At 46.7% G+C, this 72089-nt stretch overlaps 1 protein-coding gene across 1 annotated transcript; it reads left to right on the top strand.

Annotated features, from left to right (window-relative positions):
* The first annotated feature begins 14066 nt into the window (after positions 1-14066).
* LOC138528739 (chemerin-like receptor 1) lies at positions 14067-71001 on the top strand. The gene is made up of 2 exons (XM_069640610.1): positions 14067-14298; positions 63036-71001. The coding sequence occupies exon 2, from the start codon at positions 63062-63064 to the stop codon at positions 64172-64174; it is 1113 nt and encodes a 370-aa protein (XP_069496711.1). The 5' UTR covers positions 14067-14298; positions 63036-63061; the 3' UTR covers positions 64175-71001.
* Positions 71002-72089: the final 1088 nt, after the last annotated feature.

The following is a 72089-nucleotide window of genomic DNA, read 5'->3' as shown; positions in this document are numbered from 1 at the left end:
CCAAGATGGCCACCATGGAAAGGGAAGGCGTAGATTCGTCAAATTGCACCTCATTTATAAACCTTTACATTTTATTAGAACCCCCCTCTAAATTCCTCCCCTTGACAAAACCCCACCAAACTTCGCAAAAACATTAATATCTAGTTCTATTATCAGTTTGCCAAATTTAGTGTACATTCGTCAAATGGCACCTCATTTATAAGCCTTTACATTATTTTGAGTCCCCCCTCTAATTTTGCCCCCTCTTGACAGAATCCCACCAAACTTTGCAAACACATTTGGAATCAGGTCGGGAATATAACTGCAATATTTCATGCGGTTTCATTGAGTGGTGCCAACGCTATATGCCATACAAAAACTGCCCCCAAACATCTGAAGTGTCCCCGAACTTCTCAGGACTGTTCGCAGACTTTCGTGGCAAAAAACACCTGTTTTTTTGCTTCTTGCAGCCATATTCCATCCCATCCTCATCACCCCTCACCTCTCCAGAGATTATTTGATAAATTTGACAAGTACAATGTTGTGTTTTTTAATATGTTTTTGTCACTATGTCCGCGGACTCGGCTGATGTCGCGAATCCAAGATGGCAGGCGTTTCCAAAAATCTGACGCACCTCACGCTTCACGCTAATCAATCAGCGAACACGTTGTGTGTCCGCGGACATGACATAAGTCTATTAGCCAATCAGTGTCCTGTCCGCGGAGCGAACAGGGAAGTGTGTCCGCGGAGCAGACATAGCTATCACACATTTTTTTGCCTTTTGTTTTGGTCATTAAAAACAAAACTACTGGACAGATTTACGCCAAATTAACAAAAGCACACTTTCGGGACCAAGCTGCCACTCCTGCCGCAAATTTGGTGAAAATCTGTCTAGCGGTTTGGGCTGTAGGCGTGAGTAAAGTTTTTTCCCATTATGTCTATGGGAAAAAAAGACATTTTGGGACCCCCTCTATAACTTTGCCCCACCTTGACCTAACATCACCAACCTTTGCAAAAAAATTCAGAGTGGGTCATGTACTTTTTTTGCAAAGTGTAAAGTTTGGTAAGGATTCGTCCAGGGTGAGCGAAGTTATAAGCCGCCCAAAAAGTGCTCTCTCACCTCAGAAGTGGCCAATTACCATAATAAAGGTCTATGTAGGATGGATGCTTTCTTTATTTTTTTTTTATAACTTGTATGTTGGCTTTTTGCTTTAATGCACTTTGCATGGTGCTAGATTAGACTCTAAAGTGCATGTAAAGCCGAAACCCTTTTCAGTAGTAACATGCAAACAGCAGGACTTCTACTAATGTGATTGCAAGAGCTCTGTCCATTCCCATAATTGCTGGTGTAGAATGATATGCAGAACCTGCGCAATGGCCATGCTAGTCATGCTCAGTACTGCGCCATGGCCATGCTAGTCATGCTCAGTACTGTGCCATGGCCATGCTAGTCATGTTCGGTACTGCTCCATGGCCATGCTAGTCATGCTCGGTACTGCGCCATGGCCATGCTAGTCATGCTCGGTACTGCGCCATGGCCATGCTAGTCATGCTCAGTACTGTGCCATGGCCATGCTAGTCATGCTCGGTACTGCGCCATGGCCATGCTAGTCATGCTCAGTACTGTGCCATGGCCATGCTAGTCATGCTCGGTACTGCGCCATGGCCATGCTAGTCATGCTCGGTACTGTGCCATGGCCAAGCTAGTCATGCTCGGTACTGCGCCATAGCCAAGCTAGTCATGCTCGGTGCTGCACCATAGCCAAGCTAGTCATGCTCGGTACTGCGCCATAGCCATGATGCGCCATAACCATGCTAGTCATGCTCGGTAATGCGCCATAGCCATGCTAGTCATGCTCGGTACTGTGCCGTAGCCATGCTAGTCATGCTCAGTACATTTCAACAGCAGTTAATCGTGAGAGAAACAATGAGTGCAATATGAATATGCCCGGGCCTGCCTGCTTTCAATTTGCTTTAAATCCTGGAATATGGTGCTCTTGGCTGTTGTCAAACATTTGCATAGCATATTTAATTATCTATTTCAAATGAATGACTTTAAGGGCCTGAATGTTAGCAGAATATTGTGGTTAGAACAATGTAATCTTTTCGCTCCAGACATCTTCGTATAATTGTTAGCACACTACCATATTTTGCCATGGCCAACAGTAAACAAGTCCGTCTCCAAAATGGCCGGTCTTTAAGGGCTGCTGGTCTGATCAATGTCTGAACCCTCTTTTTAGAGAAGGGACGCAGCCTGACGGGGACGGAGGGAAACGCGCCACAGTGCGGGACAGACAGCCGCGAGGGAGGGTATATAACATATTCCCAGCTCAGTTTACTCTTAGCCCATTTGAAGTGGGACAGCGATGTGTATGTGCATTTATAAGTGAGTTGCTCACAAGTGATTTGGTTGCAAGTGAATTATGGCACGGCTGCACTGACTGTGTCTAGCCCAGGGGTGGAAGTGGAAAAAAGAAACTAGCGGTACTCTGGCTGCAATTGCATCCAAAAAGGAGGGAGTGGGATGGTCGGACAGATGGTGGTGGGTGCGGAGGGGGAGGATCTTCTGAACAGGATCACAAACCTTGGCCCAAATAGGTGGATTTCACGATCTACACACTACAGTAATATTGTCTTGTAGAGTTTACTTACAAAGAACACACATTGCATAATAAAGCCACATGACAGCATGTAAATCCTTATAGCAAAGTCAAAAGAATATCATTGTGGCTTTAATGGTACCTATATGTCCCCGAATTAAAAATAATGCCAACCTGAAAAATCTAGTTAACCCACAGTACTTTCAGTGATTTAAGACATGTAATAAAAGAGGTTGTGCAATAAACAGAGATAGATATGTGTGCTCCTTCCCCATCCATCCCATTACTAGTCCGTGCCAGCAGTTGCTGCAGCACCAAACATGTGACATGGAGCAGCAGCAGTGTGAAGGGCTGATCTAGGTCTGAGCCAGGCCGCTAGGACCTGCATTGGTGAGCCGAAATTATTTGGGCCCTGATACTTATTTCTTTTTAACAAATTAAGCACTGTATAATGAGAGGGCCTATTGTCATATCAAAGAGGAGTTGGCCTTACCAATATACTTTGGGCGTGTCTGGAAAGGAGGGGTGCACATCATGTGACAGTCTCAAATTATCAATACGCCATTATACAATCCCATACCTGGATCTGACAGTGATGATGTAGAGTGGCCACGTGTTAGATTTGTGGGTTTAGATCATGTGTGGCCGATCTGTCTAGGGACTATAGGGGGAATTAGCATGTTCTATAAGTGGTAGCCAATGAGGGTGGTGGGATAACATTGTAACCTATATAACCAAATGTTGTATTTTACCACTATATAACCTGTAATTCTGTGGGATGTGACGAGATCCGTGTCAGTTCGGTTCTACAGATCCAGCTTTTTGCATTCAATAAACCTGGTTTTCACTTGCAAAGAGGTGCAGTGCTTATTTGGCCTTCCTGGATTATTTGAACGGGCGGTTTTTGGGTTGCTTTGCTTTCACCATAGCATAATTACCATTGAAGTCTAAGAATGCTTTCACCTCTGCCTGACTCTAGGGACGTACTACTCCACATCTGGCTGCCTTCTCCACATCAGGCAGGATCTTTGCCTGCACAAGTTGTATTTTATCCACTTGGTGGTGGTGTGGCTCGGTTACATTTCAGAACACTGTCTTTTCAGACAATTTCTCGTCTTCGCTTTCAGTTTGGTTACCAGGGGTTTCTGAAAACGTATTCCATACAGAATGTGTGTCAATCTCTGTCAACTGGCACCTGGCTGGCAAACATCTGAAAACTGTCAGGACAATTTCCAGCCCACACTAAATCATTCTGCAATGCACAATGTTTTATGCACTGCTATATTTTTCACTAATAATGTTGATCATTTTTCGGGCATGCACCACAGGCTGCACTGTGTGTGGTCTCAGTCATGACATCATCACTTGTGTGCCTACTTGTGTCATCCTTTACTAAGAGAGGGGGGAGCTGAATGATAAACCGCAATGTTTGTTGTGTGCCTGTGGATCTGCTGGAGGCATGACCCTTGCTTGAATGGTGAGTCTTCCTACACATGTAGACACCAGGTTATATGGGCTTGTGGGGCCCAGACCCACCACCAATGAATGTGCATGAGCAGAAGGGGTTGGCCAAGAAAACCACAGAGTATGCAAGCGGCAGCGCTCAGTAACGCTGCAGTTGGCAGTTCAGAGAATCAGCAAGAGTCCGGGCCCTGGTGTCCATTGTTGCGTTAAAACAATTAGGTACCTGCAGCACAGTAGCTTTCACAGCGTTATTTTAAATTGATCTGGGCCTCACCATTAATGATTAGGGCCCCAGCCACACCAAACATTTTGCAAACTTAGCAGCAGTGCCTACACAATTATTATCCCCACCTCCGGTTCTTAAGGCTTGTGGCTGTGGAAACTGCATTTTCTATGACTGTGGAATTTGTTCCTGAGGGTCCACCCTGGTTTTATAATGACTCTGGGCAATCGCTATGCGGTGGGCCGAGTCTGTAGGGTGCATACATTATAATAGAGACAAAGAACTATAGCCGGGGGATTATAGCCACCGATTATCACGAGACGGCCTGCCAGCAGGGAGCTGAAACACTCAGTGCCAACTGAAAAGCTACAAATCCTTCTTTGCCTGCAAGTGGTTGATGTGGAGGAACCTCTGTCAAAAGGCCATGAGCTGATACCACTTCTGTATAGCCCAAGGAAAGTGACGGTTGGAAGGGCTGCAGCAAATGCAGCTCGTAAGGTGAGTGCTGCACAGCGCACATTTAAAGCCCCACAATGAAAGAAATATAGAAATTTCACAGGCCTCTCACAATCTTCAAACTCGACTTCTTCATTACTGCCTGGGTGATCTCTAGCAAGTGTTGGCACTGACCGCCCGTTGGCCTTCTCTTCTAGAGCTTTGCACACCAGCCTGCAGCTAGTGAAAGTGCTGCTGCGGGGGCACACCCCTGGAGAGTGCTATCTCACCAGAACACATGCCTTCTAGGGTGAGGATGTTGGGCCCGGGAGCGAGAGGGTAGGGAGGAGCACTGCATAGAGCGGTGGGATCATAAACAACCGATATCCTTCGGGCAGAACACTTGGTGATGGTGGACTATGATCTGGGGGAGACGGGAGGGTACATGATAACATTTCCTGTGGCTTGTTAAAGGTTGGTAGGCCTGGGAAAACTGGGTCACAACATCTAATCACTAGGCAGGGAGCATGTGACAGGCTGACCCCTACCAGCCACTGAAAAGCACCAGCTGGAAGTGGGAACGTGCCAGAGTTGTGTCGGCTATACAGAAGCACATCCGGGCCTGGCCTGTGGCTGACTCTTCCCTGGCCATGCCAGTTCCAGGCGCATGTAATGATTCGCCTGGCATACACCTGACTCATTCCAGACCTACCTACCCCCCGCAAGGTACACAACCTCCCACTGTAGCCCACCTTGGCTAAATAACTGAGGCCAGACCAGCTCTTCTGATTGTGGCAAAACAAGGCCGCAGTTTAATTCTTACACATTTCACACTATCACTTCAAACCAAACATTACATATTTAATGGCTTGAACCACTCCAGACGATCGGCAGCACCTTTCTGTTTATTATTCTTTCACCTCAGCACCCCCTTTTGCTTTTATCTCCTTCTTTATTCACAGTCTGCTCTCTTTTTCTCCTTATCCATTCTTTTCCAGCATACTTGGGTCTCACTCCCCGAACCTCCCGGAGCCTCCCGCTCTGGGCGAAACACATTGGCAGCTGCGGTTGATGGTCTGCAGGGAGCGCCGTTATGCTTTCCTTTTTTCACCAGCCCAGGCTGGAAGCTGACCATGGGGAGTGCACCTCCTTTTTGACCTTGCCACCCCCCTACCCCCCGCCATTCTAGGATAACAGGGGGCCATTTACTCTTTACCCTTCATCGGGTGGTTGTTTTGACACTGCTCGATCGCCTGAGTTATCGCCTGTGACAATAAAACAATTATTAGAAAACCTGCAAATAAAATACATGTTGGTGTGGGTTGGATGGGAAAAAGTTGATCCTGCTGCAGGGGCAGCGAGCGTGTAAAGAGACTGCTTCCCCTGCACAGGTATTACATATAGGGGGCTACGTTTTATAGCCCGATTTACCCTTTCCTGCGCCTTCTCACTAAGGCATAAGGCGGGGCGAAGGGGCTCGGCATTGGCGCCTGCAGCCCCGAAGGGACTGCACCATGTGGTTCACTCTCCTTCGCCTTACCAGACTTCCGAGGTGACAGTCTTTCTTGACTTTTGTGACACTCAGGACCCTCTCAAGACCCTCAAGGTTACTGGCCTGGAATGTACCTGACCAGCCCTAGATCCAACTTTGACATGGGGATGACCGATATGCCACAGGCAAGTCCCCAGCAAATTGGGCCTGTAAAAGGTAAGAGTAGAATGCAATTCCCCTAATGCTCTGTTTTAGAGCACGCTAATAAATACACATATATGACCACTAGCATGACACAAGCATGACAGAAGATCTACAAAAGCTTGGTGGTTCGCCCAGCAGTCATTTGGATTGTCTATCAACCCGGCAGCCCTTCCTGATTTCTGCCCATTTGTGGTCAGCTAAATGGCATGAGTAATGCCTTACAAATGATCATAACAGAGCATGGCATAACATCGCTCAGCATGACATGACGTGGAATAATGTAACATTGCATAGTACAGCACAGCATGGCACAGAGCACAACATGGCATGGCATTATATAACATACTGAATAGGGTAAAAAGGTATAATGTGCCACAGCATGCCGTGACATGGAATACACTGGCATAACGGGGCCCCTGCAGCCCCTGCAGTACGAGGGGCCCTGCTAGCACATGTCCTGGGAGGGGGCCCCACTTGGAGAAAATAAATGGAAAAAAACATTTTGTCAAAAATGTGTTTTTTTTTATTGTTTCTTTTTCGAGTCACCCTGCATTCATAAAGAAAGTATTTCTGTAACAGAAATTATTTCTTTATGAAGGCAGAGTGACTACAAAAAGAAACTTTCTTTTTGAAGTCTGAGGTTATCCCGCGACCCCATGACATGGAAGACCCAAGGCTGGAGGCCTCCATGTCATAGGGTAGGGGTGCCCTATGACTTTAAAAAGAAATAGTTTATTTTTGAAGTCACTCTGCCTTCATAAAGACATTATTTCTGGTTTGGTCCTTGACGGAAATAATTTATTTATGAAGTCAGAGTGACTTCAAAAAGAAACAATTTCTTTTTGAAGTAATAGGGCTCCCCTCAACCCCACGATGTGTGCGTCTGTGAGTGTGTGGTGAAAGGGTGCACACATAAATGTATCGGTGGCTGCCTGGGTGTGCCTGTATGGTGAAAGGGTGCACACTTAAATGTATAGGTGGCTGCCTGTGTGAGTGTATGGTGAAAGGGTGCACACTTAAATGTATGAGTGGGTGCCTGGGTGTGTGTGCCTCTATGGTGAATGGGTGCTGTAAAGCAACCATCGGTGGGGTTGATCTGTACTCCTGCTCTCTATATGGCAGAGGAGAGGCACAGAGGACCCCAGACAAGATTCTCTATTATTGGTATTGTGGAGAGCAATCAAGGCTTAGCTCTCAAAAGGTGATGCAGGCTGGTTCTTAAGTACAGTGTACTCCCCAAGTACCCAGAAAGGAATGTCCACACACTATGTTAGTGAAAACACAGCTCTTTATATAAATAAGGTTTACGTTCTATACACAATCCCAATAACACACTTTGTGATCCGACAATTCTAAAATGGTAAAAATATACATTCCTAGGTGGTACCACTATTACTCTGATTCCATTAAAATGCATCAACTGTATTCAGTTCAAATAGCATAAGAATCAACACAGCAAAATGATATCAACCATAGACTTAGGAGGAAAACAAGTTGGTTAGACAATTGGCACAATACTGGAACCCTACCACTAGGCACAGTTCTGTATGAGGATCCCCCCACCTGGGCAACCTGTAAATGAAGATGCACTACAAGCCCAGTCCAGATATTGTCTATTAGAGTCGTATCTCCTTCTATAAAAGTTCTACTGCCGCAAAGTACCTGGTTTCGTAGAGTTCTTCGGTGAGTCATCGACAGGCCCTTCTTGAGCGCACTCCCTTTAAGGCAGGAGCAGTGGGTCGTAGAGATTCGGTGAAGAAAGAGGTGAACGTTGTCGTGGAGGGAGCAGCTTCGATCTTCGCGGTGCTCGTTAATGAAAGCTCATGAACGTCATGTGAAGAAGAGGCGTGCGGTGCACCTCGACGACAAGTGTTTGTTGCCGCACAGGGTCAATGAAGAACTTTGGCCCAGCAAGGGCATCGGGTCGTTGGCGTAAGGCGCCAGCGAACGGGACGTGACCACGGCTGGCTTCAGCAGCTTTGTTGGCATCTCTGAGGTCTTCAAGTGGCAGGAAACCCACCAGTGGATTCTCCTCGGTCGTCGGCGGCCTTGACATTCTCCGGCAGGACGAAAGCGGTCGACGAGGATGAGCAAGGTAGTCCTTGTATCAAAATGTTCTTAGGCAAAGTGAGCACTGCGGCTCTGGTCGGCGATGGTGGACAACTGTCCGGTGCTTCTCTTCGTTCTCCGCGGTGGTCTCCTTCTCCGGTCGGAAGCCTTTCGTAGGTCTGTCTACCAGGGAGCTTTAGCAAAGATCAGCTGGTGCACGATGGTCCCTTGTAGCTCGGGAAGAGGTATCCTAGCCAGGTCCTCTCTTGGATCAGTACCTTGAAGGCGCAGGAGCTTTCAGATTAGCGAAGGACAGCAGTAATCAATCTTCTTCTTCCAATGATTTCTGGCAGTGAGAGGCCCCCAGATATACTGTTGATCTCTCATTCACTCTGCTGCATCACACTCAGGCAACCAATCATTCAGAAGGGCAGTCAGGCAGCCATTCAGGCGCACAGTGCATTCAGGCCATTCTTCTCCATCCAGACACTCACAACACAGAATGTAGATTCAGACAAGCACTCTGTCATTCAGCACTACACACTGCATTCATATCAGTTTCGGGCAGGGCTGTCTCAGTCATTGTGTCAAACACCAGATACTAGACACCCATAACACAGAATGCATATTTGTCACACACTCTATTCACCCCAGGTCCCACCCCACAGGTGTACCCACAACATACAGTCATTGGGAAGGCTCCAGCCAGTCTGGCCTGGACTTCCCCACAACACCATATATGGAACTTCCACCCAACGGCCAGTCAGGGGGAAGGGACAGAGTAAGGTCTTCCCTGGACTTCTGGAAAAGTAAGGTAACAGGTGATAGAAAGCAAGAGGCCAAGGGGGCCATCTTGTTTCCATCCGGAAACCAATGATTACAATGTCAGGGCCTGGGCATCCCAAAATGGAGGATACACAGGGCACCTCTCAATTCAGCACGAGCTGCCACCAGCCCGTGCCCTGCTCTGTGGGCCACACAGGTGCCCAACAACATATACTAGGAGAACAGGGTCGTACTCCCACCCATGGATGCCTTAAGGGTATGCCAAGGATCTGGTCACCAAACTAAATACAGGAAGAGCCGCACCGCCAGGAGTCCCACATGAACTCATGCGTGGACAACAAGACAGAACATGCATGATAAGGCAATAAAGGACAAGGATATGGAGGCCTTGTCTCTCCGATGCATTTCCTGCACCACAGGTGCACACTTATATGTACTGATGGTTGCTTGGGTGTGCCTGTATGGTGAAAGGGTGCACCCTTAAATGTATGGATGGCTGCCTGGGTGTGCCTGTATGGTGAAAGAGTACACACTTAAATGTATGGATGGCTGGGTGTGCATGTGTGTGTATGGTGAATGGTGTGTGTGCTTGTGTTCAGGGGCACAACAAAACCTACATTTCGGGGGGACTAATCCTTCTAATTACGGGAGAGGCACTAATTTCACGGGCGGAGGGTATTCAGTTAACTCTCTCCTTTAAGTCTGAAAGCACTCACTTATGGAATGCTGTGACAATGGCCCTCATTACAACACCGGCGCTAAACCATGGGGCTATTAGCACCATGGTTGGTGCCGGTGTTGTAACGAGTCCTCCATGGTGAAATGGGGAAATACCACCCCATTCCAAGTTTGGCGGGGTGGTATTTCCACATTTCACCATGGCCCTTCCCCATTCCCATTTTTGCCCCATAGGGCTCAAGGGGAATGGGGAAGGCGGCAATTACGGTACCGTAATTGCCTGCGAGGTCCCTTTGCGGGTCCCTACTTTAACGGCGCCGTTAACCACTTAGCACATGGGTCGTAATGAGGCCCAATGAGCGGTTTCCTGTTCCCTCTCTACCCTTCCAATCACTCCCCGGGCATGCAAGTACTAAACCCACATCACGGTTTCAATTGCCTAAAAATTTGGCATTTTTTAAATGCTTTACGTTAGTAATTGCTGGGCCCTTGTTAACAGCGAAACCCAAGTGCTGTTTAACATCTGTCTCCTGTTCTGTCCTGCAACTGCTCTGAAGGTCAGCCAGGTTGAGTCAACATAGCCCAAAATTTCAGGGGGGGGGGAGTGCTGAAGCACAGTCAACTCAATGGTGTTGCGCCACTACTTGTGTTAATGCCTTAACTACTTATTGGTAATCTACATTACTCCTAGCCCATTCTTCCTCATCCCAGTACTTGTGTATGAGGCAGTAATTTTGTATGAGGCACTCTGCCTCATACACAAGTACTGGGATGGGGTAGAGGTACATGAAGGTAATGACTGACTAAGCTACCTGTAGTCTTCATTACTCCGAGTCTCACTCTTCCTCATCCCAGTACTTACCTTTGAGGCAAAGAGCCTCATACGTACGCTCTGGGACAAGGAAGAGGGACATGAAGGTAATTCTGGGAGAAAGAGCTGATTTTGGAGGTCGGGGTAGGGGGTGGGATTGTGCAATACATCTTAATGGCTGTCCATGTCCAGGCTAAGCAAGCATGATATGTGGTATTAGTGGCGAGAGAGGCATTTTGGTGCAGCCAGTCTAGTCATTCCTCAGTTTGGTATGACTTTTTTTAACTACACACTTCTGATAAAGCAGTCCTGCTAAGTGTAATCACCTGGCTAGAATGGCATTTGGGTGTTGTCACTCTAGCCATTTCTAACTGCGCCATTGTATATTTTTCTGGGCATCTGTGATAAAATGATATGATATGATATGATATAAATCATTTATATCATGCCTGTACACAAGTGTTTCTAGGTGCAACAAGACAAAGGAGGGAAGATAGAAGGAGGACAAGACAAACAATCTTACTAGGCCTTGTGTCATTCAGATTGTGCAAGTGCGAGAATGTGAAGTGCAAGGGAAAGGGAGGGGGAAAGTGCAAGGGAGAGGGGAGGGGAAAACAGGGCAGTAATGCTCCGAGTAAGTGCAGCCAGGGCAGCAAGGCTCTGCCTAGTGCAAGTAGAACAAGGGACTGTAGGGTTACAAAAACAGCCCCTAAGTGCGTGGTAGGCCCGGGGGCAGTGCCAGGGTGACTGATCGAAAGAGCCTGGATTCAGTGAGACTCTGATGATAGCCAAGCAACCAGTCATTACAGCATTCATGTAGGTCAGCAGGGGAGGGAGAGAGAGAAAGCAGAATACAAGAGGAAAGTTGTGAACTGCTTCCGGAACTTCAGGTGGTCCGGCTCAAGTTTCAGAGGGGCTGGGAGGCAATTCCAGAAGGAGGCACCTGCAGACGAGAGAGATCTACCTCCACTGTATGCTTGGAAAAGCATCTGATCTGCAGTGAGTTGGGATAGCTGAGCAAAGGGCTCGAGAAGGAAGGTATTTTGGAAGAGAGCAGTGGATGGAGCCTGTGGAGAGATTTCAGGGCTGGAGAGATACGATCCCTGGGCTTGAGTCCAAGAATAAGTCTTGCAGCCCTTTACTGGATTAGTTGCAGAGGGCGGAGAGTAGAGGAAGGCAGATTAAGAAAGAGGCTGTTGCAGTAGTCCAGCCTAGAGAGAACCAGGGCTCTGGAGACAGTGAGCTTCTAGGAAACGTGAGAAAGGGAAGAGTCTCTATGAGGAGGAGCAGCTGGTAGTGGGATTTCTTGGCGAGGTCCGAGATGTGAGGAGAGAAAGAGGGAGTGGAGTCGAAGATGACAACCAGGTTTTTTGCCTCGCAGGAAGGCAAAGGAGGAGGACCCAAGGTGGGCTGCCAAAGTGAGAGAGGGGGAAGCAGGGGCAGGGGTCCCAATGAGAAGGATCTCCATCTTACTGGCATTAAGGCAGAGATCGTTGGAGGTGCACCAAACCTGAATCGTGGATAGACAGTCAGAAATGCGAGAGAGAGGAGAGGAGCTTGAAGGAAAGCTGAGTGTCATCCACATAACACTGAAAGTTAGAGGAGAAGGTAGAGATCAGGTGGGCCAAGGGTGCCAAGTAGACGTTGAAAAACCACAGTGAGAGGATAGAGTCCCGAGGAACACCACAAGTAGAGAGAGAGGTGGAAGAGAGAAAGGGACCAAGTATGACCTGGGAGGGGCAGTCCAAGAGGAAGGATGTCAGCCACTCCAGGGCCTGATCCGTGATGCCCAGGTTTTCACGTAGTCGGTTGATCAGGATGGTGTGGTTGACAGTCGAAAGCAGAGGAAAAATCAAGGAGGATGAGGACAGAAGGTTAGAGGGCAAATCTTCATGGGTGGTCATGAGAGCAGTTTCCATGCATCTGGAAGCTCTGATGCCAGACTGATGGTCATGGAGACAACCAACAGATTCAGCATGGAGAATAAGCTGGGAGATGGCCAGCTTTTCCAAGAGTTTGCCCAGGAAAGGGGTGATGGAAATTGGGCAATAGTTTGCCGGGAAGGTGGGATCAGCAGAAGGCTTCTTGAGGAGTGGGTGCACAAGGAGTGCTTAAGGGGAGAGGGGAAAGTTACAGTGGCTAAAGAGTGATTACAGAAATTGGCCAAGGCTGGAGCGAGGGTGTCAATATGGTATTTGATGGTTCTGCAGGAGCAGGGGAGCACCTGTTTGGATGACACTTTCATAGATCAGACTTATCTAGAAAACACGTCAGGTGTTGTCAGAGAGAAAGGGAAGAAATGAGGAGAGGTAGAGATAGCCAAAGGGGGCCGGGAGAGGAAGTGGGGAAGGAAGAGGAGATAGAGGACACATTGTCCTGTGTTTTAGCAGAGACGTGCGAGGCCACAGCCGTACAGACTGCCTGGGAGGGAACAGGAGAGGTAGAGACCGCAACAGGATTGACCAGTTCCTTGCATATTTTAAAGAGTTTGGCTGTGTTGCTAGGGGCCACAGAGACCCAGGCTTGAATGTGTGCTCTCTTCTTGATGAGTGTTATTGCTTTGACTGGCATTTTGGTGCAACCAGTCTAGGTATGTCTAAATGTGGCCTGGCATGCTTTACTGCAATGTTATTACGTGTCTACACTGGTCTACATTGTGCTGCCATTTGGACATGTTTTCATTGTGGCATGGCATTTTTAATAGCAAAGCATTCATGTTCCTGTGCACTGTTGGTGGCTTGCATGTATTGGATTGGTGTTACCCTACAAAACAATAGCAAACACTCTGGCTTTTTAGCCAATTTTTCTCAGAAAGTGTGCTGTATATGGCATTAAAACACATATTTATATCTTTCTCCTAGCACAGTGTGTGGCATACCCGTTCAGGGGCACGTTCGTGTGTATTGTGCAAGCGTAATAATGTAGGCAGGCCCAGAGTGTGGCACTACCTGTGATTTGTTGCCAAGTTGGGGGGCACCCCTCGGCATGGCTCGCAGGGGGGCCCCCACACTTTTTGTTACACCACTGATGAAATAGCGCATGTAACATGCCAATGAATGGCACAGAATAGCATGGCACAGTGTAGCACCACATGGCAAGATGCAGCGTTACATTGCATGGCATGACAAGGCATTGCATAAGAAGTCGTGACATTGCGTAGCATAACATAGTGTGGCATAGCATGCCATGGCATCGCACGGCATGGCATGGCATAGTAAGCACTCGTCCTAGTTTCCGTGTAAACAGTTAAACAGAGCAGGGCAGCGGCCAGCGCGCGGAGGAGTGGAATCGGAGATGTGAGTTTGGCAGCTGGCTGTGCGGTCCGGCATCGCCAGCGCACGGTTCCGGCTGCAAGAGGGAGTGCAGAGCTCTCCGCGAGGAGGTGGGGCATGGCGAGGGAGCGAGGGGCATGGCCCGGCGCGAGTAGGCATGGTTAGGGCACGTCACTCGGGCTGAGGGCGCGCACCGCAATTACATTGGATCAGCCCTCTGCGCCCATACCACCTCTGGAAGCGGGACTGCGGGATACGGGATCGGGGGCCAGGGAGAACATACGGCACCGAGCGGCGAGAGGCGGGTAAGAGGAGCTATGTTTAGGGGGGCGCTCGACCTCACCCTTCTCGCGTGCCTACATGGAGTCTCACTCACTGCCCGTCCACATACTCTCCAATTCGCCTCTACATCACGAGTCTCCTAAACCTTCGTGATTCCCACCTCAGCGAGCTCAGTCACACCCACCCGCTTCCCACACACACTTCAGCTAAGTTGCATGTGTTCTCCCATCATCGCCCACCGACCCCAAATCATGTTTGTGTTTTACATGTTCTCGGATCACTGGCAACTTCACTTCAAGCGTTCCTCGCTCCTTCCTGGTTACTGAACTACACACTCCAATTTTGCCCCAGCCGCCCCACTAGCATAGCTCCCAGACACGCGGATAGCGTCTCCCGCTATTCGCGTGCACTTTGTTGAAGTGCTAGCCAGTGTCGGTTGCGGCCCCTACACCTTAATGCCGTCTCGCTTGCTCTGCCTCACACCTGCTTTACTCCCCCAGCTTCACCATCAGGCGCACCCCAGCCCTCCCTCCCCCACGCGTCTTCCTCGTCAGCACGCCAGGCATTGAATCCCCCCTTTGTCGCAGGTCTCCCCTTGGCCTTCACACTCACATCAGATAGAACCTGAATCTCCTGTCTTTGGAGCCTCTCCTGTAGCCTTCATGCTGCACTCCTCACTCTCCCAGAAATAAGTAAAATCGTCCCTTCCATATGAACACTGTCTATCCAGTACTTCGGTCAAGAAGTAGCAGTTTAAAGAGCTTCAATTGGCAGAGCTATGCTATACAGACTCATTCATTCATTTTTTTAAATTCATATATGCGTTAAATAGTTCTTTTTTTTGTCATTTCTTTAAGTATTGCCCTCATTCCTATGTATCCCTTTCTCCCTCTCTCTCCCTCCCTTCCTTCCTCCACCCTCTCCCCTCTATCTGGTTCCCTCTCTTTCTTCCTTCCTTCCTTCCTTCCTTCCTTCCTTCCTTCCTTCCTTCCTTCCTTCCTTCCTTCCTTCCTTCCTTCCTTCCTTCCTTCCTTCCTTCCTTCCTTCCTTCCTTCTTCCCTGGTCCAATCTCTCTCCCTCCCTCCCTCCCTCCCTCCCTCCCTCCCTTCCTTCCTTCCTTCCTTCCTTCCTTCCTTCCTTCCTTCCTTCCTTCCTTCCTTCCTTCCTTCCTTCCTTCCTTCCTTCCTTCCTTCCTTCCTCCCTCTGCCACTTCCTTCCTCCCTGGCTCCCTCTCTCCCGTCTCCCTCTCTCCCTGCCTTCCTTCCTCCCTGGCTCTCTCTCTCCAACCTTTCCTCCTCCCTCGGTCCCTCTCTCCCTCTCTCCCTCTCTCCCTCCCCCCTCCCTTCCTTCCTTCCTTCCTTCCTTCCTTCCTTCCTTCCTTCCTTCCTTCCTTCCTTCCTTCCTTCCTTCCTTCCTTCCTTCCTTCCTCCCTTCCTTCCTTCTTCCCTAGCCCAGTCTCCCTCCCTTCCTTTGTTCCTTCCTTCCTCCATGGCTCCATCTCTCTCCCTTCCTTTGTCCCTTCCTTCCTCCCCGCTCCATCTCTTCCTCTATCTCTTCCTTCCTTCCTTTCTCCCTGGCTCCCTCTCTAGCCTCCTTCCTTCCTTTCTCCCTGGCTCCCTCTCTCCCTTCCTTCCTCAATGGCTCCCTCTACCCCTCTCTCTCTGTATTCCTTCATCCCTGGCTCCCTCTATCCCTTCCTTCCTCCCTCCCTGGCTCCCTCTCTCCCTTCCTCCCTGGCTCCCTCTCCCCTTCTCTCTCTTTATTCTTCATCACCGGCTCCATCTCTCCCTTCCTTCCTTTCTCCCTGGATCCCTCTCTCCCTTCCTTCCTTCCTCCCTTCCTTTCTCCGTGGCTTCCTTCCTTCCTTCCTTCCTTCCTTCCTCCCTTCCTTTCACCTGGCTCCCTCTCTCGCCTCCTTTTTCCTTTCTCCCTGGCTCCTTCTCCCCCTTCCTTCCTCCCTGGCTCCCTCTCCCCCTCTCTCTCTTTATTCCTTCATCCCTGGCTCCATCTCTCCCTTATTTCCTCTCTCTCCCTTCCTTCCCAACTCCCTGGCTCCCTCTCTCCCTTCCTTCCTTCCTCCCTCTCTCCCTACCTTTCCTCCTCCATGGCTCCCTCTCTCCCTTCCTCCCCCCTCTCCCCCTCTATCTGGTTCCCTCCCTCCCTTCCTTCCTTCCTTCCTTCCTTCCTTCCTTCCTTCCTTCCTTCCTTCCTTCCTTCCTTCCTTCCTTCCTTCCTTCCTTCCTTCCTTCCTTCCTTCCTTCCTTCCTTCCTTCCTTCCTTCCTTCTTTCTTTCTTTCTTCCCTGGCCCAATCTCTCCCCCTTCCTTTGTTCCTTCCTTCCTCTCTGGCACCATCTCTTCCTCTCTCTCTTCCTCCCTTCCTTTCTCCCTGGCTCCCTCTCTCGCCTCCTTCCTTTCTCCCTGGCTCCCTGGCTCCCTCTCTCCCTTCCTTCCTCCCTGGCTCCTTCCTTCCTTCCTTCCTTCCTTCCTTCCTTCCTTCCTTCCTTCCTTCCTTCCTTCCTTCCTTCCTTCCTTCCTTCCTTCCTTCCTTCCTTCCTTCCTTCCTTCCTTCCTTCCTTCCTTCCTTCCTTCCTCCATGGCTCCATCTCTTCCTCTCTCTCTTCCTTCCTTCCTTTCTCCCTGGCTCCCTCTCTCGCCTCCTTCCTTCCTTCCTTTCTCCCTGGCTCCATCTTTCGCCTCCTTCCTTCCTTCCTTTCTCCCTGGCTCCCTCTCTCGCCTCCTTCCTTCCTTCCTCCCTGGTTCCATCTCTTCCTCTCTCTCTTCCTTCCCTCCTTTCTCCCTGGCTCCCTCTCTCGCCTCCTTCCTTCCTTCCTCCCTGGCTCCATCTCTTCCTCTCTCTCTTCCTTCCTTCCTTTCTCCCTCTCTCCATTCCTTCCTCCCTGGCTCCCTCTCCCCCTCTCTCTCTTTATTCCTTCATCCCTGTCTACATCTCTCCCTTCCTTCCTTTCTCCCTGGCTCCCTCTCTCTCTCTCCCTCCCTTCCTCCCTCTCTCCCTCTCTCCCTTCCTTCCACCCTGGCTCCCTCTCTCCCTTCCTTCCTTTCTCCCTGGCTCCCTCTCTCTCTCTCTCTCTCTCTCCCTCCCTTCCTCCCTCTCTCCCTTCCTTCCACCCTGGCTCCCTCTCTGGCTCCCTCCATGCATGCATTTGTTCATTGATTAGTCAATTCGCCTGAAAGCAGGTCAGGGAACTCCTGCAGTGGCAGGAAGCTTATATGATCAATGTTTAAATTCCGATTCAACATCTTTTTGAATCAGCAAATGTTGTGTGTCTTCTTGGTGGAGTTCATAGCCTACTATTAACTATTGAGCCCAGTGTCCCACAACTCTGTATGGGGCCCCTAGACGAGCTCCCGACGGTGCTGACAATCCTTACTGTTGTGTAGTAACCGTTTCATGTGTATTGCCCCTTTAAAGGGATGTGTCCCTTCCACGTGTATTTGATACTCATTGTATGGACTCCAGAAGAATCAACCACGAGAGCCCCCGCCTCAGAGGTTCCAGCCTGCCCCCGAAGGTTACACCAGAGCCCTTCAAAGAACACATTGAAAAAAAAAGACTTAGCACGTTAAGCTCCTCCCGGCCACTCTATCAGCTTTTACCCTCTGCAGCGGGTAGTTCGCCAAAAGCCACCCTGAAATCCCCAGGCCAAAGACTCAGTATCCAGCTGTGTGTGCTCGTATTGAGACTGGAAGGCAGGGGTTGCCGGAGGGCTGGATCGGGGTATATTACTTTGGAGCATGTATTCAAATGAAGTTGGGTCAGGTGCCATTTGTTAGGGGTTGGATCCCAATCTGATGGGATGGGCTGGATTGGCCCCCATTTTATTTTAAATTGGATTGGAACTGTTGCAGGAGCGTTGGAATATGGTGGGTTCTGTTATATTGGTCTGGGTCAAGCAGGGGGTGGTTGTGTTAAAGGGGTTCGACTGAAAGGGACTTGGGTGGATGAGTTTTGTTTTGTTTGTCTAGTCGGTTTGATTGGATTGGGGCATGACTGGAGTTGATTTATCTCTGTTGGATTCGGGTAGATTTGGGCGAGATGTTCTTGGGTTAGGTGGGCTGCAGTAGGCTGTGACTGGATATAGCATGTTCAGTTAAACTGGAACAGGTCCATGTTATAGGGTCGCAGGCTAGACTGAGGTGGGTGGATTGACTCTATTAGATATTAACTTCTGCGGAGACCAAGATGCTTGCCTACATTCCTTGCATTCTCTTTGTGGGGCTTCTGGAAGAATCGAGGGCCACAAAGCTTTTGATGGGTCCGGCAGTGCTTTCAATGGCATGGGAAAATGAGCCGGGGCTCGTCAAGGGGGTGTGGCCTAATGGCAGAGGATGCCTGCAGCCGCTTAAACCACGCCCCCTTAACAAGCCCTGGTTTAATAGCCTAATGGGCTACAGGTGACGCCCGCCAGGCAGCCCTTTGCAGGGATCATTACCCTGTTCCCCGGAGGAGGGGGTGCTGATCCCTGCATATCTAAACTAAAGGGATGACTAGCGGGGGTCGACACACCCCTTTTCTTTCCTAATTGTGGTGCAAACCCCTACCAGGCATCCCTTTGGACCAGGCATAACCCTTGCAACCCCAGGTGCGAGGGTGATGATCCCTGCATCTCTGAGATAAAGTGATGCCTTGCAGGGGACAGTGCCACATGTTTTCAGCCTTAATGGTGGTGCTGCTCACCGGGCATTGCTTTAACACAGTGATGCAGCGATTGCCTCTATTTGTTAAAGGAATGCCTGGCAGAGGCCAACCCAACCATTAAGGAGGAAAAGGCAAGGCCTCTAGAAGCCGAGGCGTTTTTCCTAAAGCCTGAAGCTCCCGCAAATGAGCAAGAGTTTCAGGCTTTAGAAAAAAGGCCTTGGCTTCCAGCTGCCTCACCCTTTCTTCCACAATGAGGGTACGGATCCCGGCATCTCTTGATTAAAGGAATGCCTGGAAAGTGCTGGCCCCACCATTATGGAGAAAATGCCTTTTTTCCTAAAGCGTGAAGCACTCGCACATGAGCACTAGGGAGCCCTGGCAGAGCCCTCTCTCAAAACCATTTTTCGGAGAGTGCCTGGGCCCTGCCTCGGCCATCCACGACCCATTTAAAGCTCTGGGATCCGGTAATCTCTGTGATGTGAAGCACACTCCGCCTGCCCTCCACACACACACAAAACTGAGGTTGGTGTCAACCCTCGTGTCAGGAAAAATATATTCCACTGACGCTACAGGCTGTCTCGCGGGTGGGAATCGGGGCTAGTGTGAGGGAAACTCAGCTGCTCTCCGCATTCCACATCTGCGGGAGGTGAGTCAGAACCACTGCTCCACATGGCTCACCAGTTATATCCGTAATTCATATTTGTATTTCGAAAGAAGCAATCTCGGGCCTCGTAGATAGACTCAGAAGTAAACAAATGCCTGTGGTTTCATTTCTTCACGAACTGACGGAAAATATCAATCTTGTCCTGAACGCCTTCGACCTCCCGGCACCTGCGTAGGCTCCAAGTCGAGCGCCACCCAGAAATTGCCCCGCCCTCCATCTCGACCTCTCCAACAACCACTGCTGAGTGCAGGCAACGCGTTCTTGAAACTCTCCTCCTGGATCTTAGCGTGCAAATCTGCGTTTGGGTGTGGAGTTTATCTAGGCTAGCTGCTGGAGCTGCGACCTCCTGAACAGGGAAGCGTTCGTGGTTAAATCGCAAAGTTTCTGACTTTAGACCCTGATATTCGTGGTCCCCAAACACAAAATACTAGGATTCTGGACAAATCGCCGTATGTCACTGTGCCTGCATTACACACGTGTCAGCATTGTGTAGAAACAGTTACATGACCCTGTACCATCACAAACCAGTCTCTATAATTCAAGACCCTCTAAACCATGACGTTTAAGGTACAGCGCAACAGATCTGCGAGGCACCTGTGGCTGTGCAGTCCTACGCTGCTTTCTGGATCACACCAACACAAAGCAAAGGGGCAGACAACCTGGTCACGCAATACTAAACACATGGACTCAGTAACTGTCCCGAACTTCAGGACATATTGCAAATGTCGCCTCTTAAACAAAACACAATGCTATTAATGAACAGTGGACTTTTTTATTTTTTTTTTATTTTGAGAATGGTGGTTTCAGAAAGGATGTATGTCTTTACTTCTTCAACTTTTCACTTCTAACATCCACCTCATCATAATTGAGGGAGACCCTGTGTACCCCTTCTTTTCATATCATATACTTCGCCCTGACTCCTCCTTGACACCAACCCTGACCTACAGCTAAACTTAACCTAGCCATTGACACATGGACTATGTGAAAATGCAAATGGCGTAAAAGTAAGCAGTAGTAAATGCTTGAAAACGTAAATGTCTGACAAGGTGAATGCTGACGAGGTAAGTGTTGACGACTTTGTTTGGCAAAGTACAGGGAGGGGTGTGCCTTCAGAAAAGGATAGAACCCTTCAGGAGGGAGGGCTCCGGAATTATAACCCCCCACCTCCCTAATCATATGGTCAATGCCCCATGCATGTCTACTCTCCATGAAAGATGGGGAGAGCTCAGATGGGCCCTGGCGTTGGGCCCACTTGCAGTTTAACAAAACTCTGTAAAAAATAATCTGGCCTTCAAAAAGGTCTTTGGCCTCCAGAAACAGATGCAGTGTTCCAGAGGTAGGTTTTAGGAGAGGGCACTCTGCCCCTGCTGTGGCATGCTGCAGGAGACAAAATGCCCCAGGCCAGGCTTCGTCAGCCGTGTGCACAGTGGTAACACAGTCCGCCTCTTCCGTGTTAGGTGTGTGATCTTAGTGTTTAAATTACAGAGCACGGGCCGAGGCACCGTTCCAGCGCCTGCTCTCAAAACAGGGGGAGATAATCAGGGCTTTCCAGGAGCCATAATCACACGGTGAGGTGGCCTCCAGGTGCTCTGGTAATTACAGGGTGGCGAGGTCTAATGAGGTAATCTAACTTTGTTGCCACAGCTCAGCGCTCCTGCAGCGGCTTGGCTTTCACTTGGAGTCTCCCCTTCCTGTAAATACTGCTAATTGTTATTTTCCCGGCGGAAGGTGGCGGGGTTGATGACACATCTCTCATCTCTTCGAGGTTCAGTGAAGGGGCATCATCACGGGTGCAAAAGCCTCTAGCAAAAACAGCCTTACACAGATTAATACCCTAAACACAGAAAACCAAGAGCCACAACTCATAACACATTGTGACATACTCTCTGACTGTGGAGGTTAACTAGCAAATGAATGGCCTGCAACAAGCAACCCACGTTTCAAAACACAGACCCTTTCAGTATGATTGGCATGGGAAACTGAATACAAAAAGAGGTAAAGGCTCACATGCTTGTTTGGGCTGCCCAAACTGGTATATATGTCCTGTAATGTACAGCTATTATTTTTTCAGGGTGAGTAGTGTGTCCAATCAAAACTGCAGAGCCCAACTTCCAATATTTGCTCAAAATGGTCTCTTACTGAATCACCCTAAGACATGTTTCACATTTAAAATTGTGGACATTCTTATTTTCCCATAATGCTCTTTGCTTTTATGCAAATCGCCAGGATTGGGTTCTGTGAAGAGATAATGGGCCTCATTACACGGTAGGCGGCCACAGAATGAACGGTGCCGTAACGGACCGGCACCGTCCATTCCGGGCGGCCACATTATGAGGTCTGCAGCGGGTCCTGCTGTGGACGCCTGGCCAGACCAGACGTGCAGAGCGGGACCCGCTAGCAGACCAGGATGCTAACAACAGGCCCGTCATTAACGGGCCCGTTGTTAGCATCCTCCCCATTCCCATTGAGCCCTATGGGGCTCAAATCGGAATGGGGATGTACCGGGTCCGGGTCCCGCGAAAGGGAATTACCGGGCCCTCCAAGGTCGGAATGGCCCGGTAAGTCCCCTTTTGTGGGACCCGGACCCGGTACCTGGTTTGGGGGTAGCCATGCCGGTAAGAACGGCATGGCTACCTCCAAACTCCTAATGAGGCCCACTGTATTGTGTGACCGAGCCTGGGTCCACGCCCATCGCCCCCTCTCCCATCCCCTCCTCCCTGGAGCCTGCCCCTCCAAGGATGAAAGGGTACCCCGAGAAATGTGTTTCCATTTCCAGAACTAAGGTTAGCACTAGAACCAACCAAACGCGTGTACAACCAAACACGTGTGCGGCAGGTGCATTTCAAAAGTCTGATTGGTTTGTGGTCAAAACGAGAGATTCCGCATCCTCAGAGGGAGGGAGAAGCCAGGAGGCTGGCCTTGGCTCTAAGCAGTACAAGAGAGCCAAGCCAGGAAAAAAACAGAAAGGGGAAACAAGCATGGACCAGTAGTCGAAGTGTACGAAAAGAAGGAGTGGAACTATGTTCCCTACTGGCCTGGCCCCGCTCTCCACAGACCCCATCACCAAGCCCCCTCCCATACACAATAAAACCCCCAAAACGCATGTGCCTGCTGTTTAAAAGAACGTCCTGTGCAGTGCACTGAAAGTGCAAGTTTCAACTTCTTCCTACACTTTTATTTTAAAACGATACCATTCTGGAACGGTTTCTTTTTAAAATAAAAGTATAGGAACGGTAAAACTTAAAAGAAGTAGAGGAGCACCGCTCCAGCCCACTTCGACCACTGGCATGGACAATATTATTCATTTTCCATGGAGTTGCAAACACAGCACATTTGTATTTCTGACGTACAACCTCTCTCGAATGCTGTTAATAAAATGGTCCCCATTCGTGCAAGCTGCACAGATCGCCATTTCGCATGCATGCGAATCCGTTTGGGAGCACATTCATTTTATTTCGCGCCCATTCTCTCCGCTTTGGCTCTCTGTCTGGGTTTGGGGGCCCTTAGGGCTGATGTTGGAGTGTTCTCGTGCTCACGTACTTGGCCCACAACCTTAAAGATTCCACCCCTGTCCCTCAGCCCTCTGAGGTGCCCTTATTGTGACGTAACACACTGTTCAAGCAACAGAGGGAGTCATAGACTTATGGAAGCAGTCAACCCACAGTAACATAAGATAAGATAGCATAATGGAGCCAGCCTGTCATTGCATACAGAAGGTTAGACAGCTGGCTCTTCTCTTTCTCCCTCTCTTCCCTTTCACACGTCAAATGAGCGCAGCCTGCTTAGGGAGTTAAGGCTACACGTTCCCAATATAGGTGGCTCTGTGTCATTGCACTCTGAAAGCCTATTCCCAAGCAATGCTTCACTCTCTCTCACCATGAACTAAAATGAAGTCTAGGACTAAATGACATGGAACACACTAATATTAATAACCTTTCTGACCTCGAGGTGCCAGAAGTCTTCATTGTTACAGTACTAGTTTCACCACTCTAACCCCTTACCTTCTTTTACCAAGAACATTCAACTTTATACTCAGGTCTACTCTTGACAATGCCACCATTGACTCAGACCTGGGAAGTCACAGCATTAACATTCCCGAGTTTGACTCAGGCACAACATTTCGAGATACCTTATCTAATAAGCCACAAATCATCCCAAAGTGCCTGAACACACCCTCGATCCCCCTCATTCGTCCAACATTACATTTAACAGTAACTTACAATTCTTGAAATTTGCTTTGGAAGCACAACCAAATTACCACAACAATTTACGACTTATCTACCTTATCTGGTTAGTAAAACTATGTTCCACTAAACAGGACTGACACTCACTCATGCAATCAGGGCTCAAGTTGAGGGACCACGCAGCAGGACACCGACTGCCCACTTTTTTCAGAGGGCGGGCGCCGTATTCCCTTTAAAGAAATGTTTAAAAAACCACATAGTTTCGTTTAGCCATCTTTCCTCATTTTTGCACAGCCGGGTATCGGGCCCAGGTCAAACAGTTGAAAGGCGATGCTGCTATCCCCAAGACCAGATAAAGTGTGCATCAAAAGAAACACGCAATGATAATCCCAATATGCCCAGTGCTCTTATCATTAAGCGCACTGGGCATATTGGGTGTATAGACAAACTGACCTCTTGAATGGCCACAGGTCTTGCCCCATGCACAAATGAGTATCAGGAAGGAGCATGGGTCATGAATGCAGGGAATCTCCAGTCAACATAGTGGATGTTCGGAGTTGCCTTCGCCATGACCAATGGTCATTCCGGGGCAATATCAAAGGCGACATCCATTAACCATACTGTGTTTCTCAGAGGAGGCCATGACACAAGGAAATGGCCCCTGGGCATGACTGTAAGCTATATCCATTGGGCACATGGGGTGTCTAGGTGATGGATGGAGCATGTCCGAAGGCGGTAGGCCATGCCCTTGCAAACCATCCACTGGATATGGCTGTAGATCATTTCCAGTGACTACAATACATGGATTGTAGGTACTTTGAGCATAGCTGCTGGCCATGCCCAAAGGCCTGCGTTGGTATGATAGCCTATTTAATTAAAGGAAAAAAGTGAAATATTGTTATGTAAAGGAACCGTACTGTAGAGGTGCAAAACAAAAAACTCCAAAAATTCACTGGGTATGTTTCTAAAGTAACCATAACTCGGCCATTGCTATACACGGCTCATGATTTCATATAGGGCATACCATCTGATAAACAGGTACCCTCATTCCTACAAAACATGGGGAACAAAAAGGGCTAAGGAAAAACAATAGCACCCCATTTCAGGAACACGACCAAAGACATCCCAGATAGAGTGTAAAAAATTCTCAAGATCCGTATTTCGGTGCCAATGATCTCAACATTAGATGCCATGAGCAGCGATTTGCAGGATCTGAGGTATGGATAATTTAGGAAGCATAACACATGATGTTTGGGGAATGTATTTCCCAGCAGCCATAGCATCTATTTAATTCATGTTTTGTCAGTGAATGTTAAGTTCCCTTTCCTTTAGCTTAACCATAACATCCGTTCAGCCCGAGAAACGCCTTGATAATGTATGTTCTCAAAAAAGGGATTGGTTTGAAATTTTGGCTAACCATGTGTCAAAAAACTTTGGGATTCACTGGAAAACTTGAGTTAAAGGGTTGTATGTTTACAATGCAAAACCTAAACAACATTGAAATTCGCGCGTTATGGCTGTCAAAACAGCCATAACTTGACCCCGCCAAGGACTTATCATTATGTTGCATGTTCCATTGCAGTTTGGAATATGCACGTTCCCTTGGAAATTATCTTCTGTCATTTCACAGATTTCTGTCACGAGGGTGTGCATCTTTTGGTGCCAGGTGTCCACGTGTAACAAGATTCATTGGCACAGTGGACAACTGGCTGTAGCAAAAGGTTGCCATGGGTCAAGGCTCACCGGATTTACAAGGGTACAGGACCAACATGATTTTTTGAGACATTGCTGGTGCCAAGCCTCATCCCATACCCGAGGATGCATTACAACATGATGTTACTAGAGGTCGCTGCAGAGCAATACTTGTCTGATAAACAAGGGTGCAATATCATAGACTTGCGCTAGAGGTCTCTGTGGAAAAAGGCTCAGCTTATTTACAAGGGCGCAGAACCACAGAGTTACTGGTGGCTACTGTGGAAACCCCCATATCGTCTACCAGGTTGCGCTTCTAATGTATGCAATTGTAGGTTCTTTTTTAGTATTTAACTTTACTAAAATTGAATTCAGTTAACTTGGGTTGATCAACTAATTCACATGGAAAATATGCTCGTGAAAACAATGTTCATGCCAGTGATGACGACAGCTACACAAAATGGAGGAGGCACCCCGATAACCCGGGCAGTGTTCTCCTCCTGTCCTCCCCCTCCTCGGGACGAAGGGGAGGCGTCTGCGAGAAAGCGCATCGAAATTTGGGAAACGCCTGCGAAGGGCAACAATGGAAAGGGGAGGGGCTACCCTTTATAACAGGTGGGCTCCCCACTGCAGGCAGCAGCATCCAGCCTTTGCAGTGGCATGCCCGCTCGCCATCCAAGAAGAGGACTTTGTTTTGGACTTCGCTTTGGTCTTCGTGTGGGTCTTCGTTTTCAGCAGGAGAGATTCAAGTGGAAGCGGCAGGAGAGACTCCAGTGGAAGCGGCAGCAGCATGGGATGGAGCAGCCGGTAGAAAGCTAGCCCTCCAGAGCAGTTCAGGACCATTGCGGAAGAGGGGCCAAGGCCAGAGCAGGAAGGCAAGAGCATCCAAAGAGCGACCAGTGCTACAGGGAGCGGGTCCCAGCTCCTGCACCAATGGCGAGAAGCGGGCGCCATCATCAGCAACAGCAGAACCAGCTACCGATCAGAGTGGAGCTTCAGGTGGTGAGCTGCAGCGGACAAGGAGGCGGACCCCAGCCAAAAGGACGTTGCAGAAGCGGGAAGCGGAGGTACAAAACAGGCGAGTAGTCATCAGACGGCCTTTGAACAAGGTATGCTCAGGGGCATGCAGGGGAGCGCCAACAAGGAATTAAGGGCCATGGTACTCGGAAGCAAGTAGCCGACGGCTCAGGCATCGGCTGCTTCACGCGACCGCCCCGTCCTTCCCCCAGCAGTGGACTTTCCATTCCAGAAGTGAAAGGGGAGGCTTCAGAGGGGCTCGGCAAAGCAGCGCACAGAACAGTCTTAAGCCCGCTTCACACAGAGCACACACCGGCAGCGGGAGGAGGGTCACAAGCACAACCCTCACAGCAGGAACCCCCGCACCCACACAAGGGGTGCTGAAACACCGATCCCCGGCAAAGGAGCTAAGGGAAGCCACAAGAAGAAAGGGGAACAAGGAGAGGTGTTAACAATCGACTGCAACAACATGGACTTAGAGGCATTCATGGCGATGGCCAGGTTGGCAGCGGTCAAGCACGGGCCCAATTGGATGGAGGCCTTGACCCATCATCCAAAGGAGGAACAGGCGGGGCCAAGCCAGAGGCCAGTCTCCCCACTGGTGTTCCCGGATAGTGAGGAGCTAGAGGAACAAGAAGAGGAAGAACAGGTGGAGGAGGAGGAGGAACTGGCCGGTGAAAAGGAAAAGAACCATGACAGAAAAGGCCAAAGCAAACAAAGAACAAGCAGCAAAGGGCAAGAAACCCAGGGCAACTGGGACAGGGAATAAGGGAATGTAAATGCTTTTAACCAAATGGCGAGTGGGGCGGCAGTGGTACAACAGAGGGGAGTGACTATGGGACCGGGGGGGCTGGGCTCGGGGGATTACCAGGCAGGGACCCTCCCGGCAACAGGGTACCAGGTGAGTGAGCCAGTGGGCGGGCACCTACCTCAACACCGCATCCCAAGGCGGGGTGGCACAATTTGCTCAGGGACAACAGGCCGCTACATTGGGCAATGCAAACCCCCCAGGCGGGTTCATGCAACACAATTTTCTCAGGGACAGCAGGCCAATCCAGTGACCAATTCAGACCCCTTAACCAGAGTCATGGCCACACCCCGGGATGGGCTGACAACAGCGGGTGTAGACCAGGAACCCAACTGGTGGGGTCAAGGGGTGTCAGGGACAGGGTTTCCCTCTGTCGATAATTCCAATGGCGGGCAAGAGGGGATAGGGGCACCTATGATGACACAGTACGGAAAGCCAATGCCGGGTTTCACCCCAGTCAGGATATCTGTAAACTCTTTGTCATGGCACATACCAGGGGCCATCAAAGAGAGGGTGTGGAGAAAATAATTTATTGAGATATTGGATTTAGTGGGGATGGAGCCTCTGGGAGGAAGGTATAAAGGAGTTGTCTGAAAAAGAGAAAGAGACAAGGGACAGGGAGAAACCCAAGACAGAAGCATCCATACATAACTGGCTAAGGGCTTTTAAAGTGTATACATCAATAATGATTGAAAAATACCCACAAGACGCATTAGCAATGATGGTTTATGAACAGTATATACATGAACTGTATTCGAAACGTGGGGGCGAAGGATGGTTACAGTATGACCGGGGGTTTCGGTTGAAAATGCGGATGTGGCCAGCGTTGTCTTGGGATGAAATGGACGTGGGTGGCTTTTTGGATAAATTAGTACCAACAAGAGAGGGAGGTGAGAAACCACCAAGGGAGCAGCCTCAGGTATGGAGGGGCAGAGGAGGGTACACCCGGCGGGGGAGGTCGTTCTTTCGCGGGTACTCCTCCTGGAACAACAGAGCCAGCTACCAGGGGGAGCAAGCTGATTGCTGGAGGGTCAATGCGGACGGAGATTGCCCCTTTGGCAAAACATGCCGCTTCAAGCACCCACGGGGGGAGGCACCGGGGACCGCAGTGCCACAGCCAGCGAACGGAAGCAGAGAAGCAGCCCCAAAGCTAAGGATAAAGTCAAGAGGGAATGAGGTTAAGAACAACATGTTAGGCCCAGCCCAGCAGCAGAGGTGTAATAACGTGAATAACAATGGGCTGCCAACCCCTGTTAATCTACAAGCAATGACTCCTTAGTTGAATACTTATCACAACTGTGGGGATACTAGATTGTTGCCCATTCATGAGGAAAGTCAGCATTTGTTTGGATTCAAGGTGCAGGAACAGTACTACTATGACAAATGCCTACCCAGGGGATGCGACATTCCCTGCGTATACTTTGAAGCATTTAGTACCTTCCTAGACTTTACGGTAAAACAAGAATGCCAGGGAGGGGCGGTTGTTCACTACCTGGATGATTTTCTGTTTGTCGGCAAACAAGGGTCCAGGGAGTGTGGGGCCATCATGACTACATTCCAGAGGCTGATGAATGTAATGGGGTTTCCACTAGCAAGGGAGAAAACTGTGGGCCTGGTGACAAGCCTGACCTTCCTAGGGATAGAAATTGACACTGTAAAAGGAGAGTGCAGGCTGCCACAGGATAAGGTGAGAAAGTTGAAGGAAGCCATCAAAGGTTTGAAGGGCAAGAATAAGGCGACTTTGAAGGAACTCCAGGTGCTGGCAGGAAACCTCAACTTTGCAGGGAAAGCCACCCCGGTGGGTAGAGTGTTCGCAAGGCGTATCAAACTCAAAACTGTGGGGCTGCAGCATGCAGGCCAGCATGTCAGGTTAGGGGCTGAAGTACGGGGGGACCTGACTATGTGGGACACGTTTTTGGACAAATTCAATGGGTTACTATTGTGCAGAGGGGACTGGAGTAACAATGTCAAACTCAGACTGTTCACGGATTCATCTGGGTCTCTGGGGTTTGACGCAATTTTGGACAACAAGTGGTGTGGCATGCCATGGCCCGAAGAGTGGCCTCAACAAGGGATCACCAGGGACATCACGCTGCTAGAACTCTTTCCCATAGTAATAGCATTTAAGCTATGGGGGGACCAGCTGGGAAAAAACAGAGTAATGCTATGGTCAGACAACGTAGCGGTGGTCCAAATCATAAACCAAGGGTCGGCCAACAACACAAGGGTATTGCAATTGCTAAGGGAATTCAACAAATGCATGCTGGAGCGCAATATCAAGGTCTGAGCGAGACATATATACCTGGGGTCAAAAACACAGCCGCTGGTGCTCTCTCTCTTTAACAGTGGGAAACATTCTGAAGGATTTGTCCGGGAGAAGACAAGGTGATGACCCCGTTCGAAACTCAGTGGTGGGACATGATTGGGACAATCTGAGTTCCCTGATCCACATGGCATTAGCACCAGGCACGGCAAGTAGATACAAGGCATGCTGGGATCTGTACGTGGCTTTTCAGCAGTAAGTGCTGAGTGAAAGTCAGCGGGAGCATCCAGTGAGGGCCTTTTTCGGCTGGGGCTGGCACAAAGGAAAAACCAGGTCATGGATGGCCTACCATCTGGCCGCTATAGCGCACTATTGCAAGCTAGAAGGGAAAGGGGACCGTACTAAGGAGCACTACATTGTTATGGCCATGAAAGGCTGGGCTAAGCAAGGAATACCAAAGAGTGTTGACAGAAGGCCCATAAACATTGTAAAGCTTCAAAAGATAATTACATGCCTGGAGGAAGTGTGCCACAGGGGTTTCAAAGTAGCATTGTTCAGGGCAGCTTTCACTCTAGCATTTTTTGGGGCATTCAGGGTGAGCAAACTTATACCAGAGAACAGAGGGGCTAAAGGGAGAGGGTTTTTACAGTTGCAGGATGCCCATTGTTCAGAGGAACAGGTGGCATTGTGGTAAAAAGATCAAAGACTGACCAAGAGGGCAAAGGTTGCACAGTGACCCTTCAATCCATTGCGGGCAGTATAGTCTGTCCAGTCATGGCCGTGTCAGGCTTCCTCAGGCTAAGACCTCCCTCAGGAGGGGGGCTCCGTTGCTCATCCACCACGATGGGTCAGCACTGAGCCGCTTCCAATTCAGAAGGGTGATGGAGATAGCTCTGGAGAGAATTGGGGAGACAAGGGGAGTGTTCAGGACACACTCATTCGTATTGGGGCAGCCACATCGGCTGCAGCCATGGGCATGGGGGGAAGTAGCAATCAAACAGATTGGAATATGGAGGTCTGGGTGTTTTAAGAGGTATATCAGGCCAGAAAAGCTATAAGGTTGACATTTTGCCTTCTCTTCCCAGCAGCACTGGCCCGGAAGAGAAGGATATCGGTCTGGGTAATAGGACATTCATTTGTGTCTAGGGCTGGGGCAAGCTGGATTGCGGAGCAGGAGGAATTGATGGCTGGCGAGTTCAGGATTGGGTGGCACAGGGTGCCAGGAATGAAATGGGCACAGCTGCAGGGGCAGGTGCACAGATTGTTGGGGAAGCAGCAAAAACTGGATGTACTGGTCATACACTTAGGAGGTAGTGATCTGACAAGCCTAGGGAGGGGGGCCCTAATGCGGGAAATCATGTTCTCATTACAGGAGCTGGCAGGACAGCTGGGAGAAACAGAAATCATCTGGTCGGCGATAATCCTAAGAACAGAGTGAAGAGGCACAGATAATCACGCAGCCATGGAGAGATCCAGGTGGAGGCTGAATTGTGGAATGGCTAAATTCTGCAGGGGCAGGAGCTTTAGTCAGATCAGGCACGGCCTGATTAACCTAAAATCCCCAGAATATTTTCTCAAAGATGGGGTGCACTTGTCACCACTGGGGATGGAGCTGTTTTATTGGAACCTCTGCACAAAAATTCGAGAAATGTAAGGAAGGGAGCAGGGGGGAGCCACGGTGGCCGGTAATCCACCTGTGGCGTGGCTATGTTTGGGCAACCAAACACAAGAGACAGACTCTGGATGAGCCAGGAGAAAGCCGGAAGGGTCTTTGCTCTTCTCACACCAGCGCCTCTTGGGAGCCTAAGTGGCAGGGCAGCTTAGGGGAACAACAAGGGTTCAGCTTCCCCCAAGGAAACAGCACTCTCCCCGCCCAAGGTGTCCAGTTAAAGGATCGAATACAAAAGATTTGAATGCAAAAGGTGAGAGTCAATAGGATCGAAAACAAAAGGTTTGAATTTTTTTTTAAATTATATATATTTCTTGGGTTTCTGTATAGGTAAAAAAAAATTTTTTTAACCTTTTGTTTTCGGTCCTTTTGATTCAGACCTATTGTATTTCAAACCTTTTGATTCAAGCCTTTGACCTATAACTCCCGCCCAGGACACCTGTAGGCACAGGAGAGGCTCGGACGCAAGGGTTGGGAGAGTTGGGCCTATTCTGGACTCTTTGGGAAAGAAAGGGGAAGCAGGTTATTTGGACACGGAGCAGTCGCCGCATCTTCTGAGTTATTTCCACTAATGTGTGCAGTGTGGTTTTTTATGATATTGTGGAAAATAAATCTGTGGCCTTTTTATGCCAAAAACAAAGCAAGACTCATTCTGCACATTTCTGGGGGGAGAAAGGGGAATGAGAATGAGCTACTGCTATGTGATGGGTCCAAAATGGAGGTATCAGGTAATAATATCGCCATATACATGGTCGCCGTAAATAATATTGCCGGGAAAATGTTGTGGCAATATTATTTGGGTGACCATATATATGGGGACAGGGGCAAAAAAAGAAAAAATGTTTTTAAAACAAAAAGAAAAAAAAAGTTTGGGGGTTGCGGGGATGTCCCCCGCATGTTCCATGCAATAATGTCGCCACAAAAAACGGGCATTTTTCAGCAATATTTTTGCATGGCGAGATTTTTGTGGCAACATTATTACATGGAACCAAAATGGATGGATGCACGGGTTATGGTCTGTGCTCCGTTTTGCGTGGAACCTCAAAACAAACTAAAAAGTCACCATAAGCCTTCCGGGATGCTAGTAACGTTCCTGAGCTGTAATTTGTGCCTGGCAGGGGTGCGTTAGTTGATTTCAGAAGTTTTTAAAGTGTTGTATTGTAACAATATAATCCCGTCAACTAACTTGTTTTCATTCTTACTAATGCTAAATAGTTTTTAAACTTAGCTGTATGACGTGTTATTCGATAAATACGTTTTAACACCTTATAAAAGAAATTAACAAGATGTGTTAAATTTGTTTTTCCATGTTACTTTTTTCCCTCTTCATTTTTCCCAACACATGATCTTGATGTAATGCATACACTTCAGTGAATAATGAATGAAAGAGGGAAATCTGTGGTTGCATGTATGAACGGACGTGGCATCTGCATAGCCTTCATTAGTCAAAATCCCGGGTCACAGAGAGCAAAATGGAAATTTCAATTTGCAAATCCGATTGTAAATCACAACGGGAACTTTGCCACTGCTTGCGATATGTGGGGTAAACTGGGCGGAAAGTGGGAGTTACCCCATTACACGTGGCTCACAAGGAAACGTGTCTGTGGTTTGCAATTCCAATGCGTTAAACCATGGGTGCACAACATACGGCCCGCAGGCCAGTTGCGGGCCGCCAGCCTGTTTTGTCCGGCCCGCGAGGCACAAACACTTTCCTAATGGAGAGTGGCCCGCAAGCAGCATCGGCCGCCCTCCATTAGGAAAGTCTTTGTTGTCTTCCGGGCCGGACAAAACACTGGCAGTCATTGGCTCAGCACACACGCACCACGTCGCTCCTATGAGCCACGAAGTGCGTGTGTGTTGCACCAATGGAGGGCCAGCACTACGGCTGCCGTGGCCGGTAAGGCTTGATGCCGGAAGGCATTTCAGCCTTGCTGGCCGCGCCAGCCGTAGTACCACTCACCTCGCCAGCGTTCCAGCTTACCTGCCTTCCAGCACGTCCGGTAAGTGGCCTGTTTGTTTGTGTTTGTGTGTCGGGTCTGTTCTGCTGTATATTTGTGTTGTGTATGTTGAGGTGGGGGAGGGGGTTGTCGGATGTGTATGAATGTTTGTTTTTGAGTGTTTGTGTTGTGCATGTTGAGATGGGGGGTAGGGGTGGGTGGCGTCGGATGTGCATGAATGTTTGTTTTTGAATGTTTGTGTTGTGTATGTTGAAATGGGGGGTGGGGGAGTGTCGGATTTGTATGCACGTTTGTTTGTTTCTGAGTGTTTGTGTTGTGCATTTTGAGATGGGGGTAGGGGGGTGTCGGATGTGTATGAATATTTGTTTTTGAGTGTTTGTGTTGTGTATGTTGGGGGGTGGGGGTGTCGGATGTGTATGAATGTTTGTTTTTGAGTGTTTGTGTTGTGTATGTTGGGGGGTGGGGGGTGTTGGATGTGTATGAATGTTTGTTTTTGATTGTTTGTGTAGAGTATGTTGAGATGGGGGGTGGAGGGGTGTCGGATGTGTATGAATGTTTGTTTTTGAGTGTTTGTGTTGTGTATGTTGAGATGGGGTTTGGGTCTGTATGGGTGCATGCTTGAGAATGTTTGTGCGGAGTTGGAGGGTGGGGGGTTTGGGTCTGTATGGGTGCATGCTTGAGAGTGTGTGTGCTGAGTTTTGGGGTGGGGGGTTTGGGTCTGTATGTGTGCATGCTTGAGAGTGTGTGTGCTGAGTTGGGGGGTGGGGGGTTTGGGTCTGTATGGGTGCATGCTTGAGAGTGTGTGTGCTGAGTTGGGGGGTGGGGGGTTCGGGTCTGTATGGGTGCATGCTTGAGAGTGTGTGTACTGAGGTAGGGGGTGGGGGGTTTGGGTCTGTATGGGTGCATGCTTGAGAGTGTGTGTGCTGAGTTGGGGGGTGGGGGTTTGGGTCTGTATGGGTGCATGCTTGAGAGTGTGTGTGCTGAGTTGGGGGGTGGGGGTTCGGGTCTGTATGGGTGCATGCTTGAGAGTGTGTGTGCTGAGTTGGGGGGCGGGGGGTTCGGGTCTGTATGGGTGCATGCTTGAGAGTGTGTGTGCTGAGTTGGGGGGTGGGGGGTTTGGGTCTGTATGGGTGCATGCTTGAGAGTGTGTGTGCTGAGTTGGGGGGTGGGGGTTTGGGTCTGTATGGGTGCATGCTTGAGAGTGTGTGTGCTGAGTTGGGGGGTGGGGGTTCGGGTCTGTATGGGTGCATGCTTGAGAGTGTGTGTGCTGAGTTGGGGGGCGGGGGGGTTCGGGTCTGTATGGGTGCATGCTTGAGAGTGTGTGTGCTGAGTTGGGGGGTGGGGGGTTTGGGTCTGTATGGGTGCATGCTTGAGAGTGTGTGTGCTGAGTTGGGGGGTTGGGGGTTTGGGTCTGTATGGGTGCATGCTTGAGAGTGTGTGTGCTGAGTTGGAGGGTGGGTGGGTTGGGGTGTATGGGTGCATGCTTGAGATTGTGTTTGGGGCATAGTGTTTGGTTGGGTGTGAGGGACATGGGGCATAGTGTTTTGTTGGGGGTGAGGGGGCCATGGGGCATAGTGTTTGGTTGGGGGTGGGAGCCATGGAGCATAGTGTTTGGTTGGGGTTGAGGGGGCCATGGGGCATAGTGTTTGGTTGGGGATGGGAGCCATGGGGCATAGTGTTTGGTTGGGGGTGGGAGCCATGGGGCATAGTGTTTGATTGCGGGTGAGGGGGCCATGGGGCATAGTGTTTGGTTGGGGGTGGGGGACATGGGCATGGGGTATAGTGTTTGGTTGGGGGTAAGGAGGCCATGGGGCATAGTGTTTGGTTGGGGGTGGGAGCTATGGGCCATAGTGTTTGGTTGCGGGTAAGGGGGCCATGGGGCATAGTGTTTGGTTGGGGGTGAGGAGGTTATGGGGCATAGTGGTTTGATGGGGGTGGGGGACATGGGCATGGGGCATAGTGTTTGGTTGGAGGTGAGGGGGGCATGGGGCATAGTGTTTGGTTGGGGATGAGGGGGCCATGGGGCATAGTGTTTGGTTGGGGGTGGGGGACATGGGCATGGGGCATAGTGTTTGGTTGGGGGTGGGGGACATGGGCATGGGGCATAGTGTTTGGTTGGGGGTGAGGGGGCCATGAGGCATAGTGTTTGGTTGGGGGTGGGAGCCATGGGGCATAGTGTTTGGTTGGGGGTGAGGGGGCCATGGGGCATAGTGTTTGGTTGGGGGTAGGGGACATGGGCATGGGGCATAGTGTTTGGTTGGGGGTGAGGGGGCCATGGGGCATAGTGTTTGGTTGGGGGTGAGGGGGCCATGGGGAATAGTGTTTGGTGGGGGACATGGGCATGGGGCATAGTGTTTGGGTGGGGGTTGGGGACATGGGCATGGGGCATAGTGTTTGGTTGTGGGGTGAGGGGGCCATGGGGCATAGTGTTTGGTTGGGGATGAGGGGGCCATGGGGCATAGTGTTTGGTTGGGGGTGGGGACATGGGCATGGGGCATAGTGTTTGGTTGGGGGTGAGGGGGCCATGGGGCATAGTGTTTGGTTGGGGGTGAGGGGGCCATGGGGCATAGTGTTTTGGTTGGTGGTGGGAGCCATTGGGCATAGTGTTTTTTTGGGGGTGAGGGACATGGGACATAGTCTTTGGTTGGGGGTGAGGGACATGGGGCATAGTGTTTGGTTGGGGGTGAGAGGGCCATGGGGCATAGTGTTTGGTTGGGGGTGAGGGGGCCATGGGGCATAGTGTTTGGTTGGGGGTGGGGGACATGGGCATGGGGCATAGTGTTTGGTTGGGGGTGAGGGGGCCATGGGGCATAGTGTTTGGTTGGGGGTAAGGGGGCCATGGGGCATAGTGTTTTGGTTGGGGGTGGGAGCCATGGGGCATAGTGTTTTTTTGGGGGTGAGGGACATGGGACATAGTCTTTGGTTGGGGGTGAGGACATGGGGCATAGTGTTTGGTTGGGGGCGAGGGGGCCATGGGGCACAGTGTTTGGTTGGGGGTGGGGGAAATGGGCATGGGGCATAGTGTTTGGTTGGGGGTGAGGGACATGGGGCATAGTGTTTGGTTGGGAGTGAGGGGGCCATGGGGCATAGTGTTTGGTTGGGGGTCAGAGCCATGGGGCATAGTGTTTGGTTGGGGGTGAGGGGGCCATGGGGCATAGTGTTTGGTTGGGGGTGGGGGACATGGGCATGGGGCATAGTGTTTGGTTGGGGGTGAGGGACATGGGGCATAGTGTTTGGTTGGGGGTGAGTGGGCCATGGTGCATAGTGTGTGGTAGAGGGTGAGGGGGCCATGGGGCATAGTGTTTGGTTGGGGGTGAGGGGGCCATGGGGCATAGTGTTTGGTTGGGGGTGGGAACCATGGGGCATAGTGTTTGGTTGGGGGTGGGGGACATGGGCATGGTGTTTGGTTGGGGGTGGGGGACATGGGCATGGATCATAGTGTTTGGTTGGGGGTGAGGGACATGGGGCATAGTGTTTGGTTGGGGGTAAGGGGGCCATGGGGCATAGTGTTTGGTTGGGGGTGAGGGGGCCATGGGGCATAGTGTTTAGTTGAGGGTGAGGGGGCCATGGGGCATAGTGTTTGGTTGGGGGTAATGGGGCCATGGGGCATAGTGTTTGGTTGGGGGTGGGGGACATGGGTGTGGGGCATAGTGTTTGGTTGGGGGTGAGGGGGCCATGGTGTATAGTGTTTGGTAGTGGGTGAGGGGGCCATGGGGCATAGTGTTTGGTTGGGGGTGAGGGGGCCATGGGGCATAGTGTTTGGTTGGGGGTGGGAGCCATGGGGCATAGTGTTTCGTTGGGGGTGGGGGACATGGGCATGGGGCATAGTGTTTGGTTGGGGGTGAGGGACATGGGGCATAGTGTTTGGTTGGGGGTGAGAGGGCCATGGGGCATAGTGTTTGGTTGCGGGTGAGGGGGCCATGGGGCATAGTGTCTGGGTGGGGTTGAGGGGGCCATGGGGCATAGTGTTTGGTTGGGGGTGGGAGCCATGGGGCATAGTGTTGCACTCCAAGAGTGAACCCAATAATAAAGCTAAAACAGGCACAGTTAGGAGATGTACATCCTTTGCTTTTTTGAGGAAACCTGACTCAACAAAGGCCATACTCCTCTTGGGCAACCCAAACAGCAAAGTATAGCAGTCCAAAATAACAGAATGTCCAATCATAGGTCAATAAAATATATATAATTTAATTAAACAGACGATATACAATAACTAAATCGAAATACATTATAACAATGGAAAATGTGTAGTACAAAATGTAAGTTTGAAATGCAATAAAAATTGTTACCCCCTCAAAAACATATTCTTTTTCCATGTGTTTAATACAAATTGGGGGTTGAAAAAGCCTCCTGCCATGCCCTGCCTACCGCCCCGACCACATTTACTTTTCGGTCCACTATAGCCCTCATGTAAGATACTTTCGGCCCTCTGTCAAAATTAGTTGTGCACCCCTGCGTTAAACAAAAACTGTCTCAGGCGGGCAAGTGGTGGCTAAGTGAAAGCTTTTCACAGAAAACAAGGCAACGTCTGAAATTGGGATCACCGTCAGCGAGTCTCAGTACCACTGAGTGCCCCACAAATTCCTCCTCACAATAAACCTCTTTTTATGGATTGCGGGTCTTGTCCCTAGAGACCACATAAGAAGGTGCATGGCAAATACACGTAAATGGGTGAAGGCCTGTTTCTTGCAGCTCCCCGTGCATGCTTGCACTTCCTGACGTGCGCAATCAGGCGCATGTGCAAAGGACGCCTCATTAATATTCATGTGGAGCTCCTAAGTGGTTGCCCTGCACAGAATTATTACATCCTTCACAAAGTACTGACCTGATGTCAGTGCTGACAATAGGCCAGTACATGGAGCTGGTTCTCTGAGCTTTCTATTAAAGACAGATAGAAGCATCTCATCTCTCCCTGATAGGCTCTGAGGGAAGCTAGCCAACAGCAAACCATGTATGGCAGCAGGCAGGTTCCTCTGAAAGGCTGCTAGGGTGGTAGCAGACTCTGTGCAATGCATTAAGTGGGAAAAGAAATTGGGGCCGGGGGGCAGAAGCGGCACTAACAAGGAGCTGTGGACTAACAGATCAATGTCCCTACAATCAGAACTCTGCCCCTTTGCTCTCCTTACCCTGCCGGCAGACTGGACCATTGGGGATTTGGAGAGATTTGCCATTGGGAAGCTTCTCTGAGAGGCTGGTAGGGTAGAGCAGTGTCAGCCACCTGTTGCTTTGCCTGACATCTATTTCACTTTATCACAGCCCTGCCACTCTCTACCACCCTGCCTGCACCGCCCATAATAGCAGCCCTGGCACCTTGCCTAGCGGTAGCTTGAGAGGTGTGGTGGCAAGCCAAAAAGTGAGTGGCGCCAGAAAGAGCAAGGGTCATTTGGGTGCTGATTGGCAGAGGACGTCATTCTCAGGTGCCGGCACTTGGAGCCGGCCGTAGAGAGTGAAGAGGTCTCGGGTGGTAAATAAAGAGTGGGAGCAGGAGGTGCTCTCCCTCCCTTTTCTCCTAGCCCGAGACCCTGTGGAGCTGCAGAGGCAGCACAGTTGTTTAATTTCCCACCCTGTAATCTGTGGTTGAGAGGGTTTGATTCCCTGGAGGGAGCGGGATGGTATGTTAGGGCAAATTGCATTGAATTGATTTATGGGCTCAACAATTGGGGTCACTGTAAGGGAGATTTATTGCTGTTCTATGTTATGGCACAAGCAGGTGCGGACTGGAAAGGAATCCAAAGGGGCATTTTCCCCCAAGGCTACTGGGCTGTTGCCCCACGGGGCAGAGCTCCAAAATGTAAAAGAAATCATCAAAAAAGACAAAATCCTCCAGAATCGAGCCTGCCACAAAGGAACCGAGTCCTGCAAAGCCTGATCAGATTTTGTGTGAATGGGGTGAGGCATTTGTCAAGATGTCAGCAATGTTGAAGATGTGCCCGTAAAGCCCCCACACATGGGCTTCTACAGTGATTGAGGGCAGAGGGGTCTAGGCTGCAGGAGCATGTTTATACCTTCCATTGGCAATGCAATCATTTAAATAACTGATTCTGTAACCCTGGATAATAATGTTGGCACCACTGCTCCCCATGCACCACTGGCCTGTTACAATCCACAGCAGCTTATCGGGACTCCTACTTGTCAAGTAAGTAAGGGTCCATTACTTATTAGAGTTTGTTCTCTGTTTGATTTTGAATGCATGCTTCCCCTATTTTCCGAATTTCTTCATCACAAGTGGCATCATCCAAAAAGAGTGTAATGGCATCCTGAATAGCATACATTGATGTTACTTATATAGTGGTTATAGAAATGGCTGTTGGACTGTTTGTGGCACTTAACGTTGGACATAATTAAAAAACACACATAGAAAGATGTAATATTCAGGTATTAATTATTAGAAGACTACAAACTAAGGGGGGTCATTCAGAGTTGTTTTCTTTTTTTTTTTAATAATGCTCAAGAAAGTTACCAGCTCTAACTCTGGTATTTTTGGAAATCCACCCTACTCAAACTTCACCACCAGCAGAGATGGTATTTCTGGAATACCTCCAGTGCTATTTCATAAATACCACCTGTTGGGTGCATTTACAGGCCATAACGGAAATCCCGGTCACCTGAAAAATTACTTTAAAGATTGTCACCAAAAATGGCTGTGTGTTGCTTCCCTGGCACATGTGTGGCAATCAGTTGAACACTGCAACCCAAAGAATGGCTCTGCGTTTGCTTCTATTTCATTGAATGACAAAAGTTAAAAACATTTCACCAAGGATGGCCCTGTGCAATTGCATTTATTCCATTTTGAATGACCAACAGTTAAACATTTAAATAAAAACTACTATGCTTTTGCTTTTCTCTCATCTGAATAATAAGATGTTACGCACTGCAGTCAAGACGGCCCTGCGTTGCATTTCTTTCATCTGAACACCAAAACGTTATGCACTACATCCACAACTGCCTTGTCTTACTGTTAATTCACATGAGGGGCAAGGATTTCGACATTGCAACTCGACACAGCTTTTGTTTTCCCTTTCATGTGAACCACAGCGCTTGAAACATTTCAAATGAAAAAAACAGCTTAGCTTTTCCTTTTTATGCCGTGTTAAATCAAAGAACCCTGTGCAATACCCCTCAATGTCAATGGACCAGCAGCAAATGCAAACCCATTTAAAAGGACACATTAAAAGAAAATCCCATGACCTACAGAACTTTCAAACATTAGATGAAAAAATGCTTGCACATGTGTTCTAAATAAAGAAAAATTACTTTTAAAAACCATTGTGAAAGGGAACTTTGCTCGCATAGAAAATGTCAGTGAAATATGCTGTGGGTGGGGTGTTGAATGAAGCCATGCACATCATGTTCTCCCCCACAAGACCTCAGGGCTCAGAATATCAGAAAAAAAAACGTTTTTGGGCTCAGGGACAACACTCAATTGAAAGCCTTGCCTCCCACTGGAAGTCGCACCAATAAGTGAACCATTCTGCAATTACATGTGATGTGGCTGTGGGTGTGATGATTCTCTGCTCTGGCAGACTAGAAGGCAGTACCAGCGGGGAGGATAAAGAAAGCAAGCGTGGCCAGAGTTTGACCAAGAAGTGCGAGTTCCTTCTGCACCAACTTCCAAGGACAAACTGACAAACTTCAAAGGGTATAATAAAAGTCTTTTGTTGCAAGCTGAGCCAGGGGGTGACAATTGGCTGTGGGGGATAATGCACCGCCCTCCTATGTGTGACAGATCCTCCAAATTGACATTAAAGGATTGATTATTTTTAGGCATTTTTCACAGCACTCAGAATAAGAAGTACTTTTGTTTTCTGCTATTTTTCCATGTGATTTACAGGGGGTTTGTAAGAGACTAAGTACATCTTTATAGGACTTTGTGTACTGAAATGGCCAGTAAAGACTAGTTTCTGGTTGATTTAAAATGTGACAAGCATGAGATCTGATGGAAAGATTGAGATGGACATTTTGAATATGCTTGATCATTTGCAGAGTTATAACTATTATACATTTAATGAAAATGACCGCAATGTACCAAAAGGCTATGCTTCCTCGCACAGAGTTGGCGATAAGCTTACCTAATTTCCAATTACCCACTCAAACCACATCTCTAATGCATATGTCAGGGGCTAGTATAAGTCTGAAGTTATTATACATAAAAAGAACTTTAATAAATGCCTAACAGACAGATGGTGCTCTCCCCCCTTGAACCAATCATGCCAGGGGGCGGATAGAGGAATGGGAAACTGTCCTATGGCAGGAGTAATTATAGAGCACTTCCCCTAGATTGTAAAATGAATGATGTCATTTGAGCTACATAAGGGGGGGCTGTACTAGACACACACACACACAAGAATCCAGGGTAACAGGAGAAGGAGGTCAGAGGGAAAGCTGAACCTTACCATCTAGGAGAGTGCAGAGACCAGACCCCTTGCCTAGCTGTCCAGAGAGTCCTGGGATCCAGCTGGCTGTCCAGAATCCCATCCAGGAGAGTGCAGAGACCAGACCCCTTGCCTAGTGGTCCAGATGGTCCTGAGATCCAGCTGATTTTCCAAAATCCCAAACAAGGCTTACTTTGTAATTAGCAAATAACCCCAGTCCCAAATTGCATAAACTTCTACTTTTGTAATATGGCATCCAATATTTGCCCCATTGAAACACCATTGTAAATCCCATTGAAAGTCACTGAGAATCCCATTGAATGTCCCATTGAAAGTTCCAAATTGCCAGTATAATTCATTCACCTTCCCATAGTAGAATCGTTATTAGGCTGTGCATGTTAGAATATTCCCAGTGATAAATCTCTCAGCTGTCTGTATAAATCCTTAGCATTATTTTGAAGTAAATCAATTAATTCTTCATTGAAATTCACGGTGCGAGTTGGTTAAAATTCAAAATTAACCCCCTTGTGTCCAGTGTCTTCCTATAATAACTATAGTCATTAAAGTATGGCCTCAACAGAATTAGTCTCTGCGTAACTGAAAACCAAATTGACCTGTGTATTGTGTGCACTACCCCACGAAATTCTAACTTGCACCTGTCCTATTAAAAACCGTGCACTCTGAATTGGAACATGAATGCTTGCAACATTGATTTTAGCAGCGCCTGCGAATAATGCTAATTCTCAGACAACAAACGGTCCCTGGTACTCTATTGCTCAGTTACTACTCCCGGCAGCTGAAGATAAACAACACACTGGCGGCATAACACCAAGGCACTGTGAACCAGCTAATCTATTGAAAAGGCGGGGTGAAGGGATGGATGATACAACCTAGTCCTGGTCGGGCTTGAGACAACAACCCATGGTGACAACGCACCAAGAAGCATTAGATACCCCCATTGATTGAAAGTCGAGATTTACTCAGAGGTGACAAATTGGATGCCAAATAAGATGATTGGACTCCCACACGTAAAATAAGCTACAGAAGTAGCAGGTACAACGAGTAGAGCACATGGTCCAGTGCTTACTGCTCAATTGATTGTTTGTATAAAGATTGATAGCGTCCTGAAGAAGGGGGCTGAAGATACTGTTAATATCAAGATTGATTCGGTCTCTGGGCCTCATTACGAGTCAGGCGTTAAGGGGTTAACGGCGCCATAAATGGCACCGAACCTTAACGCCTGATTCCGAGGTCCCTTTGCGCCATGGTGAGTTTAACGCCTGCTTTTTGCATGCGTTAAAATCCATGGCGCTAAGGGACCATGGTGCTAATTACGCCACCGTAATTTACGGTGGCGTAATTAGCGCCTTCCCCACTCCCATTAAGCCCTATGGGGCAAAAATGGGAATGGGGAAGGGTAAATGGGAAATGGGGATTTACCGCCCCACTCACCTTGGAATGGGGCGGTAAATCTGCCATGGTGGTAAGGTTACGACCCAGGCGGTAACTTACCACCTGGGTCGTAATGAGGCCCTCTGTGTTCTCCACCCTCAGAAGCACAGACTGGTGTAGATGAAGGGTCATGACCTCTGTCCTTGTCCTTGAAACCGATTTCCAATTTTGAAAGCTAAACCCTTACCTGAGCTGCTTGTCATTGTAAATCCCGTGTAAAACGAATTTCCATTTGCTATTTGTATTTTTCTTTTGCATTTGCTTTCTCCCCAAAATCGATTTTCCTACCTTGTTTCCCCCGTTGCCCTGGTGTGCGGATTAGTGGCCTCTAAGCTTCCCTATCTCCACAAGTGCAGCAACACAAATTTCCTTTCTAGCTGTCCCATGGCAGTGTGAGTAGCCGTGCAAGTAATAAGTAAAATCCGAATCAGCCGTTTTGCTCCAAAAACGGGTTTTCATTTTCTTTTCTGACTTCCCATCTTGGGGTGGTGGGCTCTATTACAAATCTGATTTTTCTCCCACTATCCTTACTCCTTGCCACTGCCTTCCATTCAAAGAGAATTAAGTTAGCTGATGTTTGGGGGTGAGTGTTGCAGGGGTAGTGCTTAGCCTTAGTGCTATCACTTGCTTTGAAATGGTTTTTTCCTGTTTGCCATTAGAGATCCCTGTGAACTGTGTTAGGATTTCTGAACCAATTTCATTGCATTTGTGTTGCCACAACATTGGTGGCTGTTGTAAAATTGTTTGATTTTTCTTTTTCGTTAAACTATAAATTAATAAATATCTTATTAATACACACCGGCCTGATTCCTAGTCCATTGTGGCATGGGCTGTTTGTGAAGGTCCGGAGTTTGACGGGTTGGGGGCCTACTCAGATAAAAGAAACAGTGGTTTATTATAGATAAAAAGCGTTTTTATTTGGCGCCACATTCATTGTCAGGGGTAGGAGTCCCTGGCTGGAGTGGGCCGTGGAATAAAACCGTGACAATGGTCAAGTCTGGCCCTTTCATGCATTATGTGGGTAAGGTGGTGAGAGGAGGCAATCAGAGATGCTCACATTTTTACCCCCTCAACATGACCATTTGCAAAACCCTTTTTCACTCCATTGAAGGAAAGAATACATGCCTCTGTTTAGTACAGTGAAAAGAAAGATTTAAAACAGTTGGGGCCTGTTTGCATTTTATTCATCTCCACCTTCATGGTGGAGATAAAAGTAGGTGGATTTTCTCCAAAAAGTCCACCTAAAATACCACTGCTGGTATTCACATGGAATGCGACCAATGGTATTTGATCAAAGCCTGAATTGGGGAGATGGTAAAACAAATGGTATTTGATAATCACTGATGATTTTACTGTTACCGCCAATCTCTGAATGACCCCCTAAATCTGTGACAACTTTTTATTGTCTTGTCCAGAACACTCTTTTTATGTGACCAACAAACGACACGCATGCAAATCACCAACAGATTCAGATACATGGATACAAAGTCACATGAACACAGATACATCCTTCCACCTATGCTTAACATTGTCACAAATACCCTCAAACACATTACCCCAGACACAGAAATTGAAACCTTGCTCCCTCTCCATCACCTGGTCCTAGGCATATTCTCCTTGCAGTTCTATCTGCTTCTGTGAGTTGAAATATGCAGTAAACTTTGTGCAACTTGGGAGCACATAAAAAGCCATGTCCCCTCACAGAACCCATAGCTACAATTACCGGCAAAACCCTTGCCAAGGCTTTTTGTTGTGCCTGGCAAAGGCCGACTGGCAAATCAAGGTGATCTACTGTCTAAACATAAGCCACGGAAATGGAAGGTGCTGATGGACAAGGAATGGGCTTGGTGTGATGGGCAATTAATTGTGCATGAATGGCAAGGTATTAGTGACTGATCCATGTGGGTAAGGGAAGGAGGTGTGTGCAAGTTAAGAGAAGGGGATTCAATTAATAATTAAAGGATGGAGCAAAGGTGGAACATGGGTCTGAATGTTAATTGTAAGAAACAGGATGGGCATTGAGAATTTGATGCAGGGGAAGGACACCAGAGTATGATGGGTAAGGACAATAACATAAATGAGATGGAGGTACACATCTGGAATGGAAGGCCAGAAGGTTGCCTGTTGCTGACATATATGTCTGAGATGCATGCAGCTGCACCTGATTGTGGGACTGGCTTGATCCACTTTCATTTTTCTAACTAAATGTTGCATACTTGCTTTAAGGACATATATCTCAATCGATACTTCTCTTATGTTATTTCAGGTTGCTCTATCAGGACTTGGTGCTTTGAAAGTGTGCATAATTGTACAGACGAATATTATAATTATAGTATGTTTTCATTATAACTATCAAACAATCAATATAAACTTTATTTTGGCAAAGTAGCCATAAAAGAAAATAAATACATTTAAAACACCAACAAAAGAAATACAAATTAGGAAGTATTCATTGATACAAAACTCCTAAAAATGGAAAAACGTTTTGCGGTTTTCATCACATGTTTGACTAAGCAGAGGGTTCAACATCTGTAAATCAGTCACATCAGATTTGCAAAAAAGGAAATTAAAGTTCTCATAATAACTAGATCCAGAGCTGGAAGAGTGATTTCATTCTGACAGATCAAATAAAATGAGCCATTTATTTAAAATAATTAAGTTAAAACAAGGGAGGCAGATAATCAGAATTGCACATGCAAACTTAGTAATGATACTAGTGTGACCCTCTCCTAGCTATCCGTACAACAGAGGTCTTCATACTTTATATGCAATGGCCCCCCTGAGCGAAAAAAAAAATACTCCGGGGCCCCCCATCCCCCTTGCCCCTCTGTGTCAGTGTTATTGCTTTTTATATAGCTATCCTTTGGCGCTGAGTGTGCAGTGCCATGATATTGAAGGGATGTTTTGTTGGGGAGGCATTCCAAGACAGTATGACCATCACTTCCAATCCAAACATAGAAAACCAGCTGGCAGCTTTCCATAAAATGAAAGAGAATCTTTGGACTCTACAGGCGCTGGCAAGCAGGCTCTGCTGATGTGTGAAAAGTGAGGCCTGTGAGGCCCCTGTTCCATCAACTTGAGCATAGCATCCTCGGCCCTCATTTCTCCTTCAGCAGGGGTTGCACCCGTGGGCATTGCAAAATGCACAGCCACTGCTGCTGCAGAAGAAACGGGGACCATGTGGGCTCTGCACTATCAACTTGAACTGAGCCCCTATGGTCATCATGTCTCCTACATGTCTCCCCTGCTTAGAGCGAAACAAATAGTCTGAGGCACCCCACCCATGGGGTGCATACATTACAATGGCACCAAAGATAAGGTTAATATCTGCCGTTTAGCATGAGACCGGCATCCAGCAGGGATCCTAACCACAAAACGCCCACCAAAGAGGCAGTTGCTGCTCTTCCCACCCCCTCCCCCAGGTCCAAGGCCCCTTTCATTTGAAAAGGTGGAAAGTTCCTGCCACCATCCCTGGACACTGCAGTAGAAATGAGAACCATGAACAGAGCCTCCACAAAGCTGTTTTTAGTTGCTGAAGCAACAGCCCGATCCATTTTTATTCTGTTTTCTTCTTTTCAGGCAGTGAGTGTGCGACCACCTCTGCACATGAGGCCATGCCACCGCTGAGGGTTGCGCCCCATAGTTTAGAAATCGATGCCCTACTTTGTGTCTGATTTAGATAGTTAATTCAGTGGGATTTGAGGGCTCAGTATCAGCATTTACACAGTTGATTTCAGCCATTTCACATGTTTGGTTCGCTTGTTCCAAGCCCCGGTGAGGAAGTGGGCAAAAATAAAATCTGTGGATTCCATTTTCTTGCAAAATATTTCTGCTTCTCTAATAACAACAATTTGACAATTTTGAAGGCAACATTTTCATTGTGTTTGTCTGATTTTATCATAAGCTGGGCAGATGAATACAGCATGGGATAAATTCTCCCTCTGTTGATGGGAAAAGGGACATCTTTCTGAGCCAACCACCAACCACTTATATGTAAATGTGCCCAAGGGCAGAATGCCTGCCCTCAGTTTGAAAAGGAGGGTGCATGCAAATGGAATTTTAACAAAATCTAGGTATTTCTTTATGTCAACCTCATCTTTTACACACAGAAAACCTATCAGAAGCCTATTGCTTCCTGGCCCGTTCAAACCGAAAGCTGAGGTTCCACTCAGTTATCTGAGATTTTAATATGGCCTTTACACTAACAACTATAGTGCTCGGAGAAGTCCACTAACTCACCCTGTCTCATATAGGGATTTAATGTGACACAGCCACTGCAAGGTCCTGCTGTTTGGGTACTCAGCAGGCTTGAGTTTGCTTTCCCATATTTGGCAACAGCTGGTGATGACCAGAGACAGAACTAATAGAAAAGATTTCTTGTCTACAGAATTAAGTCAGTTCCTAGCCAGTTGAGTTCTAGGTGCAGAATCAAGGTAGGCATCGATTTGGTGGCATAGAACACTTTTTAGGACCCCGTTTTCATGTCCCAAAACCTGTATCATGTGAGTAACCCCAAATTGCGGCACCATACGTAGCTGCCTGTCTGGCTTAGGACATAAAGACAGTCAAAATAGGCCTAACAGCTCTCTGGCCGTGCTGTTGTGAAAAATACAATGTCGCTTCCGTGAGCCGTTTAACAGTATAGATTGATTTTTCATTATTCCATGTCCGATCACTAGAGAAACACATGCTGAGATAATCAAATAGTTGAACCTTGCACGGGGATCTAGAGCCACAGGTCCTTCTGCTAGCCCATGGCTGTGGCTTGTTCCTCGCGTGGCGAGTCATGAAGAGGCATCCTTTGAATGCCTCTATGTGACATGCTGCTCGAGGGACAGCAGACTGACGGTTGCCTTCCTGTTAGAAGGTATGGCTCCTATTTTGGGAGCAGGCTTCCAAATAAAGCCTCAACCTACCCCATGGCTCCTGCTTGCTTCTTCTTGGTGTTTCCCTGCTCTGCTAGCCACAACAAACCTCCTCAACGTTTTTGCCGTCAATACCAAGATTGATTTTCCTACACCACGATTTCTTGTTGCTTTTATCAACCCTGGTTTTGGTCTTAGAATAAGAATTAATTTTCTTAGTCTCTATTCAGATGTATTTGCCTCAGGATTCAGACGATTAATAGGCTACCCCCCTGTAGTGTTAAGGATTTCTATCGAGCGACACACCTTGGTCTTGATGCCTGGTATGTAGCGCACAATTAGAATGCTTTCTCTTTATATTCTAGGAATTCAATTTGAGATGGCACACAACCCGTCTCACACCCCCTTTTTCAAATAGCCCGGGTCACAATAGACAAGGAACCACCAGGAACCAGGCCTGTTGGTGTGAATGCAATATTTATTTATTTTTCAAATTCAAAGGAAATCAAACAAATTTTAATAATGGGCAGCAATCACAAATGGAGTGATAATTACAATGGAAACTGAAACAATACACTTGGTTAACCTTTTACAAGAACATATACAAAGCAGAAATGAAAAGGAACACTTTTTCTCTTTGGGTAGATAGCACCTGAATTAAGATTTCCTCCTGCAATGCTCTCCCAAACCCCTGGGGATCGAATTTGGAGTGGATAGAAAGAAGCAGCAGGGAGCCAGGGATATTGTGCAGCAAATAGAATCAAAATCTGTCCTTCCCTCATAAGAGGATTTTAAAGCCCTTTGCAATGGCACAAAATGACACTCGGAAATTGATAAATAACGAATTAATGTGCGGTTAAATCTATGAGGCAAATATGATTTCTCACAATAGCAGGAATGGATAAATACTAGCAATCACAAGGCAAGTTCTCAGCAAAAGGCATACAGTTCAATAACAAGTTGAAAGTAAGAACACGATGCAGCCAAAACATCCGTTGGGAAGTTGCATTTTACACGGTTGCAGTTTTAAATGTCACAAACGGCTTTTATGAAAAAAGGGTGAAATACTCGGGTTTGGAAAGCAGTTTTGGGCAGAGGAATAGATGTATATCACAGGGACAATATATGAGTGAAAAGATGGTTGTAGCTGAAGATTTGGATGAGATTTGCAAGGTTCGATTTTGGCAAAATGAAGCCATGAAAGAGAAAATCGGCTGGGAAAGAAAGACAGATTTTACTTAAACTATATTATTAAGACTCTATTGTTAATGAAAGACACTGTAGGATCCCGGGTTAATTTGCAACTTAACCCTTTCACCCCGCGTTAAGATATATATGGGAATTAATTTCAATTATTCCAAATATCACTAAGGACTTACAAAATGGGGTGAATGCAAGAATGGCGCTAACACTAGGAAATCACAGACAAGATGCACAAAGAATGCTGACAGTAGGACAGGTATTTTTCTTATTTGCAAAAGTACATTTAAACATGTGGTGACTGCTGGCATTTTCCTTTCAAATTCGTTTTTTCTCTTCCATCTGAATTCCCACATTGTTCTATAGCCATAGTTAGTTTCTTGTATGCAGCAATTTGTTTGAAACACACATGCACTGAAATTGACATAGGCCCAGATAGCTGGGGTTTCTTTGAGTTATTGATCTTTTTGACATTTTGTGACTCAAATGTCAAGTGTTTTCTGCGGCTGAAAATTAAATTTCTTTTGATTTTGTTTTCAGATTTGGCTGGCACAGCCTGTCATTCAGGGATCATGCTTTCTTCTGCTGAAGAACAATGTGGATGTAGATGGGCATTGCAGGGTCTTTTTGATAAAAACAATGTGATGTGGAATAGTTGAAAATAGCGTCAGGGCAGCATCCTTTTCAGTGTAAAATATTCCCTTTTCAATAGGAACTTTTTGCAAGCAGCAGAGCAGCGCTGCTTTGATTCTCTTCTTTTGGGTGCACCCAAGAACACACTGGCACCTTTCTCTGTGTGCCCCCCATTCCAACTCACCTAATAGGGGTTTGGCAAGATGTTGCAGCCATCCTTTTGTTGCTGCAAAACAGAGTTTCGATGCAATGGTGCCCCAAGGAGCCAGTGCAGCCATTTTGCTGTTGACTGCAAAAATGCAGCTTGGTTATGAATGGGAATTCTGACGAGTGGGTTAATGTAGCCCACAGTAGATACATTGGTACTTTGAAAAACAGATTTATTGAACAGTGTACTAGTTTCCCTTTGAATAACAACTTTACAGAAATCATGTTTTTGTTTATAATATCGAAGATGGAATAGGAGAAGATGAAGTCTCCCCTGCTTTCTGAATTGGAAGCTGTGCAATCAGGAAAACAGGCCTCAATTCCTCACTATCCACACTTCATACATTATGTGATCATGAGCAAATTACTTTTCAACGATGTGCCTTACTTTCCTTAACTATCTGTAGAGAAAATCTCACTCATATGGGTTTATACTCTATAGTGTTACTTTATAAACTTTTAAAACAATTTATGTAAAGCATATTGGTGAAGTGGCAGGATGAAAAGTGAAGGTCTTACATTGTGAGGGGTGGGTACACAGGGTGCAGATATAGGTTTTGTGTTGTGGGCTGAGCAGGCAGGAAGCCAGGTCTGGGTTGTTTGGCATTCCAGCTCATGTTTGACTCTGAGAGGCAACTCAGACCCCCTGGTTCAGCAATGGCTCTGCTCTTCCACTGAACTCTCTAGCTTCGCCACCTCTTTACATTGTTCTAAGCCTAAAGATGAGATGGGATGGGAAGAGATGTAGGCTAAAGTCAATATAGAAACTGTAACACATTGGAAACTGGGCTCTAATCCCAGTTTTCCAATCCCACCAATTATATTTTCACGGTGAAATAATGTTATTATGTTTGGTAAGTGGGAGAATGTCCAGGGATCTGGGTGTTACACTCACCTGGTATACACGGGGATGCCACCCAGCCCTGGTTGGATGATTTGCACTCTCGAACCCTCTCCCGGTCCCTTGGTAATGCCTCTGGTTAAAGATGGGTCTGCAATATAGGAGAGCTGGATTCAATACCAGATTGTCTTTATGTTTACCCACCTCCCTTCGCCTCAACTCCTTCCTCCCCCTTGGGCCTTCTCTTCACCATATTATTGTAAAAGGTGGATTCTCCATCCTGCTCCTCGTGGCAGGGGCGCGTAGATGTGGGGGCGAGCAGCGACCAAGTTTCTTCACTGGTGCAAGCCCCTCTGTGGGAATCCAGGCCTGCTGCGTCTCCGTAGGTTTGCTGCTTTATAGTCTTTATATGCAGTTCTTATGTTCTTCTTAGTTTGAATAATAATGTCTTGCTTTTTTCCTTTTAGGTATGGAAAGGTATTTTGGTGTTGTCATGCAGTTTGAAGATGAGCATGGGTCGGTAGGCGAAAGCGCGGTGTGCGCGATGCTGTCCAGTGAGTAATGCGCGATGCGCGGTGCTGTTTTGCCTTTTATATTGCTAACCTGTGTCTTTTCTCTCCTTGCAGGTTGCGATGTTCCTCGCCGAGCGCCGTAATGTTCCAGCAATGATACTGACCAGGAGATGACTACCCAGGTAAGAATTGCGTGGCTTTCTTCATTCGGGAGGAAACATGAGTAAACGCTTACTAATTCTGTCTTTCTTTCTCCTCTTTCCAGGTTATGGTATTCCAGGATGCATGCGGTGCCGGATGATGAAGTTCGTACCTTCAGGTGAGTGGAACTGAAGTCAGCGACGGATTGAAGACAGGATACTGTTCCAGGTAAGTTTCATAGTGTTCTTTCTCTCTCTGAAGGTCCTTGGTTTCAGGTAAGCTGGCATCAAAGAACTGGACACGGTGAGCGTTACTCTGCCCACAGCAGAATAACGCAAAGCATGCTCTGCTGTTTGCGTGTGGTTTAAATAGTCTCAGGTAAAGTAGTCCAGGTAAAATAATCCCAGGCCCGCCACACCCAAAGTAGTCCAGGTAAAGTAGTACCAGGCCTGCCACACCCAAAAGACTAGTCCGCATAGCTCAGTTCCTTGTTACTGAGCTATGTGTGTGCCTCCATGTTGGCTGAACCCCCCCCAAGTTAAATAGTCCCAAGTAAATAGTCCCATTCTAATGTTGGTCTTCATGATGTTTATGAGACTGGTGCCAAAGGCGCTATGACTGACTCCAAGAGAGTCTTGGATGAGGTTTTAAGGCCTTTGACCTGGCCCAAACTGGAATGCTGACTTGCCAGTGAGGGCTAGGGGCAAGGGTCATGACAGCACTCCCCCCCCAAATGCCCCTCTCACGGTGGCACCTTTTCCTGGTCCTGGTTTGGCTGGATAATTCTGATGGAACTTGTTAATTAAGCGAGGTGCATCGATGTATTCACTAGGTTCCCATGTTCTGTCTTGAGGGCCGTATCCCTTCCAATCAACTAAGTAGTATAGTTTGGATCTGGTGTATTTTGAGTCTAGGATATCCTTTACTTCAAACTCTGGTTCTCCATCAACTAATACTGGTTTTGGTGGTATTGTAACCCGAGTACCGAGTTGTACCGGTTTCAGGAGTGATACGTGAAACACAGGATGAATCTGCATAGTGGGTGGTAGGGCTAATTTAACTGCCACTGGATTTATTATGGATTCAATAGAATAAGGTCCCAGATATCAGGGACGAAAGGTCTGAGTCCCTTTTTATGGGCACATATTTTCATGCTAACCAGACCTTGTCTCCAATTTGATAGTCGGGGGATTTACTAGGTCAGCAAATTTCTTTTGTCTGTTCTTGGCTTGGAGTAAATGTTCTGCTGCTTCTTTGAAGGCCTGGGAAATAGTCGTATATAGGATTTAACCACTGGCTTTTCCAAAGGGTTTGGGAGATCCAATCCTGAAGTACGTGGATGTCTACCATATATAGTGTAGAAAGGGGTTTGTCCAGTGCTGGTGTGTAATGAATTATTATAGGCATATTCAGCTATCCATAACATGTCCTTCCAATTTCTTTCCACTTGATGTAACATGCAACGTAAGTATTGCTCGAGGGTTTGGTTTGTTCTTTCTGTTTGGCCATCTGTTTGAGGATGGTGACTTGCTTGTGGATAGTTGAATGTCAATTTGGGCCATTGAACAGCATTTCCTCCAGAAGTTGGATACAAACTGACTACCTCGATCTGAGATGAAGACCGATAGAAAGCCATGTAGCCGTACGATTTCCTCCAGGAATACTTTTGCTAAATTGGATGCATTTGGAAGACCCTTAAAAGGAATAAAGTGTGCCATTTTAGAGAACAAGTCTACAACTACTAAGATGGTGTTGAATCCTTGACTGGGAGGTAGATCTGTAATGAAATCAAGGGACAGTGTGTGCCATGCTGTGGGAGGAATTTCCAATGGTTGGAGAAGACCAGCTGGTTTCTGCTTTTGGGGCTTGTTTTGGGCACACAAACCACAAGGTTGAATAAATTGTATGATGTATTTATGCCATGTGGGCCACCAATAGTTTTGTTTTACTTTAGCTAGAGTTTTGGCAATTCCAGGATGACCTTCAATCAGGGAGTCGTGATAACCCGAAATAACCTGCTCTTGTAAATCTTTACTTGGCAATTATAGACGGTTCCTAAAATATGGTAACTAGTCTTTAATGGTGTAATGTTCTCCTTGAGTACACCACTCTTGTGAGAAAGTGGGATCCATTAAGAGTTGGATCTTGTTTTGGAGTACACCCTGTGTCAACAGTGTCGTAAAACCCAGGAGTTTGTCTTCTGGAATGGTGGCTACTGGATCTGGAGTTATGTATACCTTTTCATCAACACCCATGCGGGACAAGGCGTCAGCCTTTCCGTTTGGGACTCTTGGCCGGTAGGTGATCACATAGTCATATTGAGCGAAGAAAAGAGCCCACTGCAGTTGAAGGGATGATTGAGCCTTTGCTGTTTTTAAGTATTACAGGTTTCGATGATCCGTTATGACCGTGACAGTATGTCTAGCACCAAGGAGATAGTGTCGCCATGCCTTGAAAGCTGATTTTATAGCCAAGAGGTTTTTGTCTGTGATAGCATAGTTGAGTTTGGGAGGTTAGAATTTTCATGACCAGATGGCCACAGGGTGTAACTGGCCAGTTCCTGGGTCCCTTTGTGAGAGAACAGCTCCCATAGCCATGCCAGAGGCATCTGTTTCAACTATATAAGGGAGGTCAGAGCTAGGATGCCGTAGAACTGGAACAGAAGTGAATTTATTCTTAAATTCTTGAAAGGCCTTCTCTGCTTCTTCAGTCCAATGGGACTTTTTATTGTTTTTTCTCAATAGTTATGTAATTGGACGCACTATTTGGGAAAAATCTGGGATGAATTGGCGGTAAAAGTTTGCAAAGCCCAACATACTCTGTATTCCTTTAAATGAAGTTGGTGATGGACAGTTAAGAATGGCATCTATCTTGTGCCTATCCATTCTGATAACTTTTGGTGTGAGGATAAAACTGAGGAACTCCACTTCGGTGACATGAAAAGAACGTTTTTCGGGTTTAGCATACAGTTTATGTTGGCAGAGTTTAGTAAGGACGGAGCGGACATGCCTGACATGGTCTTCTTTTGAAGCAGAATACACTAAGATGTCATCAATGTAAACCAGGGTGCAAACGTCGGCTAACTCCTGCAAAACATAATTCATAAAGTACTGGAATGCAGCAGAAGTGTTGCCAAGTCCAAAAGGCATTACCTGGTATTCATACAAGCCGTATTTGGTACGAAAGGCGGTTTTCCATTCGTCTACTTTCTTCACTCGAGCAAGATGGTACGCCCCCCTAAGGTCCAGTTTGGTATAGATTTGAGCGTCTTTGACTTGATCCAATAATTCAGGAATAAGGGGCAGTGGATAACATTTTTTTTACTGTGATCTGGTTTAATGCGCAATAGTCGATGCAAGTCCTCAAATCTCCTTCCTTCTTTGGTACGAAGAATAAGGGACTGGCTGCCGGTGATTTAGATGGGCAGATATATCCATTTGCCAGGTACTGATCAAGATAAGATTTAAAATGGAGGTTTTCTGGTTCAGTAAGTGCATAGATTCAACCACAAGGAATTTGCGCACCAAGTACGAGGTCGATCTGACAATCGTAGGGCTGTGCGGTGGTAGAGTATTGGCTTGTTCTTTCTGGAACACATCTTGATAACCTTGGTATTCATTTGGTAGAGTACTAGTCACACCCAGTACAATCGCCGCCGTACTGGGAGTAGCAGATGTACATAAGTCTGTTTTCCCCTTTTCTTGGTAATAACAGGTGTGAGCACAATCATCGGAAAAGGCCAACTTCTTGGCACGCCAATCTATTAGAGGGTTGTGAGGTACCAATCATGGCATCCCTAAGATTAGTCGAAACTGAGGAGCTTTGATGAGATCGAGTGCAATAGATTCTCGGTGTCCATCCTGGCACAGTAGAGTTAGTTCTGCTGTGCATTGGGTTACTGGTCCGGAAGCTATTTCTGTCCCATCAACAGTAGTAACTTTTTCAGTAGTCGACTTAGAGCATAAGGGAAGCCCCATCTCTGCTCCCAGATCGTGGTCTACATAATTCCCAACTGCTCTGCTGTCTATGTATGATTCGACAGCATGCATCCGAGACGGTTGTTGGTGATTGATCAAAATTACTGGTAATGCAAAGTGTGAGGTCTGTGGCTCATCCTTCTCGCTAGACAAGCGGACCTGTATGTTTGCCGGCCTTGGTAGTTTTCTGACTCCTTGTTATTATCTTCCTTCTCTGTGGCCTTGAGGAAGTGGCCTGATTTTCTGCAATATAAGGATAATTGCTGTTGCCTTCTATTGTCTCTTTCAGTTTTAGTTAAAGGGGGCCGTACACCTCGGATTTGCATGGATTCTTCCGTGTTTTCCAATGTACGTGGAACATTATCCTTTGACCGGACATATACTGCTCGAGTGTCTAACCTTATCCGGTCTGCTTTTCGGTCTTGTAATCTGTGATCTAATTGCAACACACGGTTGATGAATTCTCCACAGTCTTTAGGTGGGTTAACCACTTGAGCAAGGACATCCTTTAGTTCCCCTCGTAGACCCCGATGAAATAGTGTGGTCCTTTTTTCCTCATGCCACCCAGCTTCAACGGCTAGTCTATTAAATGTTGCTATATATGTAAGCAAGTCTTGACTTCCTTGACGGAGTGACAAAAGTTTGTTGCCTAATGCTTGGCCTTGGGTATGATGTGCAAAGAGTTTTTCCATTTCCATCTGGAAACCCCCAAAGTCATGTAACAACGGGTTATCCTGACTTTCCAATGGTACCGACCAAACCGCAGCACTGCCACGCAGATATGACAAGACAAAAGCCACCCGCGCTTGGTCGTTAGGAAAAGCCCCAGGTCTGCAAAGGAAATGAAGACAACACTGGTTCATGAACGTTGCATACTTCTCGGGGTCCCCTGTAAATCGTTCAGGTGGAGCTAAAGGAACTGCCCCACGAAGGGTTATTTGTACTGGATTGGTGGAAGAAGTTGGTACAGGTGCTGGCGGAATGTGACCAGGCAATGGGGTCTGTCCTGCCTGTGATTGGAGCAATTGTCTACTTATTTCATTGGTACAATCCTTAGTAACAATCACATCTCTCCTAAGAGCGTTGGTTTCTTGCCTGGCTGAATGTACTTCAGTGTGTAATTGTCCCAACAACTGAACTAACTGGTCAGTCTCTGAAGTCTCCATGACGCCCAGGTGGATAATATTATTGAGGCTTTGCGTTCTGTTACGCTCACCTGTTATCCACGGGGATGCCACCCAGCCCTGGTTGGATGATTTGCACTCTAGAACCCTCTCCCGGTCCCTTGGTAATGCGTCTGGTTAAAGATGGGTCTGCAATATAGGAGAGCTGGATTCAATACCAGATTGTCTTTATGTTATCCCACCTCCCTTGGCCTCAACTCTTTCCTCCCCCTTGGGACTTCTCCTCACTTTAATATTGTAAAAGGTGGATTCTCCGTCCTGCTCCTCATGGCAGGGGCACATAGAAGTGGGGGCGAGCAGCGACCAAGTTCCTTCACTGGTGCAAGCCCCGCTGTGGGAATCCAGGCCTGCTGCGACTCCATAGATTTGCTGCTTTACAGTCTTTATATGCAGTTCTTATGTTCCTCTTAGTTCGAATAATAATGTCTTGCTTCTTTCCTTTTAGGTATGGAAAGGTATTTTGGTGTTGTCATACAGTTTGAAGATGAGCATGGGCCGGTAGGCGAAAGCGCAGTGTGCGCGATGCTGTCCGGTGAGTAATGCGCGATGCGCAGCACTGTTTCGCCTTTTATATTGCTAACCTGTGTCTTTTCTCTCCTTGCAGGTTGTGATGTTCCTCGCCGAGCACCGTAATGTTCCAGCAATGATACTGACCAGGAGATGACTACCGAGGTAAGAATTGTGTGGCTTTCTTCATTCGCGAAGAAACGTGAGTAAACGCTTACTGATGCTGTCTTTATGTCTCCTTTTTCCAGGTTATGGTATTCCAGGACGCATGCTGTGCTGGATGATGGAGTTTGTACCTTCAGGTGAGTGGAACTGAAGTCAGCGATGGATTGAAGACAGGATACTGTTCCAGGTAAGTTTTGTAGTGTTCTTTCTCTCTCTGCAGGTCCTTGGTTTCAGGTAAGCTGGCATCAAAACTGGACACGGTGAGCGTTATGTTGCCCACAGCAGAATAACACAAAGCATGTTCTGCTGTTTGGGTGTGATTTATATAGTCTCAGGTAAAGTAGTCCAGGTAAAATAGTCCCAGGCCTGCCACACCCAAAGTAGTCCAGGTAAAGTAGTCCCAGGCCTGCCACACCCAAAAGACTAGACCGCATAGCTCAGTTCCTTGTAACTGAGCTAGGTGTGTGTCTCCATGTTGCCTGAACCCCCCCCCCCCCCAAGTTAAATAGTCCCAAGTGAATAGTCCCATTCTAATGTTGGTCTTCAGGATGGATATGAGCCTGGTGCCAAAGGCACCAGGACTGACTCCAAGAGAGTCTTGGATGAGGTTTTAAGGCCTTTGACCTGGCCCTAACTGGAAGGCTGACTTGCCAGTGAGGGCCAGGGGCAAGGGTCATGACAATCGGTCTCAGAAACCACAAATATAACTGAAAAATATGCCTCATAAAAGGAAAGTATTGTCAATAATGTCTACTATTTTTTTTTATTTCATACAGTTTAAAAAAAAACTTTTGAAATAGATACATCACTTACTACAAAAATGAATACTTACATAAAATCCTCACATTAACATTAGTAGAATGAGAAGAAAAAAGAGAAGAAAGAGCGAAAAGACTGTGTATACAAACTCTAGGCTTATTCTCAGAAAGCACACTTCTCTGCTTCCAACTAATTTGTAGCTTTTCTAAGTACCTCGTAAGTGCTAGGGTTAATTTTTTACAATCACTGTTGTGCATTTGGCACCACCAGTCCTCACCAGTATAGGTCGTACATTTGTCCATTTCTTTCCCCAAGAAGAATGTTCTCATATTTCTTAGGTACGGGCAAAAGAGGACTAGATGTTTTAGGTTTTCCTCATCATGATTGCGAAATCTGCAGTTCATGTTTTCAGAGTGAATCATTTTTCTTTGAATCAAGATTTCCTTTGTTTCAAATAGATTCAGTCTGAATTTCAGCTTTCTCAAGCGTTTACATGGCCAAATGACCATGTATTTGGGAATTATATTGACTCCTTTAGCTTCCACCGGCGAATTGGCCATACATTTATGCTTCGATCTTTTTTCCACAGTCTCGATCCAATCCAATTGCAGCAGTTTTTTCTTTACTGCGTTTGGGTTGCTCCATAGGGTTTTTTCATCCGATGTCAATTGTGCCACGATGTCTTTGCATTGCTGTCTCCACATGATTAAAGCTGTCTTGCATTCTTTTTGACTCCATTAGAACTTCAAAGGGTGCTATATCCGCTTCCTCTAGAGTCTTCCTATATAGGGACAGTTTGTTCCACATTATCCTTGCGTTTAATGAGGTTAGCCCCACCTCATATAACACACAGGCGGTGGGAAAACTCAACGATGGTTGTAGAATGTGTTTCCAGAGCTTACTTTCGCACCTGGCCCAAATCTCGGACGAACACCCTAACATACTTTATGCTCTGAGGGTCAAAATGGGCATCACCTTGCTTTCATAAAACTTTATTATTGGGACATAGGAGAATTTCCCATATGTTTTGTGCAAGATCAAGCCTTGCGTTGTTAGCTGTTTGCAGTTACTTGCGATCTTCTTCATCATTGGGTCATCATTTATATTTGAATTTATCAGCGTCCCCAAGTATCTTATGTATGTTACTTTGCTCAGGGCTTTCGGTCCCCAATGTCCATCTCAGCTTCTTTGTCTTTGGCTGTCCGCCTTTTCTGTTTTCGAGGACGAGTATCTCTGATTTCGCTACATTGATCTTGAGACCCAAGTCCTCGATAAACAACTTTAGAGCATGTAGCTTTCTTTGGAGGCCGATAGGTGTTAAGTCCGGGATCACCATGTCATCGGCATAGAGGATCCAGCTGATGTGTTTCCCATTTAATTTTGGGGGGAATGACACTACATCATCAAATATGGTTCCTACCTCAGAGATATAGAAATTAAAGAGGGTCGCTCCCAATGGACACCCTTGCTTCACTCCTCGTTCTGTTTTGATGGGTTTGGTTTGGTTAGGAGACCCTCGCTGTCAAGTCGAATCTTTGTTTGGGTCTCCGAATAGAGTTCTTTAATGGCCTGAATGAGGCTGTGTGGACAGCCTCTCAATTTTAGTTTCGTCCACAGAGTTTTGCGGTCGACTCCATCAAAGGCGTTGGCTAAATCTATAAATGCTAGGTAGATTTTATTACCTGATTTAATGGCATCTATTTTCAGCAGACTCAGGATCAGCAGATTTAAGCAGATCCTATGCCTTTGACAAAACCTGTCTGTCGTACGTCAAAGATCTTATTTGTCTTTATCCAGTTTGACAGCTGTTTTAGAAGCAGACTAGCAAATACTTTCCCTATCACATCCAATAGGGCTATGAGCCGATAGTTCACTGGATTTGTGTGGTCGCCCTTTTTATAAATTGGGACTATAATACCCAATTTCCATGTTGTTGGAATACGGCCCTCTTTCGTTATGTTTTGGAAAAGTATATTTCAGATGTCTGTCCATTCTTCGATGTTGTTTTTGAGGATGGCGTTTGAGAGCCCATCAGGTCCTGCCACTCTTGAGGAGCTAATCTGTTGTATGGTATTCAGGATCTCCTCATGTTCAAAGACTAGATCACATGGCAGGCTTATACTCAGGCTTGGTGAAGTGGTGTTTTTCTTTTTTTTAAATAGATGACCAAAATGGGTTGTCCATTGGTCTTCGGTCACCATATTTGCTAGCCTTGCTTTTTGTGGGTTCTCCAACTCATTCACTATCGACCAGAAGCTTCTTGGATTGTTCTTATTCAATGTCACTAAAATTACTTCAGCGTCTCTTTGTACTAGGAGTCCGCGATGAGCTTTAATCCAGTTGTTGTAGCTGTTCTTCACTTTTCTTATTTCATGTTTTTGGTCAGGCATCGCTTTCATAGAGATTCTTCTTATGTCAGAACGCAAGTCTCTTTTTTGCCGAGCAAATTGAAGGTCGAAATTATGTCTTTGGAATGTCAGTTTATTACGAGAGTATTTTTTTGTTCTGTATACCTCCAACAGGGCCTGATATTCAATTGGGTCATTCTCTTTGGCCCCCACTTTCGGTTTTATCATTTCTGCCAATACGGGTATATCGCTGGATCTTAGGCGAAGACGATTACCTCCTGGTTCCAACGCTATCTGCATCTTCCATGGTTCTATAGTCTGCCAATGTCTCTGCCTCCATTCCATTGTTACCACATTATGATCACTTTGTGGTGATTTGGTTACATGTAGGGCTTTAATTTCGTGTGATATTCTTTCGGATACAAAAAAGTAGTCTAATATGGATTTTTGTTTGCCTCTTTCCCAGGTTACATTCGGAGGGATGTCGCCTGTTGATGCACCATTCATCATATGCAAGGAGTGGGTGGTCATTTCCTCTAACCATGATGCACTTTTTCTGGTCTCCTTCTCTTTAGGGCCTTTTTTGAGACTAGGTATGCTCAACAGCTTCATGTTAAAATCGCCACATAGGACAATTTGCACGTTGGCATTTTCAATCATAATGCTATCAATAGTGTCTAGACGTTCCTTTTCGAACTTTAGGTGTTCCACTGGGGAGGTGTTCCAGTATACATTTAGCACATGCACTGTATTTGTTTTTCCATTTGACATTTCTTTGGCGTCTAGACTTGCATGTTGGATGTGAGGCTACATATTATTTGATGTTTTTATGCTGAACCCACTTTTCCTCTTTACCAGAATTAGCTGACCGGACATCGGTCGGCCCTTTCATTACACAATTTCTGGGTTTAAGGCCACTTCGCAGCCCTCTACACATGGCATTTTATCCAGCCATGTCTCCTGCAGACAAATTATGTCCGCTGACATCAGGACTTTTGGGAACGATTTTACAAGATGTGAGAAGCCTCTCGTGTTCCAGGTCGCCCACACTGTGCTATTCAATTGGGCTTGGCATTAAGTTTCAGAGGTATCATTTATGGCCTTTGCCACCCAGGCCCAACAGTTTTGTTCCTCACCTGCAGAGTTGCACCTCTTTGGGTCAGAGCTTACTCGCTTGCCGATCCTTGTATTTTCTACTGTAATAATGTCTACTATATATATACTTGAAATTGTGTGGGAGGGTGAGGGGTTGGTATTGAGATTACTTGTTCTGCAAGTTGGTGCCTCTGCACTGTGGGCTTGGGCCATTGCACTATGAACCAGTAAAGTAAACTTGCCCACCATGCCAAATGTTCCCAGTCCTCCCCTGAGTACAAGGTTTGGTGTGGAACGGTGAGCTCTCATGCCAGGCGTTCATTGATTGGTCCGCACCGGTACGCACAAGGGGGATCAGGACTGGTGGGGCTATTCCGTTTACAGGGTCACTTATTTCGCTCAGGTCCATTCTCAAGGCATGGGGGGGCAATGGCTACGACCACTTGACCTACCTTAAGTAGGCAATTGATGACGCAACTGTTTATATGATGTCATGCATCTAAGGTTTTGTGTCACATTTGGTGATGTAATAAAGGCGGCATAAGGCCTTCCAAAGAATTTCTGCATCTGGCGTTACTCACTGGCTGTGTGGCCTGCGCCACCCATTTTACCTGCATGTACATAAGCCATGGTGCATGCAGTTTTGCCATTGGAGAGGCAGCCACTTATCAAGCACTTCCTTTATTCATTCTGAAAGGGATGTACTCCCTCGGTTGCTCGATCCTGTCATTGCTAAGGCACAAGATAAACCTCAGTTCAGACAGGGGTCACTCCAGACCCTGCCTGCATTTCATTTCCTAGCATAGAAACACCTATGGCGAGTATATGCATTTTTATTTTTGTTGACTTATCCACCACTAAGAGAAGGATAGAATTGGAAAAAATGCATTGTCGCTGACCCTGATATGGGCAGAGCACTGATGACAGGCATCTATCCCATAGGTCCAGTCGCTCAATGGGTGCACACACTACGATACTCAAAGGGCCTGGGACCAGGGACAACAACATCACAGGTTTCAATCCTTTCAGTTGAAATGGCCCCCGGGTCCCAGGGGTGCCCCCGAGCAGGGGCTGCATGATGGCAGTCTTATGAAACAGAAACATACTCGTTTAATTTGAGAAATTAAACGTGCATAGTGCATGCGTTACAGGCTGCCTGTTGCCGGTGCCCTCAGGCCACCGCCTCCCTCTTGCAGTATCCAGCAATGTTCTTATTACCTTGTTGCCTTTTTATTCCGGGTTCAACACCCTGCTGTCAAAGAGTGAGTGAGTGATATCTTTTCAACAGGCTTTGGGGCTTCAGCTCCCTGTGACTGCCTTTCCTGTGCTGTTCTGGAGCTATTATCTACAACAGATTCTTTTGGCTTCATTATAATGTAGCTTGGTAAGTAGAAAAAGGTGATGAGTGTGTGACTCAAGTCTCATATTGACCCGAGCAAAAGATTTCAAGCATCGACCCCTTGTTGTTGATACTTTGTCCTAGAGGTGAAACACAGGAGAAAGTATGCCCTGCAGCCTCTGCACGTCATCTCACCATCATCAGGTTATCACTGTTGGTGTACCAACATGTTTTTCTTTCTTTCTTTCAGGACTCTGTCTGCATCATTCACCCAAGATGGTCAATACCACCAGTGCTCCTTTTCCCGCCTCAAGCAACACTCAGATTGATACAACCCCATGGTACGAGTACTATGACGATGATGAAGAAGCCGACCAGAAGCTACAAACCTCCTTCCACGTGCTATCCATGGTCTTCTACAGTGTGGCCTTTCTTCTTGGTGTCACCGGTAACAGTCTGGTCATATGGATCGCTGGCTTTAAGATGAAGAAAACTGTCAACACGATCTGGTTCCTTAATTTGGCTATCGCAGACTTCATCTTCACCTTTTTCCTCCCCCTCAGCATTGCCTATACTGCCATGGATTTCCATTGGCCCTTTGGGACCTTCCTCTGCAAAATCAATAGTTCAGTGGCATTCCTCAATATGTTTGCTAGCGTATTTCTCTTGATGGCCATAAGTATTGACCGTTGCTTTTGCGTTGTGTTGCCAGTGTGGTCCCAGAACCACAGGACATCGTGGCTGGCTACAAGGGTTGCTATTGTCATCTGGATTATGGCTGTCCTCATCAGCTCGCCCTACTTGGCCTTCCGCGACACTGCTACCTCTTTCAACAAAGAGAACGTCACTCTAACACACTGCTACAACAACTTTGCTTTTTCTGACAATTACAATGATGACGAGGTCAACCTATTGAGAGCCACCAGACACCGAGCCATGATCATAACTCGGTTTGTGTGTGGATTCATTATCCCGTTCTCGAGTATCATCGCATGCTACTCTATTATTGCCCTGAGACTGAAGAGGAATCACCTAGCGAGATCCAGTAAGCCATTCAAGATCATCATTGCTGTCATTGTCTGCTTCTTCATCTGCTGGTTCCCCTATCATATCTTCTCCATATTGGAGCTGATAATCCACACATCGCAGAGTTTCCAGGTCGAAAAGGCCGTGCTGATAGGTATTCCCTTGGCCACCAGCCTTGCCTTCCTCAACAGCTGCATTAACCCTATCCTTTACGTCTTTATGGGCCAGGATTTCAAGGAGAAGTTCAAGATGTCCATCCTCTCAGCCTTCGAAAGTGCCTTTAGTGAAGATTCCACGCTGATAAATGTCAGCAAGAACCAGAAATCTAAATCCGTTTCAGTGACAGAATCTCATTTTAATTGACTGGTTCTGACCTTAAAGACAATCATGTCCTGAGAACTGGTTCAGTGCATTCTGGGGTTCAGAAAAGGGATCCTTCTATGTCACATTTGTTTGTTCCAAATCGAGCTGTAGCCAGTAGTGGTAGAACGTTGTGACCAATATGTGATTGTGGGCTGGTGACCAATGTGGGATCCATTGGTTTTCATGGTCTAATAGGGCCAGGGCCCACATTTATAATTCCTCACCATCACAGTTGACACTGAATAAACAGAAATGAGACACCTGAGCAGATGGTCCAATGATAAAATGGTCCTGAACCCACTTCGGAGGGACTGATGCTCCAAGGGAAACATGGATTGGAACAGCAGTTTGTCAAGCCTATCACAGTCAGCACGGAGTCTCACAGATCAGTGCTGTCGCAAATCAGTATACTCAGACTTCAGCCTGAAACTTGCTGCTTTCAGAAGATCCATCTGTCGGGGGCGTCTGGTGGATTTAGCTGATAGTTCCTCGTTTAATACAGTCGCCTTCTGATTTCAATCAATAGAAAGGCAGCTTATTCCTTAGGCATAACATACATCGGCATCAGAAATCAAGTGAAGTCAGGAATAGGCTTCAAACTAAAAAGGTAAGAAGGGGGACCCGCTCTGCTCTTTGGTTTGGTAGATCAACTGAAGGTGCATCACCCAACCTCCATTTTGTAGTGAGTGGTAACAACTTGCCCAGTATGGGAAGGGGATTTCTTGAATCAGCATTCTTTTAGGAGTGGCAGGAGGTCATTTCTAAAGTAAATTCTGGAGCTTCTATCTCTAGACATGATTTAGAAAAGAAACAATGAATTGTGCGACCTTTGCCCTCTCCTACGTGGAATGCAGTTTGCAATTTAATAACTTGAAGTTTATTTGTTTCACTGAAACACTGCACAGGTTTACATATGTATAAGTTAAACACTATTCGGTGTGGTAATTTCCGAATCCTGGGAAGATCAGAAACCGCCATGTTGCAATTCAATGTCTGGATTGGACCTTCCTTTGTTTTGCACCTCCCATTCCTATTGTCTGCTGTTACCCCAAAGCTTCCTCATCACAGAATCAACTGCGGCATGGTGCACACAATGAACAAACAGCACTAAGAGCCCTTCAGCGTCTTGTGTGGTGACAACCCAGAGTTCTGCTGCAAATGTGTCACCACCTAAAAAGGAAACAAGAAGCAGGCTGCTTCTTTACTCCATGTATAAAAACATATGTTCTCAGTGTGGTTCAGTGCTAATTTCCCTGGTTGTTGCAGGACACAGTGAAACTGACAGTGCAATTTAACAGTGCCAAAGTTGTTCTTGTATGAGTTATGGAATGCAATCCTTTTGATGAAGCTATTTTTGATATTTGAACACGTCTATTTTAGGATACATTGTTTAGGCTGTGTAGAATCGCAAAGGTGCTTGTGTATGTCAATGTTGATGATTTCGTTCCTCAGTTGCAGGCAAGTAAAGGGAATTAAATATTCTTGTCCTGGTTGTTGCATGTTGCATTTTGTGTGTTAATCGGTTCCTAAAGAATGCAGAGATTATATGTTGTTTGTCAACTGACAGCAAAAACATATATAATTCATGCAGAATGTATGCCAGCCAATATCTTGTTGTGCATTTTCAGGATCACTAACTATGCATGAAAAACAATAACTCCATCAAGACTTCAGCAATCTATATATGGAGTTCAACCAGCAGGACAGAGACAAAACAGCCACCCACAGTGCTACATCCACCAAAGATATCCTTCTGGTGCTTGCCCTGTCTGTAAATGGAAGAACACTACTTTCCATCAACATGTGTAACACATGCCAACAGGCGGTGCAACCATTGCTGCTACATGATACCCGCAGAGAGAGCCAAAAGACAAACTTGCCACATTTAATCGCTCACTTAATGGTATTTCACGTTACCCACTGAGTAGTCTGCTATTCCCAGGATAGTGCGGAGTGCAATGTGCTGTGCATTACGCGTATAAACACTTGCACTTCTTTCAAGAGCACAGCATTGATAGTGTAGGGATTTGAAAACTTAACTTGGAAAAAAGAGCAGCTTGTACTCCTGAGACTCCCGGCCGGCCCATAGAGCCGAGGTTTGCTCTGAAGTACTTTAAGACGAGATAACGGCACCCTTGAGATGGATGGGGGTGCAGATTTATTACTCCAACACCAATAAATAAAAACAGCTCAATGGTTTAGCAAAGGGGGTCCGTTTAATGACAAGTACAAAAAACGGGGAGTCATGGAAATCAGCAGTGATGCGATCATCCTTCTCACTTCAACTCCAATGAACTTCATAAAAATCATAGCATTTATACTGAAAACTTGTCATAATTGACGTATAACACTCAAAAGTTAATATGCAATTCTATTGGTTAGGAAAAGGTAACTTTAATATAGGTACTATATCTGTATATGGTAACGGAGTTAGGGGATTGGGTAAACACTGTCAGGTGGGCGTCTAAGCGCTTCCTTCAAAAATGACTACTGTAGACGTCACTAAAAGTACGAAATCCCATTGGTTCTACTAAATATAGGACCCTAGATTATTTGGTCCATTGTGATTGGGTTGGCACCAACCCCATGCATACATTTCCACTTTGCTTAGCTGCACACAGAATGGTCGGCCAGGTGCAGAGTGCCCCCTAGTTACCCAGCCTTTCTCCAATTAAGGTTACAATCAATCATCACTTCAGCAACTATGTGTCATTTATTTTGCCGTAGTTGGCCTCAAAACTGCATCTTCTGTCTGGGAAAGTTCTGATATCTCTGCCTGGGCGGATGCCAAGCGTAGGTGTGAACTTGTGCTTCTCCTCGCTTGGATGGTCATGTGCTTCCCACACCGTGAATTTGACTAGTTTCTCTCAATTTGTGCATTTGATTCTTGTTCGGCTTGCCACCTGCCTACGCCTCCTTATCTTGACCTTTCAGAGACAGGATATTCTGTTCTTAAGTTTCAATTATATGTAGCTACTGTTCATTCCTACTATTGGTATGTATGTAGCTACTGTTCCTTCCTACTATTGGTATGTCCTTGGCTCTCCTGGCACGAGTTGCATCAGCCGAGTTTCGATTCAGCCATCTCTTCTCGTTTTGCTAGAATATGAATCTCTGCTCATTCGGCCTTTAGTAACCTGGGTTGATTCTGCTTCGTTTCCAAAGTGGAATAACACTTATAATACTGTGCTTCGTTTTGAGGTAGATTATGTATAATGGCGCTTGCCGAACTATCTTTCTACTTAGCATTGCAAGCCGCATTGTTTTTTTAGCTTTCTTGCGGTTCCAAGCATATGTACAGGTGTTAGCTGGTTGAATGTGTTTGTCCTGTTTACATCTTAAGCTTCTTTGTATTTCTACATCGTTCTCCCCTTTTAGGTTCACAATATCCTTATTCATGGCGTTTCGTCCCTGAGTGTCATTCTCGGGTTGTCATTTCTTCTACTTGTACGTCAGTCCGGGTCCTCATGACGTCACCATTCGTCTTCCATTAAGACCTTTTTGGTTTCTTCTGGGACTGTACTTAGGCAATCTTCATTTCGTCTCTTTTGCTGGTAAGGTTTCCTTAATGTTCCTTAATGGATACCCTACTGTCCATGGTTTTCTTGGTATTGGTACTTCAATAGGTGTTGCTCTTCTGATAGGTACTGGGCAGAGCCCTGCTGCGGCTGTCTTCTGATTTATCTGCTCATCATACGTCACATATTTTGGTGTCAATGTTCCTGTTACTTCAAAATGGGCGACTGGAGTGCAGGCTTTATTTGGGACCTCCTCTACAGCAATGTAAACTGGGTTTGAACCTCTCATGCAATACTTATGTTACATGAACTCTTATAGCCTAAAGTGGTCTATAATGGCCTTCCATTAAAACAACACAATAATAGTATGATCAGTTGTACAACGTATCATTTTTCATCTTCATAATTTGACACTTAACTGTTAACCCAAAAAACCTGAGAATACCCATGGCATACCATCTCTTCAGGAACAATAAAACAGCCAATGCTCTAATTATCTAAGTAGAAAATGAAACACTCTGCAAATAGCTGAGCTCACCAGGGTGCCTTCAGTTTAGTGGAACTGCTTGAGTACAATCCCATTTTGTCTTTCTATTATGGACCTGTAGTCCATTATTTAAATGTATTAATCTAGGACCATAATTCCCAAAATGCAAAGGTTTATTGTTTATTGACATATTGTCTGAATACAACATAAAATACATATATGAAATAAGGGGTTGATTACAGGGAGGTTCTAGAAAGGAAGAAAAAAAGGAAAAGAGGGAAAACACAAATAAAATAGTGTTGGTTGTCTAAGTGGTCCAAACATCAGCAAATTAACTGATGAAATAACTAGCTCGGCTGTTCAGATGGAAAACCCCTTGGTTTCCAAAGTGGTCAGCTACCAAAGCCCAAAATGCATTTGGCACTGTGTGAAGGAGGATGGCTGCTTCTCCAACGTACTCCCGAGCATTAACATGTTCTTATGCTATTCTACTGCCCTCTGCACAGTTGCTGCCAGCAAATACTGTAGATGGATCTTGGTGCATCGAGACTAACCATTGTGTGCTTTATCTTTGGTACCCATGTATGAGCTTCTTAACCACATCACTGGTACTATAGGGGTTTGTGCACTCAACTTTAAATAGGAGCAGCCAAGTGGTCTCAGATTGAACCTCTCCTTCACTGCTTTCATTTATTTTTGTTTTCCTGTGAACTAAATATTCTGGCTGCCTACACGAAAAAGTAATAATGATGGCAATAATAAAACAAGCACTGGCAATGACAACAGCTTGGGCTTTTGTGTAGGCATGGGAGCAGCACTTGCTCGGCAGTGCTGTAGTGGTATTAACTTACCACTGATGATAGCAAAATGGGGTGAGTACCAGGGCATCCGATAGTAGTGTCTGCAAATGCCTAATACCTGTACACAAGCCAACACTGTTGACTTTGTCTATGCTTGTTTTTAACAGGACTTCATTGAAGGACAAGCATAGTGCTTATAGTTCAAGTGGTTGAAGGCAGACCTAGTTAAGGCATTTCTATTACACCAGTAGCGTGCTTAAAACTCCAATTAAGTCGTGAACTCTCGGAAGACTGATTTGAAAAAGCACTGACAGGCACTTCAAGCACAACTTTTGATGATAAGTCTTGATTAAAGGAGCTCAACGAGACGCCATGAGGTGGTGTTTTGGGCTTGGCGGGGCAGGAATAGGGTGGGAATGGCCATAGGAATTATCAGGCCATTCGCAGACAATGTTGCCTGATTGTTGCATGAACAATTTAATAACAAGTGCTTGTTTACACTATGCGTGCAGGAGGTTTATCACTTTCCATTCCTCCCCCACAGCAACCATCAAAAATGCAAGAGTTGTCAAGATGTATCGGTCACCTTTTTTGGTGAACTGGTATGACCTTACATGCCCAGCAGTATTATGAACTGTTATTTCATTATTTATAATGTGAAGTGGAATAGAATGATGCACAATCAGAAGAAAATAGCATTAGTCATCTAGAAGGAACTTTGGTCACACTGGCTAATGGAAGCCCGCTTTGATCCCAGGAGAGACCATAGTGCCAGATATAGCCCTTTCCAGAGTCGCCATTGGTCACTTAGGAGGGATCAACTGGATACTGGGCACATTAAATGTACAAGTAAGCCCAGGTCCTCCAAACTACCAATCTCCTAGCCCGCTCTGGTCATAAGCTTTTACATCATTGACTGTAGGGAAGGCCTTATTTCCATAGTTGTTTGAAGACTTTGTAAATGATGACAAGATGGACCAGGCTAGAAAAAAATAAGATAACTCTAGGAGAGCATTGGAGATGTAGAGCAATGATCTTTTCTTTTAATACAGTCATTTAACTGGTTCTGGCCTCTTAATGTAATGTTATCAGCGTTCAGCTGGTCCTTTTCTTAAATGGCTGAAACCAAAGAAAAGGAGAGCATCAGTGATAAGACTGGACCCCAGTCCTTTTTGGTCACCAGTATTCTTGCCATATGTGCCTGAATGTTTAGGTGCCCGGGAGTGGTGCATCTCTGTGCATCTTGGAGAGGGCATGCAGGCAGAGATGCTTTGACCCGGTCAAATTACAGGAATATGCCCAATGGCAAAAGATAGACAGCGTCTCTCACAGCTAGTTGGGGGCAAAGATACTGGTGATATGTGTTGGTGATATGATATGATAGGTTATTTATAACGTGCTTAATACCCAGAGGTTTCTACGCACGGACCCGGGGATCGAACCTGTCTTGCTCTGGGTCTCCTTGCTTCCAAGGAGAGCCCTTTGTCTCTGAGCTATCCTCCCAAGACCTGGTGAGATCCCCGTTCCTTGAGATAAAGAAGAGCAATATGTACAGAATCCTCACGAGTACAGTTCTTTCATCAGTTTGGCTCCAGAGTAATTCCACCAACTGCAACCTAAAAGTAGGCCAAATCAAGTGAGAACTCTGTGTTGTCATTCAAACAGTTACACTACATTGCAATGTGATCTTTCAACCAAGACTTCCTGAGTATGGCATTTCATTTACAATTCTTATGTATCTAAACATGCATGTATCTGTGCTTCATTTGAGCACATTTTCAGTGTTAAGACGAAGACGATAAAGCAGGCAAATTGCTCATCACTAACCTACAGCATGCCAACATGAAACTACTTATAAACACACCAATGATGTATTTAAGAGAAACTGGTCAAACCAACTTTCTCCAACTGATGCAAACATTCTCATACATAAAATGAAATCAGCTTTAAGTAGATTGTTTGAAAGTTGCAACTGTACATGCGTATTTTCCAGTGAAATAAACATTAAAAATGTAGAACACACTATTTGCCCAATGTTTGATCATTGTTCTGGTGGGGTCAACTTACAAGTGATAATTCAATACAGAGACTGCCTGGCTGAATTCATCTACTGTGCAAGATGCCGCTCGTGTAAAGAGGACACATAGGCCCTGATTCATGGAATTTCTTTGCACGGAGCAAAGCGACTTTTCACTACTGCAAAGTCACTTTGCACTGTAGAAATACTCTTTGCACTGCTGCCCCCTGATTCACGGTATCTTTGCAGTAAAAGGGTTTTGCCGTGCAGTCACTTTGTACCAGTGAAAAGTCACTTTGCGCCATGTAAAGAATTCCATGAATCAGGCTCTATAGAGTTAGAACAAAACAATACTTGCACCCAATCTAAAAGTAAATGGTGATATTAAAAAAGTAAAAGGCAAGTCAGTCTCTAAAAAGTGACTCGAATTAAGAAACATCACTTCTTTCGCGCTCTCCCTCTTTCTCTGGCTCTGTCTCTCTCTCCCTTTCCCTCGATCAATCTTCAATTCCATTAAAAATTGAAAATTCTACCTGGGTATATATGCTGCCACTTTTGATCAATCTGCTCCAAAATATCCATGAAATGTCTCGAGCAACTACTTTAAAATGTGTTATATCAAGTGTAATGGAGATTTGGGGGGACAAATATGAATTATTTGATGGACATGTAAGGGATTTTCGCTAACCAAAAAAGAAAAACAGTTTACAATACATGTTACATGGTGTGTATATAGTGAGCTTAGTTGGAATAATGTAATTCTTTCAGCGCTTTCCATTGTGTGCATTCACCCCACATTATGGTCTGGTATTAGCGTTTGTACCCTGCGCTGATACTGTTTGCATGGTCTCCAGGCACACATGTGCATTTGAAAGAGAAGGAGCTGGGCTAGGCTATTGGGGGAAGTGGGAAAATGCAAGAGAGCCTTGTTGTTGTGTTGATACATGCAGACCAAAAGTATCCGGAATTCTGTATTGAGTCTGTTTCTAGGTGCCCTGCATCAAAAGCTTGCAGGCACTTGTGTACTGAGTGGATTGTGCATGCCCAAGGTGCTTGGATGGATTAGCTAAGAAAGTGTTATTTGTGTTGAGTG

This window comes from Ambystoma mexicanum, chromosome 1q (assembly GCF_040938575.1).
Source record: "Ambystoma mexicanum isolate Mex_15411 chromosome 1q, UKY_AmexF1_1, whole genome shotgun sequence".
NCBI lineage: Eukaryota > Metazoa > Chordata > Amphibia > Caudata > Ambystomatidae > Ambystoma > Ambystoma mexicanum.
This window is presented reverse-complemented; position numbering and strand designations above follow the sequence as displayed.

Bases quoted from the DNA above. Each gene is read 5' to 3' on its own strand.
- LOC138528739 (XM_069640610.1), top strand. From the start codon at position 63,062: ATGGTCAATACCACCAGTGCTCCTTTTCCCGCCTCAAGCAACACTCAG.